This window comes from Phaseolus vulgaris, chromosome 6, assembly GCF_000499845.2.
Source record: "Phaseolus vulgaris cultivar G19833 chromosome 6, P. vulgaris v2.0, whole genome shotgun sequence".
Classification (NCBI taxonomy): domain Eukaryota; kingdom Viridiplantae; phylum Streptophyta; class Magnoliopsida; order Fabales; family Fabaceae; genus Phaseolus; species Phaseolus vulgaris.
This window is the reverse complement of record NC_023754.2, coordinates 21,255,300-21,316,247: the sequence shown is the minus strand read 5'-3', so window position 1 is coordinate 21,316,247 and position 60,948 is coordinate 21,255,300. Positions and strand designations below refer to the sequence as shown.

The 60,948-nt window shown below is 30.4% G+C and overlaps 6 protein-coding genes and 1 long non-coding RNA gene across 12 annotated transcripts; 3 read left to right on the top strand and 4 right to left on the bottom strand.

Moving 5' to 3' along the window:
• Positions 1–971: 971 nt before the first annotated feature.
• LOC137831812 (GRF1-interacting factor 1-like) lies at positions 972–5,308 on the bottom strand. Its single transcript, XM_068639636.1, has 4 exons — positions 4,871–5,308; positions 3,644–3,720; positions 1,821–1,905; positions 972–1,611 (listed from the first exon to the last, which is right to left on the bottom strand). The coding sequence occupies exons 1-4, from the start codon at positions 4,949–4,951 to the stop codon at positions 1,195–1,197; spliced, it is 660 nt and encodes a 219-aa protein (XP_068495737.1). The 5' UTR covers positions 4,952–5,308; the 3' UTR covers positions 972–1,194.
• A 13,998-nt stretch (positions 5,309–19,306) lies between these two features.
• Positions 19,307–24,570, bottom strand: LOC137831811 (myosin-binding protein 1-like). Of its 4 annotated transcripts, none has more exons than XM_068639632.1 (4): positions 24,346–24,570; positions 22,683–23,902; positions 20,804–22,270; positions 19,307–19,766 (listed from the first exon to the last, which is right to left on the bottom strand). In XM_068639632.1, exons 2-3 carry the CDS (start codon positions 23,785–23,787, stop codon positions 20,817–20,819), a joined length of 2,559 nt encoding a protein of 852 aa, XP_068495733.1. In that variant the 5' UTR covers positions 23,788–23,902; positions 24,346–24,570; the 3' UTR covers positions 19,307–19,766; positions 20,804–20,816. The 4 variants fall into 4 exon arrangements, with proteins under 4 accessions (XP_068495733.1, XP_068495736.1, XP_068495734.1 ...); XM_068639635.1 differs by having other exon boundaries at positions 24,470–24,570; XM_068639633.1 differs by lacking the exon at positions 24,346–24,570 and adding an exon at positions 24,183–24,336.
• A 2,026-nt stretch (positions 24,571–26,596) lies between these two features.
• LOC137831810 (probable aldo-keto reductase 1) lies at positions 26,597–29,792 on the top strand. The gene is made up of 7 exons (XM_068639631.1): positions 26,597–26,907; positions 27,000–27,167; positions 27,264–27,467; positions 27,589–27,761; positions 27,938–28,034; positions 28,325–28,481; positions 29,296–29,792. The coding sequence occupies exons 1-7, from the start codon at positions 26,848–26,850 to the stop codon at positions 29,487–29,489; spliced, it is 1,053 nt and encodes a 350-aa protein (XP_068495732.1). The 5' UTR covers positions 26,597–26,847; the 3' UTR covers positions 29,490–29,792.
• Positions 29,793–32,253: 2,461 nt separating this feature from the next.
• On the top strand, positions 32,254–35,800 carry LOC137831809 (probable aldo-keto reductase 1). The gene is made up of 7 exons (XM_068639630.1): positions 32,254–32,486; positions 32,575–32,742; positions 32,878–33,078; positions 33,192–33,364; positions 33,540–33,636; positions 33,911–34,064; positions 35,395–35,800. Exons 1-7 carry the CDS (start codon positions 32,433–32,435, stop codon positions 35,586–35,588), a joined length of 1,041 nt encoding a protein of 346 aa, XP_068495731.1. The 5' UTR covers positions 32,254–32,432; the 3' UTR covers positions 35,589–35,800.
• Positions 35,801–38,878: 3,078 nt separating this feature from the next.
• Positions 38,879–42,455, top strand: LOC137831808 (uncharacterized). The gene is made up of 2 exons (XM_068639628.1): positions 38,879–39,162; positions 39,911–42,455. Exon 2 carries the CDS (start codon positions 39,958–39,960, stop codon positions 42,238–42,240), a length of 2,283 nt encoding a protein of 760 aa, XP_068495729.1. The 5' UTR covers positions 38,879–39,162; positions 39,911–39,957; the 3' UTR covers positions 42,241–42,455.
• Positions 42,456–42,893: 438 nt separating this feature from the next.
• Positions 42,894–48,215, bottom strand: LOC137831801 (uncharacterized). 3 transcript variants are annotated; one of them, XR_011084482.1, is made up of 5 exons: positions 47,912–48,215; positions 47,615–47,780; positions 46,722–47,472; positions 43,533–43,645; positions 42,894–43,117 (listed from the first exon to the last, which is right to left on the bottom strand). It is a non-coding gene; the product is annotated as an uncharacterized lncRNA (long non-coding RNA). The 3 variants fall into 3 exon arrangements; XR_011084483.1 differs by having other exon boundaries at positions 46,722–46,837; positions 47,199–48,215; XR_011084481.1 differs by having other exon boundaries at positions 47,615–48,215.
• A 4,030-nt stretch (positions 48,216–52,245) lies between these two features.
• Positions 52,246–58,750, bottom strand: LOC137831798 (flowering locus K homology domain). The gene is made up of 7 exons (XM_068639617.1): positions 58,568–58,750; positions 58,112–58,386; positions 55,321–55,573; positions 54,720–54,868; positions 54,087–54,362; positions 53,393–53,587; positions 52,246–52,621 (listed from the first exon to the last, which is right to left on the bottom strand). Exons 2-7 carry the CDS (start codon positions 58,373–58,375, stop codon positions 52,436–52,438), a joined length of 1,323 nt encoding a protein of 440 aa, XP_068495718.1. The 5' UTR covers positions 58,376–58,386; positions 58,568–58,750; the 3' UTR covers positions 52,246–52,435.
• Between the last annotated feature and the right edge of the window lie 2,198 nt (positions 58,751–60,948).

Sequence of the window (60,948 nt, the reverse complement as noted above, 5' to 3'; positions counted from 1 at the left end):
AAGTCCCACATAATTGTTTCAATTTATCTAATTATTTCAAATTTGATTTATAGATAAATTATAATTCCAATATTGAATATACCTATGAATTTTTAAAAGTTCTTCATTGAATTGATTACAATACTTTAAACTTTTTATTGTAAAGCATAAAATAACGAAATATCAAACATTAAAACAAACTCAAAACTTTAAGATCTAATTTCAAATCCTATAAAATCTTTCAAATTTTATTAAAATTTCCCTAGCTTCCAAACTTTTAAAGTTATTAAGTATATCAATTTCTAGACAAATCTCTAGAAATTTAAATAAAAATAAAATTGAAAACTAAAAGAATTATTGTAAAAGTAAACTGATTTATTTTTTAAATTAAACTTAATTAATTCTAAATAATCTCAACTAATTAAAATAAAAATAATTAAACCTTAAAATATACAAATCACATACTGAAGTTAGGCAGAAAAAAATCCAATGGTTTTCTACTTAATTCTATTAAAGAACTGAATCTACTTTATGCTCCACAATGTGTTGTATCTGCTAGATTTAACTAAACTAATTCACCATGTCAGATAAAAGTTCAAATAATTTGCATATAGGATCTAAATTCAAATCTCATTCCTATCATAACATTGAGCTCAGTGATATCTATGCCAATCAATTCAAGAAATTTTTTAACTAAAGTTAGAGAAAGGAAGGTTAGTTGAGATGTAATCTATTTATACCCTATAATAAATAAAAATTAACATGAAAAGCAATGCTCTGGATCTCTTGACTCTCAATTTAAAAATAGTCTTAAATCAAAATTGAAATTAGTTGTTATAAATCTACAGCATAACTTTTATTTAAAAACATTTATTTACTATCAGTTTTAATTATAATTATCTACAAGGAAATATTCATTGAGTGATGCAGGGAAACAGAAGATAGTACTAAAAATGTGACAGAAACTATTCTGATAAAATCAACAGCAGAGGTAGGAAAAACATGCTTTTGATCAAGGCAGAAAATGTACTAATTTGTGCAGAAAGATGAAGGCAAGGGTTTGCCTCAAGCACTACTACAAGGTAAACAAACATTATATAAGCAGACAAGTTTTGCACATAGCTACTTAGCTACTTGCCCTTGGTGTCATTGCCTACTTCTCCTAACTAGTTAACTAACCAAAAGTTTGCAGTAATTTTGGCATTTGTTGTGTGCCTAGTTTCCATCTTCAGCAGACTTGAGGTAAAGGCTTTCACCCCCTTCACCTGAGCTTCCCCCTCTGCCATCACCTGAGCCACCAATATCCTGCTTGCCACTTCCACCAATCATGCTCCTTCCATGCAAACTCTCCCCTGTGGGGCCACGGACAAAATCAGGAAATCCTCCAGAACCTCCTATTGTTGCACTGCCTGATCCCACATTCATATTGCTCCCTTCACTTTGCAGCATGTGCAGTCCTGAACTCCCCCCCAACTGACTGTGCATGACTTGCTGCTGTTGAAGTGCTGAGTATGACTGCTGCGCATACAAATGGGAGGAGCGTGCAGCCATTAGCTGTTGCGGTGTCATCTGCTGTGCTTGTTGAGCCTGCATGTAGTGTGCTCCCTGCTGCATCATCCCACTAGGAGGGTACTGCATCATCAAAAACATTAAATTAGTAGTGAAAGATGCATGAGTTGCCAATGAAGGGCTGGAGGTTCAGGCAATGTCTAGATAAAGGTTGAAAAATTACTTTCTACCAATTTCAATGCCATAGATAAAGAATGAAGAGATTGTTAATGTGAGAGGAAATTGAAATATAGACATGTTATGAGTGCAAAATTTGATAAGGTATCATGTACCTGACCAGGCATAGTGGGTGGTTGGGGCTGAGAATCGGCTATTGCTGCCAAATACATGAGATTTCTCTGTAGCCTTGCTTGATTCCTGTAAGAATTTGAGAATAAACTTGGTCTAAGATCAACTCCAAAAGTTAGCTCATGTGAGATTCTTAAGATCCCCTCATGCCTAGTTAGTTCTGAACATCTCTGAATGAAGGATATAGCCAAGAGTAGACTACACTAGACTTTGATATCATATGAAAATTGAGAACAAAATAGGCCCAACTCAACTCTGAAAGCTAGTTTTGAAAGGGAAATTTTCTTGAGTGATCATAAGAAGTATTGTTCAACTTCAAGAAGTATTTCAACAGCTTAAGTAATTAGATGAATCTCTTGAGGGATTTTATATTACATCTAACACAACCTATACTTGAACAAATAGAAAATGCACGATTGCACTAGCAGTCCAGATATTGAGGAGAAAACCCTTCTTTTTCTATGTATACGGAACAACCCCAAGTTTGATTTCCACTAGAAACCTTTCAATATAATTAAGTTAATTCAGCCATACATTATTACTTTCAACTGCATCTAACAACCAAGCTTCACTTCATTAAATGAAGTCAGTTACACATTGACAAATGACGTCATTGGACTCTACATCCAAAACCAAAACTTAAATAAAAGAATCGTCTGAAGGAAGATTTTTTCAATGACTTCTTCTATTTTTTTTCACTTCAAAAAATCATACACTTGGACTGACTAGTTGACAGTAATGAATCTTCAGAATTATAGAACGACATATTGTAAACAAGTTATTTTCTGTACTGCAGAAATATGAGAAAACTAGAGAATTTTCTGGAGAGAAAGGTGGGTATTTGGTAAAGGATAGGGAAGAATCAAAGGGTTGAGAGAAACAGCATTAAATCAGAAGAGTCCATTCATGTGGGGAATGTAGAAAGTGTGAGAATCTCACCCAACTTCTCTTTCATATTGAATATAAGAACTAAAAGCATCTACAATAAAGATCTTACAAGAAACTAGCAAAAGAGAAGTGCACATGATATAATCAAACAAGATAACCCAAAACTTAAATTCAGAAAAGGATTAGAAGTCATGGACATTGCAAAGTTTATATATAAAAAAGGTATTTTGTTTTGAAAAAACAATGTCAAAATTTTGTAGATAGTATCTTTAAGCAAAATCTGCAAGAAAACCTTAAATCATAGCAGATTCCTTTTAACTCAAATGTATATTAATTTCTAATACTTTGATAATATCAATTTTTTTTTTAGTTTCCCCAGTAAGATGTCTCCTAATGGAGTTAACAAGTTATTGAAATCAGTGTGTTTTTTTTTTTTTTGCATTCTCATCCCTATGTTATCCTAATAGAGGCCCTACCTAAATATTTAAATAGAGGCTCATCACATAACGTAAATTTCACTCAGGTTGGTGTATGACACCAAATCAGCAACATTCTTCTGGCACACTTTCAAATTTCATTTGATAGTTTGCTGACAAGCTTAATCTTTACCTGCCATAATATGTAAATATTTGATGGGATGGTGAGTCCCCTATCTAGTTCGCAAGGGTATTACAGTTAATTAAACTGAACCAAGTTATCAGTGTGGAAGTAGCATAGAGTTGCCATACTGAAAATTTGTTGGAAAACAAGAAATCAAATTTGAGATGTGAAAACTATAACTATTGACTTCTAAGTAGGATGAGAAAAAGCACATATAGAATGTAGAACTAAACACACTAAAAGACATTATTACTAGATTAGGAAATGAGAAACACAAAATTCAATTGGAATATAGAAGGATAACTAGTCTAATTCTTACTCGGCACACTCGCTCAGCTTGCCAGAATTCTGGCTTTCAACAATCTTCAGGATTAAGGACTTGTTCTCATCCAGGTACTGTTTGTAAAGAAAAGGGGGTAAAAGGTCAAACCAAGGATTAACATCATCATAATATCATATAAATCTTGCGAAAAATAATGAAATAAATGGGAAGGGGACCAACAAGTGTTACAGAAAGTCCTTGCTGTTGCTGGACTGTCTTTCCATAAATAAAAAACACCATATGATGCACGTAGATTTAAGAATGTTAGAAAACAATGAAGAGTGTTACTCTAGTTAATAACATGTAGTAAATATATACTAAGACTATAAATAGTATATGAATCAATATCTTCCACTGATCTCAATCTGTCTGTCTTAACTTCTTAATTGTTCTACCATTTGTGTAAATAACTAGAACTGCACCATCTTAATCAAACCGCACCCTTGGATCAAACATTTACCGGCTTTATAAATGTTCCCTATGATAAAAGTTGTTACCTTGATGAAATCTGAATACTAATACACAAGTGCAGGCATGTCATCAAAATCTACCTCAATGAGAAAAAGATATACACTTGAAAGAGTTATACATGAAATTTCAGGTTTTTTGAGGGCCATTAGAGCATTAATAGCAAGTGTGAAAGAGGGATGGAAGTAGCAGAAAGAAGTATTGAAGAGTCAGAGAGAGGGTATAGTTAAAGCAAGTGCATTAAAAGAAGAGGGCGAAGGAGGTGTTGGTAGAGTTAAGGAATGGCATACCAAACAGGAAATTATGAGAATGAGATAGTATGATCTGAAAGGTTACAGAAAATGTGATCTAAGCGGTGAGAAAAAAAGCAGGCGTCATAAAAGCTCTGATACAGCACATGTACACAGAATATTTATACAGCGTGTGGAAGATGAAAGAAATAGCGTAAGCGGTAGCAGAAGCTGACAAGGAAGAAGCAGCAGAATAAGAGAAGGGTGTGAACAGGAAAACTAAAAAGCAGCGGCACAAGGAAACGGTTCTAAAAGTGGCATACAATAGAAGACCCACAAGCAGTGCTGAGACAAAAGGGCCCTGAGCAGAGGGAGAGGGGACATGAATGATGAATGAATGCATACACATAACATATACATACATAGATACATAGACATGTGTTGTATGATATATGTGTGATGAGTAAGAGTAAGAAGAGAAGAGAAGAGAAGGGAATAGGTGGAGAAAGGGAGAAGAGGGAAGGACCTGCTGAATGTGATCAGTGGTGACGTTGTTGGGGTAATAGGCTGCCATCAAGGGCTGCATCTGCATCAGGTGCTGTTGCATCTCTCAGGCAATATTATCTCTTTATATATAGTATATGATATGATGATATGATATGTTATGTTATGATGGGTAATTTCTCTCTCTAAGAAAGAAAAGAAAAGAAAGAAAGGTGAAGGCTGCAAATGAAGGAAGAGTGGAAGTGCAGAGAGAAGAGAGAAGAGAGAAGAGGGAAAGAAAGAAACAAGACTTGGGTTCTCTCTCTTTCTGGGTCTGGTCTGGCTTTCTGTGTGTTCCCACTTTTCCCTTCCCTTGGGTGTTGTTGGCTATTACAATGATGCTACCACACACGGAAGAAGATGTTAGAAAGCGTGAATAGAAAGTGAAAGAGAGAGAAGAGAAAACAAAAACATTGGGCTTGGGGCTATTACTATTTTATTGGTTTTGACTCTTTCTTCCACTATGGGGTCGCTCTCTCTTGAACTGCGTGTTCTCTTCCTCTCTCTCTCTCTCTAGATCACGTGATAGATGACATCAGAGACACAAGGAGAACAAATTTGACCAACTCTTCTCACAGCTAAGGTAAATTTTAGCATTTCCCAAAAAAAAACAACTAAATTTACAAAACAGCATGTTTTAAACTAAGGACAATGTTTTTTTCCAACTATAATAACATCAATTTATAATTATAATTTTAAAATTATTCCATTTTAGTTGTAATATATTACATGGTTTTCAATATATAACACTTTAAAGTAAAAGGAATATTGATAGGTTGATAGAAAAAGAATTTAGGGTAAAAGAGAGTATCTGAGAGTGTGGGAGATAAACATAAAACATAAAACATGACAATGTGTAGAGGGCGTTGTCCTTGTCCTCTTAGGTCTCCCTCTATACAGATGTTGGTGACGTAGGATTTCAGTCAGAGATTCCGATGCTTTCATACGCTTCCCCACGCGCTTTTTTTTCACGCGCTCCTTTTCTCTCTAATCACCCTTATTAACCTGGATCTTCGTGCAAATCATTGTTCTCCTCTTTTTCAGTTTTCCTTTTATTCCATGCGTTTTTTTTTCCTTTCACTGTTACAATAAATCTCACTACTTTTCTCTCTCTCCACATTCAATGTTTTAAAAAAACTAATTAAAGTTTTATTTATCATAGTGGAGCTATTAAATGCTATTCTCTCATTTTCTTTATGATATTTCACACAAATTAAGAAACTTATTTATTTTTTTTACCTTTACTTTAATTTTAAATAAATTTATATTTTCTAATCGAGTCGGAAATGTTAATGAAATAATGTGATCAGTTAAGTTTACGTTCTCAAAATTTAAGTTTCCAGTCTCTTAAAAATTAATTAAAATAAACAAGATTAAAAATAACGACATTAAAACTAACTTTATATATGTTAAAATATCAGTTAAATATTTAATATTTTGTTACATGTCTAATGTAATACACATGTACATAGTTAGCAAAACTGCTATTAATATTGTAGAGCATTTAATATTTATGACACTAGTAAATAAGCATTTAATAATTTATTAAATTTTTAAACATAACTCAGATTTTTATTAACTGTAATAATAAATTATTTATTTATATTTAATACTTTGTCTTATAATCAATGCGATTTACTTGAGTTAGTAAGTATTCTATGATACTTAATAGCAAATCAAAATTTCTAATTCATTAAATTTTTTAATATAATTCTAAATTTATTTTATTTACATTTCCTCCTGTTTCTTTTTCTTCTTTATTTAATAGTATGAGTAGTTGTATTTTATATTAATATTAATAAATAGAAAGAAGATAATTTAAAAATTTATTAATAATAATTTTAATTTAATACATTCATACTAAAATTAAATATTTTCATTGATATGTGTAATTATATTAAAAGAATTTAATATTAAGTAGAAGGAGTAGTAATATATTTTGTTTTGTCTAATAATCAATCAGATTAATTATTAATCTATGTCAAGTTTTCACTGTGATATTAAAATCTGAATGAAGCACTAAATAATTTCTACTACATATATCTTAAATATGCAGAGTGATAAAATATTTTGTAGTTATATATCCAACGTGAAACTTTTATTCAAAACTGATAAACAAACATTTCGTTTTTATATTTAAAGAAAAAATTAGAGAAATAAAAATAAATAATTGTGTCTTTATCTTTTAACAATAATGCTTTCTCTCACTTAAACTTAAAATAACATTTTTTATAAGACCAAATTCACACTATTTGATTCATTATTTTAAAATAAAATGAAGAGAAGTTATAACGGTAAACAAATAGAAGAAACATCATATTATTTATATCTATGTAAATAATTTTCATCAATAACAATTTCTTTATCAATTTTATCCTTATATTAATATTTATTTTATTATTTTTTCATTAAACAACGTATTTTTTATTTTTATCATTTATATATAATTATGTTTAATATTAAAAATTAAATTAAACCAAATAATAAGAAGAGATAAAAAAATTTTGCTTCCCACATATAAGAAACTGTCTCACGTCTAAGAAATTGTCCCACGTCTAATGAAACGTTCTACGTCTAATGAAACGTTTCACGTCTAATGAAATGTTCCACGTCTAAGAAACTGTCCCACGTCTAAGAAACTGTCCCACGTCTAATGAAACGTTCCACGTCTAATGAAACGTTCCACGTCTAATGAAACGCCTCACGTCTAATGAAACGCCCCACGTCTAATGAAACGTCACACGTCTAATGAAACATCACACGTCTAATCAAAACATCACACGTCTAATGAAACGTCCCACGTCTAATGAAACGTCCCACGTCTAATGAAACGTTTCATATCTAATAAAACGTTTCACGTCTAATGAAACGTTCCACGTCTAATGAAACGTCCCACGACTAATGAAACGTCCCAAGTCTAATGAAACGTCCCAAGTATAATGAAACGTCCCAAGTCTAATAAATTATTTCTTTCCATATTTTTCAAAATACTCCATATTTAAAATTTAAATTTGATAACTACTTTTTACAAAATGACAATACATTAGTTTTAAAAAAAACATTTTCAATTAATTATAAGAATAATTAGTTATTTAGAAAATAGAAAATGAATGAAATATTCAAAAAAAAAATCTCATCCACCTCTCTTTCAATTCAAAAGAGTCCCTCCATATACCAAATGTTTTAGAAAAATTAGAAAATGACACAATGCCCATGATCATGAAATAAAATCAAATATTTATATAAAAGATAAAATAAGAAAAGAATCATAGTTAAAAAGGAGAATCCTCTTTATATAAAGATAAAATAAGAAAAGAATTGAAATTGTCTGCATTTTTTATTTTTATCATTAACATTTCCAAAGTCAGAATATTACTACAACAATAAAGAAAAAAATAATATTTTTATATTTATTAATAATTCTCAATCTAATGGAACAAATAAACAAAAGAAAAATGAAAGAATGATAAATTTGTCAAAGAGGAATAAAAAATGAATTTGTCAATAAGAGAGTGTGAGCACCCTTTAAAGGTCTGTTTGCGAACCTCTTTCCTTCCTCGCGCGAGAAAGATCATAGACTCAAAATTCTATTGGCGAAGTTGGAGAAGCTTCAATGCCACATTTGCGATGGGAAGAATAGGTGATCCGTGAAGAAGAATATATTTTTTTGCAAAGAAATAATAAGAAACCAAATGATAAGAAAAAATAATAACTACGATTTTTAAGAGATATTAAAATATGAAAAAAAAACTACTCCATGTCGTACAAAACGTCATTCAAAATTTAAAATTGATAACAATTTTTTACAAAATGATAGAATATTAATTATAAAAATAAAATTCCAATTAATTATAAAAATAATTAATTATTTATTAAATACTTAAAATATTAATAATGAAATGACTGAAATGTTCAAGATAAAACAATAAAATAAATATTAATATAAAGGTAAAATTGATAAAAAAAACTGTTAAAAAGAAAATCCCTTTATCGATATAGATTCAATTATTTTAAAATAGAAAATAACTATTAATACAATATACATGAAATTTATGATAGAGTCGGGTTAAGGTAATTAAAGCATTTGACGAGTTTTTTTTTTATAATATATATAATATAATATAATGATTTTTTTTATGAATTAGAATTAGTTTTTGCACAAATTAAAAGTAAAAATTTAGAAAAATTAAATGATTTTTTTACAAAAACTAATTTTAATCTATAAAAAGTGATTTTTTGTTTCTTTTCTTAAAATCTTTTATAAAAAAAGTTTAAATCTATCTTAATTTGACCTTAAAATAAAATATCACAAAGTAAAAGCAAACTAATATAAAAGTCATATCAAGTTTATACGGTAAAATTGTACAACAGATTAAGACTTTATTTGATGTATTTTTATCTCTAATTACTTATTTGTGTTCTTTAAATTTGTTGATTAAAATTTAATTTTTAATCCTGTGTTGAAAAAGATTTCGTTAGAAGAGATAATTTAGTGTTTTAAATAAATTACACACTATAAAAAATATTAAATAAAAACTAATTACTATTAATTAAATTAGATATTATTTTAAAAATTAAAAAATTATTAATATTTAAAATAATTTTTATTATTAATAAAATCTATTAACTAGTTTTTAAATTAATATTTAATTATAATAAATGTAGTAATTAATTATTTTTTATCTTTTACATTATTATTTTTATTTCATAATTTTTTTAGTGACAATTTTATCATTTACTAAACGACCTTCTTAAAATAAAAAAGTATTTATCTTTAAAAATGAAAATTTCATTTTATAATATAATTATTCAATGAATTATTCTAAAATCTTGAAAAAGAACGATCTGTTTTCTTCTTTGAATTTCTTAATTTGGAAAACGATGAAAAATAAAAATAAAAAGTTTTTTTTTCTTTAAAAAACAACACCAAATGAATATGAGAGGATCTGTCTATCTTATCTTATATGAGTATATCAATTATTGTAAGATTATTCGAATTTAATCAACATCTTTTAGTTATGCAAAGTCATTAAAACACTTGAAAAAAGTATCTACCACTAAAATTGCTTCAAATATAGAGAATAGTTATTTCCTCTAAAAAAGAGTTTGCAACAATAATTTTGTAAAAGTTTGCCTCTCCAAATAAACAATTCAAACTAAAACCTTATCAAGTTGAGTATTACTCAGATCAATGCATTGCTCATAGATCATAATTATTTCAACAAATACAATTTGTAGCTAAAACTTTTAGTAATTAATTAAATACTAATTTAAAAACTAGTTTATAAATTTTATTAATAATAGAAATTATTTTAAATACCAATAATTTTATTAGTTTCTAAAATAGTATATAATTTAGTTAATATAGTGATTAATTATTTTTTGTTTTTAAAATTAATTTTTATTTGATGATGATTTCCATTAGTTTCTATTCAATGATGATTTCCATTAGTTTCTATTCAATGATGATTTCCTAATGATCCATAACTAATGATGACTCATATGTGATACTAACCTATAAAAATTTATAATATATAGTTTTACTCTTTAAGAATTACTCATTCAATCACTTCTACCTCCTCACTAAATACTTCTTCAAACTTTTCTAACTATTATTAAGTTAAGTTTGAGAGAATCATATGCAAATGAACATCCACTAAGTGTTTCATTAATAAGTTCAATAATTATTATTTAAAAAATTAAACTCAACCAACACTAAGTGTTTCATCAATAATCAATAAGTTCAATAACCATTATTTAAAGAATTCAACTCTATCAAAACTTGGTTTCGTCAAAATCTGTGAAAATCTATTTCAAAGAGTTTTTGCACACTTTAACTAAGATCAATTTCTTTTATAAAAGGTTATTTTTATAAATTATTGTGAAATTTTGATATCACAACAAGATTGTTTGTCAAAAGATAATCCATCATTTACTTTTTAAGAGAAAATAATAAAAGTAAAAGGAAGAAAATACATCACAACATAGGAATTACACTAAACATGTCAACTAATTAGAAAAACTTACATTCTAAAGAAACCTCACTATTACATAGCATAAATCAATCCTAAGATCAATTCTATGTTTACTAATTCATCTGTACATTTGTTTCTCTCTCTATAAACATGAGTTAAAAATAAATTTTTGTTTAAAACACATTTAATAAGTACTATCTAATTTATATAATAATGTGAATAGTGTTGAAAACCTTCAATAAAATCTTGATAAAAAAATACTATTTCTTAAAAAGTTACGTTTACTCTTATTTGTGTGTGTGTGTATATATATATTATATATATTTTGGTTATTTTAAATTAAAAAATAAAATAAAAATGAATAAAATATTAATTTATTAAAGTGTAAAGGGTATGTTTTTAGTGTAGAGGGTTTTAGTATATAATAGCCCATTATAGTGTGGTTGATGTTGTGAATTTATTCTTATTTGAGAGATTTGTGAAAAAGTAGGAGGAGGTTCCACAGGTAGCAGCAGCAAGGTGTGATTGAGAAGAGTAGAGAGAATAATGGGTGAGTCTTGGTTTTGTAGCCAGAAAAGACACTTAACATTTTCTTACTTATCATTGAATTCATTAAAAGGAAGCATGGACCCAATCCTTCACATGCATGTCCTTAGTGTTGTCCACTCCATTTCCAACTGTAATCTCAGAAGATCATCACTCAACCCTCATCATCATCATCATTTCATCAACAAAAACAACTCAAACTTATTGTTATCTTTTTTTTCTTACGTACTTTCAAATATGTGTGTGCCTCACATGCAACACCCAATGCCTCTGTCTCCTTCCTCTAAGACACACCAATAACCTCACTTACCCTTTCTGCCTTTCTCACCCTCTTCTCCTCTTTCTAAGTTTCCCATCATAACATCTAATGCATATATATCAAATACAGTTTAATAGAGTCAAATAAAAAAACCATTGTGTTTGTGTCTCACTTCCTCAAACATGATGGGTGGTTAGGGTCTCACAATTGGTATGCGTGCTTAAATTCCAATCCTTGCTTTGCTTTGCTTTTCCACACCCCCATGCCTTGTAGGTCCTCCCTCACCCTTTAATTTCTTCCTTCAACCATATCACCCACGCGCTTCTTTTTCCTTCTTAACACTATTTTTCTTTCTTTTCAAATACTTACATGACTGTCACACTTCTTGTTTATGGGTATCAGACATGGTTCAAGAATATAATGGATATTACAGAAGATTAGGCTTTTTGATTAACAACATTTACACTTCGAATAACAAAGAAGCATATTACTTAAATGAAAAGATTCACACAAAAATAGTTAATGATATATATATATATATATAGAATATATGTGTAGTATGTATGGTAAATGAATGGAAGGGGTGATGTAGGAGAAAGAGATAGAGAAAGAAGGCCATTTTTGAAGAGCATTGATTTGAGGCGAGAGAGAGAAAATTAGAAGCAGAAACGAGGAACAGGAACACAAGGTGGACAAGTTAGATATTTTGGTACAAATTTAGAAGGAAATTTTGGTACAAATTTAGAAGGAAAGAGTGGTCTTGTTGTCCTTGGTACCAAGAAATTCAGTCCACTTCTTCCAATGCTAATGCAATGGTCTTTAATCAGGTGTACCTCCTTCTGCTCCTGCTCCTGTTGATGCTCTCTACCACCTAATTATGTATGACCAATCTGTGATGTGTGAACAGTTTCTTTATTGGGTCTAATGCATAATAATTAGTTCTGGACCATTTGAACAGCAGAAAAAAAATGAGAGTTAGGTTTGAAAAAGAATGCAGCAGTAATAAGAAGAGGTGGAGTAGAGTATAATATAAGAATAGTAATAAGGTGACAGCTAAGGGGTGAGTGTGGAGGGTTTGACGCGTTTGGTGTTGTTGGGAAATTGGAAATGCAAATGTCAACAGCAGATTGTTGGCATTGGCATTTGGTTATTAGTTACTTGCAAGTTGGAAGAGAAGAGAGAGCAAAGAGACACAGAAGAAGAACAGGTGTCTCTGAAGGAACAGTTCTTTGCCTTGCCTTAAATGAGTTTGCAATTATATGCGGTACTATAGTTTTTTGGCTCCCTTCTGAACTTCACCATGTGACTTGTTTGGGGCATGTGCCCCACCATTCTTTTGGCACCTTCTCTTCATCACCATTTCAATTTCCTTGCCCCCACACACATTAATTCAATTCTCAGGTTTCTACCACTTCGAGCTATTGGTACGAGCTTTCGGTTTGGACTTGATATGAGTTGTAAAAAACTTTCACTTCTCTTAGTGTCAAAATCTAATACTAAATTTTTTTCTTCTTTTTTCATTGATTGTCTCATTGATTGTCTCGATGTAGTAAAAAATCTGATAGACAATTTTGCAAAGTTTCAGCATATAAAAAAAAATTTATAGTAAATTTTTTGAGTAATAATAAAAAATGAAGGTTCTTAACATTTCAAATTGTTAGTTTTGGATTAGAAACTAAAGATTCAGTCAACTGGATCTTTCGATTCTTGGTCTCGGTGTTCTCTCACGGATGAGTGTGTATCTGAAAGGTGTTCCGATGACAAAATCGGAAATGATACTAGTTAATTTAAGATAAATTAATTTTATTTACCTTTTAGGTTGAACATCTATTTATAAGACTCTCTTATTGAGCTTAAGACTGCTTGAATCTTTTCTTTTTGCACCTAAACACATACATGTATCTTTGGGTTTGTTTTATGGACTTTGCTACAATAACTAATTTAATTTAATTTATTTAATTTTGCTAATTAACCTTTCGGTCTGATCTTTCGATGCAATCTTTCGATCTAGACAGTACATCAGTGTTTGAGGGTTCTTGAGACTTTATCTTTATTTGAGACGGTGATTAAAAACTAAAATTATTTCATAAATATAATATATAAAAGAATAAATATTTTATAAAATTTAGTTAAATTTAAAGGTCTCTTATACTAAGATTATTTTAAACTTGTCTCACTAAAAGTTTATTAAATATTGAATTTATTATGTGGCATCCATCAATATATAATTTCACCCTACTTTAAAAGTAGAGTAATAGTTAATCAATCCAATGAAAGAAAATGTTTTTATTAAGAAGAAAAGTAGTTATTAAATTAAATCACATAGTTAGATTAACGAAAACTGAGTTTAATTAACGGTTGGTCACTTTTGGAATCAAAATTTAGTTTGTGGTGAAAGATACGTCCATATCCGGTGTTCTTGATTCTTTAACCCAGTGTTGTCACAAAGGGACAAAAGTTTACGGTTTTCGGGTATGTTTGATAATTGATAATTGACAGGGAGGGTTTTGTTTCTGATTTTTCCATCAGATATTGTCCATAATAACTATAAAAATATTTATAGTTAAAAGTAATGATCAATCATGGAAAATCATTCTCTTGATTTATTTCATTTAATGTAATAATTTTTTATGTTCTCTCATCCAGATAATTTATTTTAAGATTTATAAAAAAATAAAATATTCTCCTTCTGATATTGTGATATTTTCTTATTTATTAATGAAATAATATTAATTAAAATAATACCATTGTTTTCTTTTTAATTAAGTGAAATATATATATATTCACTAAAAAAACATTAAATAATAATCAAATTTAGAGAAAAAAATAATTAGTCACCCTATTAACTAAATTAGATACTACTTTAAAAACTAAAAAATTATTCATATATCAAGTGATTTCTATTATTAATAAAAATTTATAAAATATTAATAACTAAAACTTTGGTAGCTAAGGATTAGATACAAATTTAGAAACTATTATATAATTTTTTATTAATAATAGAAACTACTTTAGAAATCAATAAATTTTTTAATTTATAAAAATATCTCTAATTTAGTCAAATAGTAATTAATTATTTTAGTTTCTAAAATTAGCTTTTATTTAATGATTTTCTTGTATTGATTATATATATAAATGTGTAAGGATAACAAAAATTTATGTACAAATTTATCATTTTATCTTGTGTTATGAAAGTTATTATATTTAAATTCATTTATTATTTTATCTTTTATTATATTTTTCGTGAAGGGAATGCGTGTGTTGATAAGTTGGCTAATTTAGAATTTATCCATAGAGAATCTTTTCATTAGTATAATAGGCTTCCAAGTTCCATCTTGTTTTCTTTATAAATAAGTATAGTCTACTTATGTATCGTTTTTGTTAAGATATGAGTTTTGATCTAGTTCCCTGTATTTTTGTATTTTTTTTAAATAATATTTTTTTATGTGATGACAAATGATTGTTGTTACGTGAGTGTCACTAAAAAAACATCAATAAAATTATCAATAAAAAAATATTGATTTTACTAGAAGCAAAATTTTATTAACTTTTTTACCATTATTATTTTACTCCTAATATTAAAAGCATTATCCTTTCATATACATACATTTCCATCCAATCCTTAAAAAAAAGTATATTTCGGTTCAAAAATACCTTTATCCTAGATCTTAACTAGAGGGGCAAGTCATGTTTTGAAAGTTGTTTGTTATCCACCATTGCAATGTATATCTGGGAGTTCTTTAAAGACTTACTAAGAATTCATAGAATGTTTCTTCATTCAGATGCAAAATGGCTTTTGATGATATAATCTTAATAAGAGGTTAAGGTTAAATTTAATTATGAACGTAGAATTTTGTTTACACTCTGAATAAATATGCTACTATAAAGTTGAGTATTTTTAATATTGGTGTTAGGAGTAGGACAAAATGCTGATATAAAATTACGTGCAAATGGTCCCATGCATGCACAGTTAATCTTCTACAACTATTGCAAAGTTGACTTCAATGGTGAGAAAGTCAACCAACGCGTTCATAAGTGATCAATTGTCAAAACTAAACCTACTCCAACACGTGCCACATCAATGCTCATAATAAACACGCCATGCATGCATACATACATATGCAGAGGAAACATGTCACGGTAAACACGGAAAACAAAACAAAAACCTATTTGAAAAAGAAAGACAAAAAAACTAGAGAGATCCACCAGAAAAACATTGGACACATCAGCTGAAAATTTTGCTTTTCTGTAAACAAAAATCTCATCGTGCATATCATTGACTGATATGAGATCGAGGAAGTACATATATAACATGATACAATTTAAAAAATGAAAGAAAAGAATCAATGCACAAGATTAAAAGAATGTATGAATATATAAAAAAACATGAAGCAGTAACAGTAAGTTGTATCTGTCATGGAGAAGTATAAGATCTGACAGAGATCATACATTCATATACAAACACGTATATATATTAATTAGAGTACTTTTGACAGAGTTTGAATTTTTGAGGTGCAGTGGCAGATATTTTTGGGGTATCATATCATCATCGTGCTGCTTCAGACTTGGGAAAGAGTGGTGGTGCATGAGCATGAATTTCACCTAAAGTGCAACGCCCTTTATTGCGACCAGGTACGGTGGAACATGGGTTTCTCTGAGAGGAATTTACGGGGCCTCTTTGCAATGAATGGAGCAGTACTACATTCTTGTGCAGCCATTGCTCTCCCTCTAGTGTTCTTGCTCCACTTGTTTTCTGCAAACTCAACACCAGAATCATTGTTGTGAGGAGCAAACTCATCTTCATGTACCAATGTCGACCCATTTCGTGATGGGGAAATTATGTTGAATCACTTCTGATTATGTGATGTAGAGATCTTGTGGAGCAAAGCAAAAGACTAGTAAAAAAATTGATAAGATATCAAATGCTAAAAGGAAGAGGAAGTTTGAAGGAAGATATTGAACATGGTTGTATATATAGATAGATAGATATACAAGACGAGGTTTGATGTGTAACCCTAATATAATGTGTTGACCAAAATCAGCAGATTGAAATTGTCAAGAGCGGTGCAGATAGTCTAAATCAAACACCACAATTTTCTTATCATATGTGCTAAGCATTCACATACTTTAATGTTATTTTAATTAAGTCCACGTTCAAATAGTTTATAGTTAAGTTTACATTGATTGCTACATTTTTCCACTTTCGGTTCTTTTTATTATTTTTCTAGCAATGCTGTGCTTTTTTCCATTCTTTGATGTACATTACCAAGCATTTTCTTAGCCCTGTAGTTTGATTTACACGAATCTAATTAAGATCGTGACTATATATCTGACGGAGCCATATTTCACCAGCTCACAATATAAAATGAAGTTAGGTTTAATGGTAACTATGGTGTATAGGGAAAATGGTTATGAGAAATTGAAATTGTTTTATGCAGCAATAGAATATGTTTTAAAAGTGTTGTTGTTAGAGATTTCAAAATGAGAGATAAAGATTTTTTTATAGTATATAAGTGAGTTTAAATTTTATTTTATAAATCAGTTTTATAAGATTGAGTTAGGTTTAAACTCTACTTCTTAATATAATATCAAAGTTATTTAGAACTAATTTTAACAAGATTGTTAGACTTATCAGACTACTGGACCATTCATAACATATATAGTTTCACGCACGAATTGATGACGTGAAGGAGTATGTCAAAAATCTCATATAAACTAAATTTTTATAAAGTTGAGTTAAACTTAAAAGTAGAATAAATATATTTATGAAATTAATATTTTAGTGATTATTTTTATATGTAAATAAAACAAAATTATCACATTGCATTTAACTACATCATATTTTATGCTTGAATTTGCGAGTCAACTAAATTGATGGGTTGTGATTAACAAATACTCGTGTTTCTTATTCACGCGGTTTAAAAAGTGTCAAAAAATGGAATGTTAGACCAACCTCATTAGTCAAACCAAAATATAGATATAAACCAACTTGATGTGGCCTAAATTTCCAAACACACTAAGAAATGTTAAAAACATTTTCGAAGAGAGAGAAAAAAAAACATTAGAAAATACTCAAAAACTAGATTTTTCTTATGCACGAAAATAATTTCTATTTAATTTTAGCCGATATCTTAAACAAACTGAAATTTTTATTTATTTTTCTTAAAAGCATATACAATATCAAATTTTAGCCAACTCAAACAATAGATAAAGTAAAGACCTATGTTTCAATTCCTTTTAAAAAAATGGTCGAATATTTAGGGGTTTGATCTCTTATTTGTCTTTAAATTGATTTCTGTATATTAAAAACTCTCGTAAAAAGATGTCGTGAGCATTCAAAATTATATCTGAGTCATGACCTATTTATTAATCACAGATATGATAGAAGTACATGAAAGAAAGTGTTACTTGCAAGAAAAAGGACAAATAAAAAAACATAAATTTTAAATATTATATAAAGAGATAAAATTACAATTTAATATCTAAAAGTTTTAAATTAAGGATACAGGTTTTTCATATAGTTCGATATCTTTACTAATACACTTTTTTTTATTGTCTCATGCAACAATATTGTTTATTAAATATAATATATAATTAATATTTAATAATTTTCAAATAATTATTAAAACAAATTAATTATACCACATCCTTCTTAAAAATATTTAAAATAAATTCAATAAACGATAAAAAAAATATTTCATTCGTTGCAATATTTCTGTGGGTTACGTTAAATTTGTGCCCACTAAAAAAAGCTTTGATAAGTTTTGTTTAATACGGTGGTCGAAATCGGGCAATTGCTTTCTCCATCCAATAATTTTGAATCAATGAATTCTTAAAATTCCAGAATTGCTCTTCATTCTAGATAAAAGACATCATATTTGTCGTAATTATAATTTAATATGAACAAATTATAGTATATAGATAGATATAAATAAAGTTGGAATCCATTATAAGAATTATCGTTAAGCATAATGATATAAATGAAAATCAAATACAATAAGTATACTTCCTGTATTCTTATTATTTCTCTAGTCATGTACTTATACTATGGTATATCCTTTTATGTTTTTGGTCTTCTACCAAACTTTCTATTTTGTCCAACCAACACTGCAAAGTTTTGGATTCAATTCTTTCTAGTTTCGGAGGCAATTACTTTTAGTACCTCCATATCAAATTGTTCATAAATTGAAAATATTGTGAATTACATAATTTGAAAATCTATTTCAAACTCTGCAATATAATCACAATTTAAAAACCATTTTAAATTGTATAATCCAAAAACATATTACGTACGATTTATAATACAATAATATATTTATGTTATTCATAATTCATAAATAAATTTCAGATTGTAAGTTAGAGTACATTTCTAAATTATGTAATCTAAATTCTGAATTATATAATTCAAAAATTTAAAATATATTTCTAAATCAAAAATGTATTTTAAATTATGTAACATGAATTAAGCAATCTAGAATGTATTTTTGATCTAGAAATATATTTCAAATTCTGAAATTTAAAACATGTTTCCAAATTTCACATTCCAGAAATATTAAGTAGGAGTATTTTAAATTTTTCCAACATCTTTATGAAGGTGCAGGAAGAAACCATAGGGGTGAAGAAAACAAATTGCCAAGACTGGATCAAACAGAAATTCATGAACAAAGCCTAATATTTGGGCCAATATTTGTACAAACACTAGGGCAAATAGAGCCCATATATAAAATTTTCACAGATGTTAATTCACTGTATATTCAAACTACACAATCCAATACGAGAAGATTACACCAATTAAACAAACAAGCAGTCACTCATTTACAATGAAAATATGACAAAGGAAAATTTTTTGTTGTAAAAAGACAGTATAAATGGCAGACGAAAACCTTGTGAACTCAATGCAGCAAAAACGTTCAATGAAACCCCGAATAAAAGGCAGGGGGGAGAAAAGGGAAAAAGAAACTCAACATTATTTCAAATCCTATTTTCTTATATCCTGGATGAAAGCAAGCTATGTTACTGTACAGTTGCAACCAGCCTTGGTAACCTGGTTCACTATTGTACAATTTCACTTCCTCCTGGTTGCCGATCCAATCATTGGTCTGCAAAACAAGTAGTATCCAAAAGTGAAAATTTTGTTTACAGTATACTAAAATAGTAAAATCTGATGCAAATTTCTAAACAGCATAGGATTGCGTAATCTTCCTTCAGATGTCAATATTGTATTTTGCAATTATTTGTTGTGAGGTAAGGAACCACGAATCATACTAATGAAGTTTTGCAGACATCAACATTAATATGACCTCTGATATATGATTAATGATCTTCCCATTCATTTGTTGTCTCACACACTGCTAGAAGAAACACCTTTTATGGCTTTTTTTTTTCTTTCTAAATTGATTAGAATCTATAAATTAATTTTTTTCTCCATATTATCCTTTAATTTTGCAGTCGTTAAATTATACTTATACTCTAACCATATACGTGACTGCATGATTAATCCATAAACAATTACAAAAACCTACCAACTAAAGTGACAAACTATTCCTTGAACAAGACTTCACTTTCTCTAAATCTAAGCTGCTTGTTAATTAATACTTAACACTTTCAGCATTGAATCATACTTTCATCTCGATCTTTTTCATTCTTGAACAGAACAGCAGCGACATTTCCAGATCCAACCACCAACTTGACTTTATTTGCTGTATTATCCAACGTCATGTCATCTTTGACATCAATCCCACCTCCCCACCATTTTATTGTCAGCCATCTACTATTTCTTAATTTACATAAATATTTAGTAATTTTGTAAATACGGCAATATCAAAAAATCCCCTAATTGACACCCAATTAGAAAATAATCTTTTTTATTTGATACGTACGTATTTAAGTCAACGAAATTTGCCCATCTGAAGCTTCATTCACTAAACATATATCACCCGGTCAAACATTTTCCTCCGTACTTAATATACTAAATCACATAGGCACATAATTATCGTGGACAAATTTCTTTTCTAAATTAGTCCGAAGTTAAAACAAAAAAAGAACAGATAAAGTAAATTGGATCAATATAATTTTAAAAAATAAGACAGAAAGATTCTTTGATTTATTGCCTAATGTTTCAGCAATAATTACTGACCTTATATACAGCCTCAAGCAACAGGTTCATCTAATTCTCTTATTCCAATCTGACGTAATTGTTGTAGGTGATCAGCTACTTCCCGCAATAATTTAAGTCCTTCTTCTCCAGTGCTCGACAAGTTGATACTATGCTTAAGGAAACTCAAATCCGACTCAAGAACTTGCAACCTTCCAATAAAATCGGAAGCCAAACTTCGTGTAGAAGATAAATCATTATTCCCAAAGAGCACAGGAGAGCTATGTCCATTGAACCCAAGTTCACTATTTTTCTTGCAAACTATTGGTTCCTTGGATGAGGAATGATCACCCTTGTCATCTGAATTTAATTGAAGTGAAGAAACAGATTCTTGCATTAGAATATTATTATCCAACTTCTCTAAGTTTTCCAGGCATTCATTTTCATCATTTTCAGAATTTATCCAATTGTCCCTAGATTGATGAATATTCAGGAATAAGTAAACTTGCTTCTCCAAGTTCTCCAAACGTTGGGAAATATATAACCTTTCATCTTGAAACTCCAATGGTGAATTTTTTACAGATTGAATATTCTGTTTCTCCAGAGATATGGGTAGAACTTCAGCTTTGTCAGATATATCAGTATTTTCAGTAACTGACTTTCCAAGGATAATTTCATCCTTTTCAATGCAATGATCCAATCCAATATCTTTCACCTTCATTTCAGAGTTTATCTCCACCTCAAGCTTTGCTTCCAACTCTACGATCTCTTTCTCCTTCTCAACCAGAAGGTCATTAGCTTTCTGCAAAGCTTCGGTTTCATACTCTGACTGCTCATCCATCATTCTTAAGTACTGCAAGGCTTCCATGTGTAACGTTGCCTTTTCTTCCTGCAGCCTTGTTATCATAGCTAATGCTTGATTTGCAGCAACTGCAGAAGCATTTCTTTCTTCTTCCAGCTCTTTATATAGAGCATTCATAAGTTTCCTATCATGATCAACTTGTCTCTTTAGCCTGTCAACTGCACTTTCACCTTCAATTTCACTGACAATGCTTCCATCCAGAGATAGACCAGATTCATTTCGCTCAAGTGAAATCATCCTTTGAAGTATCTGCATTCCAGCAGCGTTAGAAACATCAGAACTCTTCACTTCATCACTGTTCATAGACAATCTTGGACTAATGATGTCATTAACATATAGATCGGTCCCTCGAGTTGCTGAAAATTGTGACAGCAAAATCTTCAAATCTTCACTGATTCTTGTACAATCCTTTCCAAGCCAATGTTCTACAAGCATGCCAGGTCTTCCTCTGTTACTGACAGCTAGCTTATAGGCATCACCAAGATCAAGTAAATTGGGGTTTTGATGACCAATATCATTAGAAAAGGGGGTTGATTCTAAACCTGCTTCCGATGTTTTTGGCTTATCAACTGACTCAATTGTTTCCTCATAGTCCGTGGTTATTCTTTGCTTAGACTTTAACCCCACTTCATCAGTTGTCAAATCATCTATAATAAAATGGACAAAAGGTTTTTCGTCAGTACAAATACTCATGGAACTTATGCACTTAAAATAGTAAAAAATTAGGAGCCTATTAGGTTTCATAAAATGTTTCCTGTTTTCATAAATAGTTACTAAAATATCATCTTGGTTTGACTTTATTTCCTGCTTCTAAATATTTGTATCGGAAAAAGTGACAACAACAAAATCTTGTTTTCACTATTTTCCATACAAATCTTTGACAACAAGAAGCAAAGTAAAAATAAGAAGACATTTCTGTAATGATTTGTTAAAATAGAAAATGTTTTCTCAAATCAAATATGCCTATATTTTTCAGCTATGAAAAAGGTACAACCTTTTTAACGCATTTATATAAGTGTCACATGGTATACATAAAAGCAACTGCAAAAAATAACTTACAGTTTTTCTTTGAATGTTCAACAGGAACTCCTATTTTATTTGATAATGCAGGGACTTCATTACAGGAAATAGGCTCAATTGTGGAAGGACAGACAGCATTTCTCTCAACCTGCTGCTGAGAATCGAATTCGGCCAAACCATTCCTACTGTCCAGTGTTGCTTCTGTAGATTTACTGCCATGAGCATCTGTATTTTCTAATTGCATTCCTGCCTCAGATAATGATGGTTGAAGTCCAGAAGAGAAAATCCCGAGTTTCTCTGAATCCAAATCCTCATTTAAATCAAGGATGGGAGGCTCCATATGTTCACATGAAAATTCTATATCTTTCTTGGTGTCACATGTACCCCTAACAGGTACGCTTGTACCACCATCATCAGATAAGGAAAGTTCCTGTTCAGACTCGGTATCAGAAGTAACCTTTAGCTCAGTGTAACCGACATGAGGTAAAGGATCTGCCTGTTTACTTCTAAGGCGAACACCTCTGGTGGATACAAATGACTTTGCTCTTCTTTTCATGTGAAAATTGTTTCCAACAACATTTGATACATCAAACTCAGCACCGCCAGACCCAATTGATTTGGTAATCACCAACCTTCGATCACAACTTTTTAAAGCCCATTGCTCATTACAACAAGAACAGAATCTCGCACTCTCATTTCCACCAAGTAATGGATCCTGATCAAATCTGGACACGGATCCCTCTCCTAATTTACCCACCAATAACCTGTAGGTTTCAGCATTAGATTTGTTGACAGTAGCAAAAGAAAAAAGGCAGCTTTCACACATTCCTTGAACATTCACAAGCTTATCATGTGCACGACAAAGAACCAAAGAAGAAATCTCCGTCTTATGACCACTGCAAATCAAGTCCCAATAATATCCATCTCTCTCCTTGCCTAACACGTGATCAAGCCTTGAGCAGAACAAACACGGTGTTTGCAATTTGCAGTAACCAGCAAGCTTTGTAATCAAATAAGAAAAAGCAGCATCAATAAACAGGAAAAAGATCAGCAACCATTCAAGAAAAGCCGAAGCCAAGGCCATGGTAACACTCGGGGAGAGCTTGCGGCACTCAGAAGACGAGATTCCGGCGGCAGCCACCATCCACACTTCTCAAGCGGCTTCAAAATTAGAAACCGATTTTGCTTGAAAGTTCAACAGATCAAACTTTGACCTTCTTCCCGAGATGATATAAATAATTGAAGGCAAAACGTCCAAACTGAATACATTCAGGAAGGAAAATCAAAATCAGAATATTGTTTATCTATTAACATCATCATCCAATAATCTGAAATTGAATAAAAAAGACAAACTGGAGAGCATAAACACGTTGCTTAAAACAAGATCAAACCATGAAAACGGAAGGAAGAAGTTGGAACAACTATTAATTCATTTTGATTGAGATGCTAAAGTTAAATTAATGAATCGACATGTACTATAAAAGTCTCAGGTGAACCTAAAAAGAAAGAAATAAACTGAAACGTAAATCTTATTCGTACCAATATCACCATGAACAGGTAATTTAAAGCAGATGAAACCAAATCGAATTTTCCAAGTATAAGATAGTGAATTAAAGAAGACAATAAAAGAGGAGTTATTAGTAAGCAGTTATTGGAGGAACTGAAAAAATAAATGAGATGAAGAAAATGAAGTGAAAAATACCTTATGAAAATTATATTATAGCAAGATAATTTATGAGAGAGAGAAGAAAAGAGAGTGAAATGAGATGAAGAGAATATTAGAAATTAAGAATGTGAACCGATCCAAACAAAGTAAACCAACTAACACAAAGCTTGAACTTTCCAACGGAAATCCACGCAATTTTCACCCTTTTTCTCTTCTTTCTTTTGCGCGGACAAAAAGAAAAGAAAAAGATGAGAAACCGACAAGGACAAAAAGGTCAACCCAGTCTTGAGTTTAAAGCAATATAAAAAAATTAAATTATTATTACTAAATAAAAATATTCTTAAATATAATATTATAGTTCTTAAATCTGATTGAATTACAAACCTAACAAATAATTTATTGACAGATTATTTCGTTAACAACTATGTTTAGATATAGTAACTCCAAATATAATTTTAAACTATATAATTTAAAATTTATTATGATATTATGAAAGGGGTATTTTGGTCATTTTTAAATTAGACAGTGTCTTGGATCACACTCAATTTGACATATTCTTTTACCAGTTGAGTGATTGATTGTATTTTTAAATATTAAATTATTCATTTTTAAAAATATTTATCTGAAAAGTATTTTAATTTTTTTAACAATGAAATTACAATTTTAACGAAAATAAAATTCCAAATATGTGAACTATTTCACTATCTTCAGGTATTGGTTGAATTAGAAGAAATTTTGTATTGGTTGAATTAGAAGAAATTTTATTAATATAGTATAATTTTTTATCTTAATTATTAAAATATATAATTTTTTAAAAATTATTAAAATAAATAAATCATATTAATGTGACATAATTTTATTATAAAAATATGACATAATTTTAATATATTTAAATTAAAATCGTACTAAATTAACACGATTTAATATAATTAAAATTTTATTAAAATTATACAATTTATTTATTTAAATAATTTTAAAAAATTTATCTATTTTAATCATTAAAAAATAAAATTATATTAAACTATTAAATATTCTGAATTAAACTAAGGCTCTCTGTTCAATCCAGTTTAAGATTTTCTTAGGTCACACACTAATTTTATCCAAATCCAACAAAAAGATATATACACTCCTATTACCAAACTTGTACTTATTTTATAATCACAGTTGTAAATTGAAAAATGTTTAAGATATTTTTTCAATAAATATAAAATACTTAGAATTTAAGATTTTTTATAAAAATATTAGATCCAACTTCTTTTCTCTAAATAAAACATAAGAAATTGAACCAAATAATAAAGTCTATATATTTCCAAGTTCCGATAATAAATTTTAAAGCTAAAAGTGTGAGTAATTTTACGCTCACCACTCTCCGTCTTATATTTGTCTTCTTTTAACTTTTCAACCGACCATTAGTTGTGCTTCTTTATAAAAGTTTGTCACATTACCAATAATATTATTGTGCTGTTTCTATCAATTTTGTATCATTACATTTAAATTTCAAAAGTAAAAAATGCAATCATATTTATTTCTATATGTTAAAATAATTATGAAAAAAATTAATGAGTTTGTTTATACTCAAAACTAATATTTGATTATAACTATAACAAGTTTTTTATTTAAAACTTATTACTAGTTTCTTTAAGAATAATATTGTAAAAATATTTTTTATTTTAAGGCATATGGTATTGTATGAGATAAGTCTTCTCGAGTGAACAATTGATTTATTATTTTCGATTGTATTTTTGTTTTTTTTTTCTCTCTTAACATTCGTGTTTCGAACATTAATAAGAAGTATAATTATAAAATGTTATTTGATGATTAAATAAGTGTTTAGTATTCAAATACAATTAACGTTATAATAATAAAAATATCTAGTTTTGTTATTGTATCTATCTATATGATATTGATGAATTTTTTTCTTTTGGATCGAAATTAATATATGTGTTATATTAAAAATATATTAACTAATTCATTATTGTCTTAATCTTAATACAGACATAATAATCGGTAAACCGTTCTGCCCCTGTCAATACAGTATTTATAAAGTATTTCTAAACACTTATAAAATGATACTTTGTTCACAAAAGACATTTTTAATTAAATTTAAAAGCTATCTGTTAACTTATACTCATGACCAAAATGTTTCTTTAGGCAGAAATTTGCAAATTTATGAAAAACATTTGATGGAACCCTGAACAAGTGGAGTTGATTCTCAAAGTTTCACAAAGAGTAGGAAAATAATTTACACTTTTATCTTTCAAAAGTCTGTGTTATAATCAGACAAACCGGAACCACAAGCATGTTGTCGTGTTGGTGTGGAATTCTGGTTCTTCTATGCTAATGCCTTGGTGACATAACCAAAGTAGATTTTAACTTTGTGCAGTCAAAATATTCCCAACCACCCTGAAAATATCTGTCAATAAAAAACTATAACTCACAATAACACCTTCAATAATTGTACTAAGAAAAACTTGTACCTCCAATAATAGTATAAATAGGTGTGTCTGTAGTTATCCAGCAAGAACAGGGACGAAGCAAATGGCAGAAGAGATGAGTGTGGAGATTCCTAGAGTCAAACTTCGAAGCCAAGGTTTTGAGGTACTATCTACCTTCTCCTATTCCCACTTCGATTAATTTCAACAACATCAAAGATTTTGTATAACACTGAATCTTGTTCTATTTCACAATAGGTTTCAAAGTTGGGGTTGGGTTGTATGAACCTTAGTGGAGGCTACATTGATGGTATTCCTGATGATGAAGGCATATCTCTTATTAAGTACGCATTCGCTCACGGAATTACTTTCTTTGACACTGCTGATATTTATGGGGCCAACGCTAACGAAGTTTTGATCGGAAAAGTAACCATTTTTTTTCTCACCCTTGCTTACACTTCAATTAAGTGATTCTGGAAATACGGTGGAATCACTTTCAGAGTGTTTCGTTGTTTTGATCAGGCTTTAAAGCAGTTACCAAGAGAAAAAGTCCAACTAGCCACAAAATTTGGCATTGCAGGAATCAATTTTCCTCATACGCAAGTCAAAGGTACACCAGAGTACGTGCGATCGTCTTGTGAAGCTAGCTTGAAACGTCTTGATGTTGAGTACATTGACCTCTATTATCAGCACAGAGTTGACCAAACAGTACCTATAGAAGAAACAGTTCAGATTCCTTCTTCCATTACACCTTTTTTATTTCTTAAAACTTATTATATACTTTGTACTGCATGTTCTGTCTCAGTAGACAAAAGTTACATATGTCAATGGTTTTGTTGTATTGTAGGTAGGTGAGCTAAAAAAGTTGGTGGAAGAGGGAAAAGTGAGGTATATAGGGTTATCTGAAGCGAGTTCGGATACTATAAGAAGAGCACATGCTGTCCATCCCATCACAGCTTTGCAAATAGAGTGGTCCCTATGGACCCGTGACATTGAGGAGGAGATAGTTCCTCTCTGTAGGTTAGTTCAAGTTCTTCTCCAAGATCATTGGAATGTATAATTCTCATATATGTTCCTTAACTAAAAATAAACAAATATTTTGACACTCTATTTAACTGAGTTACTTGGAAAGAAGGTAGAAAAATACAATTAAAAAGAATTGATCTGCTGTTTATGTGTTTATGTTATTGATACAGGGAGCTTGGCATTGGAATTGTACCATACAGCCCTCTGGGCCGAGGCTTTTTTGGTGGCAAAGGAGTTCTGGAAACCATGCCTGTAAATAAGGCCCTGGTACAATATTTTAGCATACATTTGTGTATTTCTACTGGATACTGCAGAATTTTTGGATGTGACAACTAGCTGATAAACAATCAATCCTTCAACTTGAACCAATAGTAGATTTGTTTTATAATTGCTATGTATTTTTCAAATTGAAAATACTTGTGTGAATGAACAAAAGTAATGATGGAAGGTACCATACATTTTACTTTTCCATATCAAAGAAAAAGTTGGACTGGATACTGAAAAAAACTATGCAGAAGAGATCTGATTGCCTAATGGCTAGTAATTTCATTTGGCAGATTGAATACCATCCTCGCTTCAAATCAGAGAACATGGGAAAGAACAAGTTAATATACGACCGAATAGAAAGCCTTGCAAAGAAACACCACTGCACTCCTCCCCAATTGGCATTAGCTTGGGTACTCCACCAAGGAAACGATGTGGTTCCTATTCCTGGTGAGTGACAAAATATGGTTACCTTTCTAAGATAGAGAAAGTGATAAAATATCTTAAATACCAACTACTCCAAATTAGTATCTCAGTGTATAAGGATTCAGGATTATGGTTTTATTTTCTTCAATCGGAACAACTTATTATGCTAACATATTTCTATGACTTCCCTTGAACACTGGTCAAGAAAGAGTATAAATATAGACTCTTCAAGAATATGTGGGCGATATAGTTGTGCATTTAGCGTGCTTATCTTTGTGGCCTGTTAATGTGTGGTTAGAGACATTAGAAAACTTTTGGTTAACTTTACTTTTTTTCCCATTGAAGAGATAGGGGAAAGTTGACCATTTACTAGAATTAGCTTATATAGCATCCAACTGCAGCGCAAGAACGATCTAGTGTACTAAGTCACTTGCTGAAGCTTCTCAATGAAGTTCTATAAATGAACTTTATAGTCATCTCAGGCATTTCCCAGATTATGTATTGTCTTTTCAAGTGGTTATATTTTTTTCTTCAACAAGAATAAGTTTTGATGAAAATAATGAGATGATTTTCTTTTGTTCTGTATGCAGTTTTCCTAAAGCATTTAAAGTAAGAGTATTTTATCTTTCACCAAGTCCATTGTTATGACATTTGTTAGATAGTAGATTTTTGTTGTGCCATTTGGTAGTCGGAAGAGTAATCAGATATGCAATAATTCTGAGTCTTTGGTGGATCACTGCTATAACCAAGGACAATTTATCTATCTATCTAAATTTAACAGGTAGGCTATCAATTTTTTACTCACCACAAATGTACAACTCTGACTGTACTTTTACAGGAACAACCAAGATTAAGAACCTTGATCAAAACATCGGTGCATTATCACTGAAATTTACAGAAAGTGACTTGAGAGAAATTTCTGAGGCTGTTCCCATAGAAGATGTAGCAGGGTCTCGATACTTCTTTGAGAATGACAAAGATTCTTGGAAATTTGCCGACACACCTCCAATAGATCCGAGGGTCTCAACTTAAGACATAGTAAATCATTTTCAGTTGGCAATTCATGAGATGCAAGAACTAGTACGATTATAAGCTGCCAGTGCATTATGCAGATGTAGTATATAAGGATATGATATGTTGTGAGTTTTCTTTTAGCAGTATGCATAATAACTTAGTAAGAGTCCAACTCAACTATGGACACGTGATGGTTGGGTGGTTAAAGTTTTTAGTTTAAAATGCAGTACTACCTGATTATGTATTAAGCAAAAGTTCTGATTGTTTTTATATATACTTACAATTAAACGTGAGGGTTTAACTCATGTTTAAGGAACCAAATGTGTTCTTCTTTATTGGTCTTATTACAAGGATGATATGTCCAAACCCCAATGTGCATGACCTTATTTTGGTATAAATCCTAAATTGGTATCGAGAGGATTTGACTGTAACTTGTATAGATGTCAGTATTTTTATTTATATGAAAGAGAGATACAATAATAAGAAATAAAGATAATCATTAATATAGAGAAATATTTATTAACATGTTTTCCTATTTGATATAATCAAATTATAATATCTTCTTATTTAATATTATCAAATTATATTTTTAACCATGTGTATCTAAAAGTTAATTTGAGCTGCAAACTAATTTGGAGTTGAGTAAAAGGAAATTCGACTCGGCCTAGTAAAATGTTGTAAAACTGAGCTAATTGCTGGAGATAATCTTGTCAAATTACAAAAGTAAACTTATTTAAATAAAGCTATTGATTTTGTGCTTGTCATAACGTAGTACTAAATTTGAATAAATTAAAAAAGTATTTTTAAAAACCTAAATTAAATTAGTTAATTTGATATTATACAGAAATAGAGAGAGTATTTACATTGTTAGTTATTTCTATATTAAAATAAATAAATATAACCGTTTTTAATTTAATTCAATTCATATAATAGTTCAGTTTTTCTTTATTTTATCATAAATAGAAAAAAAAATAGAACTCATTGTAAATTAAAAAAATATAACTGAATTGGGTTAATTTCAATCCTGAAGAAAAAAGATGTGAGAGAATATTCATAATTTGGATAAAAGAAAATGATGGGTAGGAAATGAGAGAAAATGAATTCATGTAAAGAGCCATTCCCCCTCTTCTCACCCCTCTTCTCATATATAAAAATTGGAAAGAAAAAATACTTAAGATAGTGGTGTTCTTTTCTTTTGTTTTTATTTTTGATTTTGTCATGATGATATATATAATATTTTTTTATTATTTTTTCATTATATTGAATGATATGTTGTTAATAAAAAAAATGTATGATATTTAGGAGTTAGAGTTTAGGATTTAGGGTTTAAATATTTAATATTTGTTTTATATATTTTCTCTTCTCTATAAATAAATTTATTGTACAGTTCGCATTACATATAATATTTATATTGTAAAATGTCCTCTAAAATATCTACATAGTTATGTATTTACATACAATCTAATTTAATATAAATAAGTATAATAATACATTTGTATATGTTAAATAATATTATTTTTGCGATTCTTTCCATGTTTGAATATTAAGTAACTCATATATTTTTCAAAAATAATTATTTAAACATACCGAAATAAATTATTCAATAGTATAAAAATCTAAAAAAAATCTTATGTTTTATTATTTAAATTTTTTAAATATATAAATAAATTTGTAAACTAACATTTTATATCTTTTATAAAAAAAAAAACTCATTTACAACTATTACATCAAGACTTTAAGAAACTTTATTCACAAATCAACTTTAATATATCACACAATATACTCACTTTTTTTACATTTTTATTTTAAATTCTTACAAATTAACTTTCTCCAATCCTTATACTCTTCTCAATTCAAACAGAATTTAAGCTATTGTATAGCACATTATATCTACATTGAAAGTTTAAAATTCATTTCCACTGTCACTAAAGTTGTATTGCCCAATATAACTTTACTTTGAAAGTCTAAAAATCATGCAATCAAAGCACATTTTCTTTAAAATGAAGTTCTGTATCTGATTTATCCAGGTTGATAATTTTATTAAAAAATATTCATTTTAATAAAATTAAAAAAAAATATAGATGTACGGAGCAGCCCTAAATTGGTTTTGGATTTGGTGTAGATTCCGTTGACCGTTTTTGAAAGACACGGATAACCGTGGAGCGTTATTTTCTTAAGCATCCTTTAAAACAATATTTTATCCCATTGTTTAAGGAGAATACAAACATTAATTTATAATTAGGTCTCTGTAAATGTGCGAATTTTACTTATATGTATTAATAAAAAATGTTTTAAATTTTTATAAAAAATTGCTTTTATTTTGATTCATACAGGATTTGTTTAAAATAATAATTTGTCAATTAATTGACACAAGTGAGTAAAACTAACAAATGTAATTTTTATCCTTAGTTAAAAAATTATTTTGATTTTTATAATATTTTACTTCGTTATGTGAGTAATTTAACAGTACGATGAGTTATTCGTTACATAATCATTTAAAAAAACAAAGTTCTACATTTTCTTTGAATTTCACCATTAAAATAGAGAAAGTTAAAAGAATATATATAAAAGCAAGATCCATAAGTTTAGGATGAATTAAAAAATGGATTCCATAAGTTTGAGATAAAAAGATCAATATATATATATATATATATATATATATAATTTTATGATATTATTATTATTCTAGTTCAGTATGGTATATGAAATTAATCCTTTTTTTTTTATATGTTATAATTTTTTAATTAATAATATTAAACTGTCGTTGAAAAGACACTAGGTCGAATTTGAATTAGGATAGTGGAAACGTAATGAGTGATGAAAAGATGGGTTTCTCTGACGCACTGAATGACGAAGCGAACGAGCTTTTCTGATTCCTATATAAAGGCCTCACCTCACTTGTAATGGAAAAGGAGTAGAAAAGAAGAGACTGTGAATCTTTGAATCACCAACTAAACAACAATGGAGGAAGTGCAACACATTCAAAGAGTTAAACTTGGGACCCAAGGCTTTGAGGTTCTTACTTACAGTGTCTAATATGCTTCTCTTATCTTCATACTACTAATGCGTAATATTCATTTTTGTGTTTCTTTTTCTATTACAGGTTTCAAAATTGGGATTCGGATGCATGGGCCTAACTGGAGCGTACAATGATCCTCTCCCAGAAGAGGATGGCATTTCTATTATCAACTATGCCTTCAGTAAGGGAATTACCTTTTTTGATACAGCTGATGTTTATGGAGCTAATGCCAATGAACTTTTGGTTGGGAAGGTACAAATTATTTCTTTTGATTTCAAGTAATCATGCTTGTGTTGGAATGGATTGAAGTGTATATATGACTGCAAATTTTCCTTTATTAGTCAGTTGTTGTGTTTGTCATTTTCTTTTTTGGTTTTGTTTGACAAGGCTTTGAAGCAGCTACCCAGAGAAAAGATCCAGATAGCCACGAAATTTGGTATTATGGGAAGAGACTCTAATGTTCAGATCAAGGGTTCGCCTGAATATGTGCGCTCGTGCTGTGAAGCTAGCTTGAAGCGTCTTGATGTTGAATACATTGATCTCTATTATCAGCATAGAGTGGACCAATCTATACCTATAGAGGAAACAGTTAATCATTTCTTCCTTTCAGAAATCTATCTATGATTTTGCTCATATGTAGCAGAACACATTATAAAGCTGTTGATGTTATCTGAATTTTGTCACTCCTTATTATATTTTAGGTGGGTGAACTTAAGAGACTGGTGGAAGAGGGTAAAGTGAAGTATATTGGGTTATCTGAAGCGAGTCCAGATACTATAAGGAGAGCACACGCAGTTCATCCCATCACAGCTGTGCAAATAGAGTGGTCTCTGTGGACTCGTGACGTTGAGGAAGAGATAATCCCACTCTGCAGGTTAGTTCCATTTTTTTTTAAGTTCGTGCCCTGCGCCTGTTGTATAAAAAATGTGAGTTGTGAATGTTTATATTAAAGAAAAACAGAACAGTAAAAGAAGGAAAATGAAAAGAAAAGTTATAATACATTTTTGTGTTAATCTGACTTCAATTTTGTAATGCTTCTATTGGTACAGGGAACTTGGTATTGGAATTGTACCATATAGTCCTCTGGGTCGTGGATTTTTTGGGGGAAAAGGAGTTCTGGAAAATGTGCCTGCAATTAGCAACCTGGTATATATCATTGTAGCATTTACAGTTTCACCTGTGTTTCTACTGCATAAGGTGGAAATGGAATTGTTAAGATGTGACAAATAATCAATTCTCATTATTGAATATAATTTTTGTTGGTTTGTTGTCTTCATTGCAAATACATGTAGTATTTAAACTTAAAATGGTTATGCAGGGAATGCCGACTTATATCTTTTTCTCACATAAAAAGAGTATAAAATTATACTTAAAAAAAAAGGTTATATTGTTTGCTGATGGTTATTATTTAACTTGTCAGAAAAGACATCCACGTTTCCAAGCAGAGAACCTGGAGAAGAACAAGAATATATATGAACGAATTGAAATCCTTGCAAAGAAGCATCAGGCCACTCCTGCTCAGTTGGCATTAGCATGGGTTCTCCAACAAGGAGAGGATGTTATTCCTATCCCTGGTGAGTGACAATCTATCAGATACTCTCTCTGGTCTGAACTGGTATCCTATGTACCAAGAAGATAGTATTTATTATTTTTATTATTTTATTTCCCAATCTGAACAAATTATTATGCACCTATAGTTTTTTTTCTTAAAAAAAACTTTGTTAAACATCACTATTAACCTTGACATTTCAGTCTGCAAGTCCAGAAAAAATCCATTAAAAAAGAAACACAGAGGAACAAACCAAATCCATGCTCAAAAACATACAGAACAAGCTTCCTTAAAAAGAATTAAACAACACGAAACATGGAAAAAATTCCAGACTAATAACCGCACAATTTCCTTCATGAAAGATGTGAGATACTTTAAACTCTATAGCATCACAATTCTTCATGTATTTCCTCCATCTACCTCTGAGAAACCACAGAATAATCTGAGAAGATATCATTCCTCATAGTTTTTTTTGGAAGAATTAACTGATGATTTGATGTAACTTTGTGGAAGAATTAACTGATAATTTGATGTAACTTTATGGAAGAATTGCCTGATAATTTGATGTAATCTTTAACAGTGTGTATAGCCGAATCTAGGTCTATGTTTTGTTGAAATCTATCATGATTTCATTCTTCACAGCATCGTAACAGCAGTCAGGGGAACATCTTTCACTAGGGGCTACCTCCAGCTTTAATAAACTGAACAAAACCAACATAAGAGAAGAAATGTATACCAGAAAATTTTTGCTGCCATCAAGACCAGATTTCCAAGGCAATATTAGATTAAAAAAAGTGAAAAAGTGTTTTCTTCTTGTTGCTTACATAAAGAACCGTAGAGCACATTGAAAAACCTTTATACTGAATCTCCTCAACAGAAGTCATTCTGTTGTGCAACAGCTTCCTTGAAACCAGAGAGTTTAGTCATGTACTTTTTATACTGGTCAAATAATTGAAGAACTGGTGCAGTATAATAGTGCATTCCATGTTTTAAAGACTCAGTTTTTTCTTATGTACTAATGTTGCTGATTGAAGGTCTACTCATTTAATTAGATTGTATATCTTGCTATGCAAATATCTACTTGCCTTCTCAAGTGCTTAGTTTCATAAAGTTCTATAGGAGGAAGACCTATTAAAAATATTTGTTGATTTCTTTAGCTCTATATCCAATCTCCCTGCAGCTTTTACCAAGGCTTTATTTAACTTGTATCGTGTCATTGATAAATATTGAGGAATACATAAAGTATTTTGAAAAGTTTGAACTGTTATATCCAAAGCATTTTGAAGCACAAATATGTTCAGTGTTCATAAATAGGTGCATGATTGTTCCTCATCAATTTCTTTGCACCTTTACAGGAACAACTAAGATTAAAAACCTGGATCAAAACCTAGGAGCCTTAGCAGTGAAACTGTCAAAACAGGACCTGAGAGAAATTTCTGAGGCGGTTCCCACTGGTGATGTAGCAGGTACTAGATTCTACAATGGAATGGACCAGCTTTCTTGGAAGTTTGCCAACACACCTTCAAAAGATTCAAGAGTCTCAACCTGACGCACTCAACTCCACCTTCAGTAAGAGAATCCACATATCCAAGTTACATGAATTGAGGGTAATAAGGCTGATATCAGGAAGCTATTAAAATATCAATGATGTCTCCATGGGGGACATTTTAGACTATTTGGCTGGTTAAAGTTTTTATTTAAACTGCAATACCTTTTTGTTATACAATAAGTAATAAATAATAATAGGTTGGTATTTATAAATTTTCACTTGCCCCTTTATTTTTTTTCTCACTCTATTTATCAATATTAAATATTATCTTATACTGCATGTAGTTCATATTTAAAGTAATTAAGATACTTATTGGATAAGGGTCTTGTTCAATAAATGGAAAGGTAGAGACAAAATGTTTGATCTTACCAGTTTCAGTGTGGATGATTGAAGTGGAATGCTCCAAGATGTGCAAACACAGACAAACTTGAGTTTTATTATAGTTAATTGTTAGTTAACATATATGATGTTGCTGATTAAATCAATTTGGTAATATTTAATTTATTATGTTATGAATGTGTGAATTAAAAATGGGAGGATTTTCCATACCTACGAACCAAATCTAACTAGAATTGTCATAATTTGAAATATTTTATCTAATTTTATTTGATCTAATTTTATATTTTGCTTACAGTTTAGTTTTCTCACCACATATATATATATATATATATATATGTGAAATGATGTAATCCCAAGTATAACTTGCACCAGTTTCAGTACTCTACAAAAATAAAAAATATACAGTTGTTATGACAATGGTTGTGTAAGATATCTCTTACTATGTAAAAAATCTAGAATCAAAACTGAGGAAAACTAAAGATCGAAATGAAGCAATGAAAAATAAATATTAATTGTGTCATTATATTGTATCTAGAATAAAATAGACTGCACTTATTTGAGTATTTAAACAAATTAAATGATATTTTTTTAAGCAGTCAAATAACATTAAATTGTATATATCCGTTTCATTCTTATATAAAACGCTCGTTATATATATAATATGATCAAATTATACTATATCGATAGTGTTACAATTTTCAACCATTGATTTTACTATCTTTTAACAGTGTTAACATAATCAATCTAGTTATTTATGTGACAAAAATGCATCATCAATCATAACAAAGCCATGATAAAAATGACTCTTAGCCATAATATGGATTTTAGTTAGTAAAGTAAAAACTTACACAATTTTTTTCTATACAGTGATATTTGCCTGACTTTGAAATTTGAAGATTTTTTTGGGAAAATTTATAATTTTTTTCAAAATTTACTATCAGTTAGTGGTTGAATCATAATCAAATTACTAGTAATTATATATATATATATATATAATTACGAACTACGAACAATATATAATAGTATTGAGTAATAAGATATCATAAAATTATAAGCAAACTAGTAAAATTTTTATATTTAAGTTGAATTACTTATATAATTTCATGATTGCATTATGAATAAAGTAATTAGAAATTAAGATTTTAATTATTGTTCTTTATTAAGCTTTGAGAATTGAAAAGTTGTGTTGAATTATTATATTCTTACATGTGAATTCATAATTAGTTAATTTGAAATATGTGAATAATGATAATTGTTTTGAATTTTATCAGCGAATTTAATTTGTTTAGTTGTTCAGTTTATTGTTATGTGATAAATTAAAATTGTATTGATCGAGGAATTTAAGACTTATATTCAAGTTTGAAAACTTGTGACACTGCATTAAAAATTATTTTGTAGGTGTAGGATTATACAGATGATTGTTATTTTAATATACTTTAAAATTGTTGCTATCTATATATTTTGCTTATGCGATTATTTATTGTTTTAAAATAAGATAGAAGTTGAGTGTGAAACTTTTAATTTAATTTTTTTTGAAGTGCATCTTCTATTTTACTAAGTGACATTTTCAAGTAACAAATTATTATTCAAGTGGTAGATTTTATTGTTCAATATATATTGCAAGTTTAACTTACTAATATTTTAAAATACTTTAATATTTTTTTATTTACTTATATAGTAGGAATAATATTTAACCACCTATTATTTACTTTATATTTCACATTTCTTTATACTTTTTTATGACTTTATAAATTATAAATCTAATATTTATATAAATTATTATTATATTCGATTAGACTAATTAAACTTAAAATTCATACCAAATAAATTGTTTTGCTTGAATTGTTAGAGGAGTAAGATTTGTCCAGATAAATCAATAGTTCTTACTTTCTAAATTGTTACCATTTAAGAAATACTTACACCAGTCTTTCTAGATCACACTCTTATCCACATTTTTTATTTATAGTTTTTTTTGTTTTTTTTGTTATATAATGACTCCAATTTAATGTTTCTTTTACATATTAATAACAATAATGATGATACACATGTATTTTTTTAAATAAATTTATTAAAATAGTTTTACTATTTAAATATATCATTACTATGAAATGAAATAAAGAGTAATTAATTTAAAAATAAATTAAAGATTAAAAACAATAAGTTTTTTAAGACAATCAGAAAAAGAAAATTATTTAATATAAATCAATTTTAAAGATAAGTTATATTGAGTAAATTAGATACTATTTTAGAAACTAAGAACATTATTGATATCTAAATTAGTTTTTATTATTCATAAATAGTTTATAAATTGATATATAAGATTTTAACTATCAACTCAACTATGTAATATAAATAATTGGTAGCTAAAATCTTGAAAGCTAATTTGATATCAATTTAAAAGTTATTTATTAATAATAAAAATTATTTTAAATTCTAATATACAATTTAGTCAATATAATAATTAATTATTTTTTAAAAAATTAATTTTTATTTAATAATTTTTTAAGTAGTAGTTAATAAATATTATTTATGATGTTAATTTGTTTTCTCACTTTCTATAGATGTATAATTAAACATCTCAAACCAAGAATCAAGAGGTAGAATTACATTCTTAATTTTTGGATATAAAATTTAAAAGACATGTAAAAAAAACTGAAAAAAAGTATTTAATGAGGTGTTAGCACATTATTGCATGAGTTTTCTTTAATTGAATAATAATGACTTAAAATGTTTGTAATAACAAGTGAAGAGTTAGAATGTACTGATAAAGAAAGAATATAATTGAATGAGTTTTAGTGTAGTAATAAGTTTTTGGTATTTAATACATAGTTAAGTAACGGCATAAAACTTTGAATAGAAAAATAAAATGTAAAGTATTGATTAAGATAAATGATTTAGTGAAGATAAATGATTAAGATAAAATGTTGCATATTTGAAGCATAATCTGGAAGTGGGGGCAAAAGAGTAATTAGAAGGAAAGGAAAAGAAAAGAGAAGAGGGTGGTTTCGTTTGACCTAAATACCCTCTGTTGGTGCTTGGTTGAAGGTATGGATTTCCCATGAGGACCCTCTAATTCCCAATCTTCCTCTCTTCTCCTTACCCTTCTTCTTCTAATTCCGATTTTCTCCACTTCCCCGCCATTTTTTCAAATTCCCGTTTCTTCTTTTTTTCGATCAACCCCTTTCCATTCCCACCTAGGGTTCCGTTTTTTTTCTTCCAAGTTTCAATCTTTCAGGTAATTTCACTCTCATTCTCTTCATCGTCAACATATTTATTGCCTTCAATTCTTGGGGGTCGTGCTTTGTAATTTCGACATTTTAATTTTTGTTTAATTATCGCTTTGAATTATGCTGGGATTTTATGTTCCCTTTTAAAGTTTGCCTTTTTTGTTCAAATCTTCACTGGGGGGGTTTTGTTGAAGTTTTTTACGGGTTAGCTTCACTGGAGTCACCACTCTTAACTTGAGCTCAATGCAATTTTTTCTTCAATTTATTTGGATTGCAAAATTGATGTTTTCTCTCTCGGTTTTAAAAGGGGTGGTTTTTATTGTGTACCCTATGATTTCAATTTATTTGTGGGACGGTTTATAAATTAATGAAGTTCGAGTGGCATGTTTATAGTTATTGACAGTGTACTGTACAATCATGGACTTGTATTCTGTAATCCTTATAGTGTAATTGTACTTAACACTTGACATTGTATTATGAAATTTGGGATTTGTAACTTGTGGTAGTTAGGTTATTAAGAGCGGAGAGAGCGTTTTGTACTTTATGCATCCCATCTTTGTAGCCGAGTCTAGTTTGTATGAATTTCATACTGTTACTGGATTTGGTAATGTTGGTGTATCTTCACTCCCTTGCCTCCTTTGAACTGTTTTTTTTCTTCAGTTTTCAGTTTTCAGCGTATCTAGTTGTGTATAACCATTAAGCTTCACATTTGTATGATTTGATCTGACTTGTCTATTGTTATCTGGTTTCTTGCAGCTGGCGTTCTATCCGCAAATTCTCATTGTCGTGATATATAGTGATTCATGTCTTCAATGACTAATCATGATTTGATAATTGGCCAGGGTCATAATTTAGCACTTGGTCATAACCAGCAACTGGTGCTGAACCACAATCACAGTTTGGGTCTCAGTGGGAACCATGATTTGGAATTGGGACAAACTGATGATCAGCATTTGGGTCTGGGGCAAACTCACGATCATGAATTGGGCTTAGGAATTGCCAATGACCATGAATTGGGTTTGGGACTGAACCATGTTGATGGAGATGGTGTTCACAGGTATGGGCATGAAGATGAGCTATCCATGGATCAAAAACCCGAGCATGATGGCCATGAGATGCCCATTCCCACACAAAACCATGAGTTGACCATAACAGAGAACAATGATTTGACTGTTTCAGAAAATCAGGAATTTGATGAGAACATGGCCATGACTATGGTCCAGAACCCAGAAATGAGTATTGAATCTGCTGAAGAAATGGATGTCCATGAATCCCAGCTTATGGTTCCCACATCCCCTGTAATTCAGGCTCGTACATTAGCCATAAGTCCTAATTATGAATTGTCAGTGGGACAAGAATTCCCTGATGTTAAGAGTTGCCGAAGGGCATTAAGGGATACAGCAATCGCTCTGCACTTTGAGATGCAGACTATAAAATCGGATAAGACTCGCTTTACTGCTAAATGCCGAAGTGAAGGATGTCCCTGGCGCATTCATGCAGCAAAACTCCCTGGTGTTCCAACTTTTAGTATTAGGACAATCCATGAGAATCACACATGTGGAGGAATTTCACATCTTGGCCATCAACAAGCCTCAGTGCAATGGGTTGCTACCTCAGTGGAGCAAAGGCTAAGGGAGAACCCTAATTGCAAGCCAAAGGAGATATTGGAAGAGATTCATAGGGTTCATGGCATCACTTTGTCATACAAGCAAGCTTGGAGAGGCAAGGAGCGTATCATGGCTGCAATGCGTGGATCTTTTGAAGAGGGATACCGCTTACTTCCACAATACTGTGAACAGGTGAAACGCACAAATCCAGGCAGTATTGCATCTGTTTATGGAAATCCAACTGATAATTGCTTCCAACGCCTATTCATATCCTTTCAAGCATCAATATATGGTTTTTTAAATACTTGTCGACCACTTTTGGAGCTTGATAGAACATATTTAAAGAGCAAGTATCTAGGTACATTACTTCTAGCCACCGGATTTGATGGTGACGGAGCTCTCTTTCCTTTGGCGTTTGGTGTTGTTGATGAGGAGAATGAGGATAATTGGATGTGGTTTCTGTCTGAACTCCATAACCTGATGGAGACAAACACTGAAAACATGCCAAGGCTCACAATTTTGTCTGACAGGCAGAAGGGAATTGTAGACGGTGTAGAAGCAAATTTTCCCACTGCTTTCCATGGATTTTGTATGCGGCACTTGAGTGACAGCTTTCGCAAGGAGTTTAATAACACAATACTTGTTGATCTTCTATGGCAAGCAGCTCAAGTTCTTACCATACTTGAATTTGAAGCAAAAGTTTTAGAGATTGAAGAAATATCACAAGATGCTGCGTACTGGATTCGAAGAATTCCACCTCATTTGTGGGCTACTGCATACTTCGAGGGGCAAAGTTTTTTTCATTTTGCAGCAAACATAGTTGAATCTTTAAACACATGGATTCTAGATGCATCTGGGCTTCCAATAGTTCAAATGATGGAATGCATAAGAAGACAACTAATGACTTGGTTTAACGAGCGGCGAGAGACCAGTATGCAGTGGACATCAATACTTGTACCTTCAGCTGAGAGAGTTGTCACAGACGCTCTTGATCGTGCAAGGACACACCAGGTACTTCGTGCCACTGATGCTGAATTTGAAGTTATATCACATGAAGGAACAAACACTGTTGATATTAGGACCCGTTGTTGTCAATGTCGTGGGTGGCAGCTGTATGGTTTGCCTTGTGCACATGCTGTGGCTGCTCTTCTCTCTATTAGGCAGAATGTGCAAAGATTCACAGAAAGCTGTTTTACTGTTGCAAACTATAGAAAGACATACTCACAGACCATACACCCAATTCCTGACAAGTCTCTGTGGAAGGAGTTGTCTGAGGTTGAGGGGGTTGTGGGGGTGTCTGATGTTGATCAACTTCAACTTCAACTTACTATTAACCCTCCTAAGTCACTCCGGCCCCCAGGTCGACCCAGAAAGAAACGGGTCCGAGCAGAAGACCGTGGCCGCGTAAAACGGGTTGTGCATTGCAGTCGTTGCAATCAAACAGGTCATTTCAGAACCACATGTGCAGCTCCCATCTAAGTCTCCCCTTACACCTTAGTTTTTCATTATTTATTACTTAGGCTTTTCTAGCTTAGACCCTCCACCAATTTTTCTCTCTTTTTTTTTATTTTCTTTACATTAATGTGAATTAATGTTTCAGCTGTTGTGTATCTATAGTCAATTAATTTCATTGTTTCGGTGCGCATACAAAACTTCAATACATCCTTATTTCAAAGCTAATATTCTTAGCTTCACTCCAATGATTCCAGAAATCCAACCTTTGTATTGATTTAAATTGAAACTTAGTTTCTGGCCAAATGTAAGTAAACTTATTACTTTTTAAGAAAATTCAAACTTATCACCATTTTAAGTTTCTGAACGAATGTAAGTATTTATATTTTTTCACGTCAAATTTATAAAACGACGCTAATCTTCTTAAGACATACGGCCGAATACAATGAAATTGATCCATGCTCGGAAAAGAAAATAGCCCCAAATTATTTTTTACAATAATTACTACTGAAGATTTTAAGAAGTATTTGTTATTTTTTAATAGAATCCCTTTATTAATCTTAAACACTTGGATAAATTTATAATTACATTTTCAATTTAGAATAATGATTTTTTGTTACATGATTATTTTGCCATTTTGTAGTTAATTTTCTTCAGTATGTGAGGCGGATAGTTTGACATGTATGAAAATGAGAATCGATTTATCTGTTACAAAAACTAGGAAAAATACCTTACAGAGAGAGGAGAAAACTGTATAAATGTAATTATTATTAAGACAACAGGCTAAACGTAAAGCAAGGTTCCTTGCTAACAATGGATAAGAATTGTATCCTTGCTCTGCAGCAGTACCACCTGCTTGCGGCTGTGCTGGTGCTCCACCGGCTGCAGCTTCAGCCATAAAATTCTGCACCACATTCATTAACCGTAATGCTTGATTACCATGCATACTAATCACGGTAGGGAAAGTGCATGTTTGGTTTAACAAGCATCAAATTCAGAAAACCCTCAGCCTCTCATAGAAACAAAAGATTGAAAATTAAATGAGAAGCTGAATAGGAAGGTTGCAAGAAAAATTAGAAATTTACTCCCAATTTTTTATTCAGATGATACTTTGATGGGTAACTGTAATTTTGAAATTCAACTAGCTTTAGTTTTCTCCATTTTTAGTTATAAATCTTGATGAAATTCAAAATGCAATGAATATTTTAGGTCTCTCAAATGAACACTGCAAAAAGCTGTTCACTAAAAAAAAAAATCATACTACTAATAAGATAGAAATCTAACTGAAAAAAATATTTACAAGACATGCAGCATCTTACGGATTGAATTTTTTAAAGTTGATTAAAAGACCAAGATCACTGAGCTGTTTGGACTTGAGAAGCAGTTCCACTGATTTCAACTGTCATCTCCCCCAATATCGATTTCAACCACCCTGTCATCTCGAAGAGCAAACTTTGGGAGGTTAGCAACAACAGAATGTCAAACAGCCCACCAACGTGCCAAAATACAAAGATTGGAAAAGAGTTTCAGATTTTCAGTAATACTATATTTGAAAGCATAAATCAGAACATAGTAACAGATATTATTTTCTCCATAATTCATTCATATCACTCCAGTAAATTGTTCCTGTAATAATTAATTTTCAGTTAAGAAAGGATAGACAATGAAGATTACAGAATGTTTCAAAACTACAATTAGATTGTAGTGATGTTGAATAGAATATAAAAAAAGATCAAGATTATTGTCCTGCCAAATGAATTAGTAAATGAATAATTTTGTTTTTTCTTTCTAACAAATGATTTAAATGGTGGTGAGAGGAGTTAGTGATACATATATGATTGCTTTCATGATATCAGTAATATGAAAAATTATATATCATGTTACTAAGTGAGCTATCTCTTTCTCAATCTAAAAAATATGGCAACACTTATCTTAAACCCTAAACATAAAGCTAGATACATATAAAAGAAATAATAATAAAATAACATTACATTTTAACATTCCTGAAGTTGGAGCATATAAGTTATATGCACAAATCTTGAAACATATAAATTGAATCCTAGGTCGTCTTAGATATTTAGTTAGAATATCCGCAAATTGTTTATTAAAATTGACAAACTCACTAATAAGATCCATGGAGAGCAATTTCTCTCTAACAAAATGACAATTAATCTATATATGTTTCTCATGAAACACAGGATTGGAGGCAATGAGAGCTTCTTGATCGTCACAATACAAATTCATCTACTTATTTTTACAAAATTTTAACTCTTGAAAGAGTTGTTTAATCCACACAACACAAGTTCACATGTAGCTAAAGTCATAGATCCATATTCAGTTTCTACACTAGACCGGACAACAACAATTTGTTTCATGTTTTTCCAATATTTAAGATTCCCCCAAAGAATATGCAATATCTTGTGCTAGATCTCTTGTCAATGGGACAGTTAGCCCAATTTGCATTACAATACCCTAAGACTTGTGTATTTCCCCAGTATGTCCTAAGGTCCCTTCTATATAGTTGAGGATGTGAATCAAAACATGCCACTGATCTCCTAGGATCCCCTTTACATATCTGAGAGTGTGAATCACAACATTCCATTGATCAATGTGAGGGTTCTGCATAAATTGACTCACAACTCCCAGTGGATAAGAAAGTTCAGGTCTTCTTATAGTGAGATAAATGAGTTTTTCCACCAATCTCCTATACCTATCTCGGTCTGAAAAGGGTTCACCTTGGTCTCTTATTAATTTCTAATTTGAATCCATAGAATTGCTAATAGGCTTGCAATTTGTTAGGCTTGTCACCTCCAAAATATCAATAGCATATAAAGTCATCGATGTATTTTACAAACTAAATCAGACTTCCCCTGAGCAACAACCATGGTTGAAACAATACAAGATTCAGAAAATCACCTCTTCGATACATTACTTATATCTCTATTCAACTACCATGTTTCAGATGACTATGTGTCAACTTGATATATATATATATATATTACATAATAATAATATTAATTAATAAAAAGATAGAAATAAATAAATTAATTTTGTTTTATTATTATTATTTAAATATTATAAATTTGTAAGTTTATATTTTATATCTCTTAAAAATTATTCATAAAACTCAAATTCACACACTTATTACTGATAAGTTTTGCTTAAATTTTGGAGAGAAAAAAATAGATGCATGTGACTAAAAAAGACAAGTGATAATGTGTAAGATTTTAGGAGGTAACTAAACTTTCAGGAGGAAGTTTGAAATGATTTGGACAGCTTTTTAATCAGCAGAATTTCTCACATGACTTACAAGGAGACACTGATAATGTAATGTAAGTTTCAAGGTATACATGCTTCAAAGAATACTTTCTTATCCTCCAAATACGGGCAGTTGACACAGACATTAAATTCACGTACTTATTACTAAAAACTCATTGCTTAAATTTTAAAATAAAAGAGAAATGAACTACTTCCATATGACTAAAACAGATAAGTGATAACATGTTCCATTTTAGAATGTAACTAATTTTCAGGAGAATGTTTGGAATGATTTTGGACAGCTTTTAATCAGAGCATAGTTTCTCACATATCTCACAAGATGGTCCATGAAGAACCTATTAAATGAAGAATGTTCTATGGAGAACAAGAAAAAAGGCATTTCCTCGAAGGTAACATCAACATATATATAATACCTTTTAGTTATCGGAGAATAACATTTATATCCTTTCTGAAAGTGAGAATATCCCAAAAAGACATACTTAATAGCTTTTATAGAAAGCTTGTCAAGATCTAGAGAAACATTATGAACAAAACAAATATATCCAAACACATGGAGAGACATGATCTAGAGGCTTTAGGAAAAATTAAAGAGTAAGGAACTTTATTTTCAAGGAGGAAGAACACATCCTATTCATCAGAAAAAAAACAATGAGGACTGTATGATGAACATGAACATTAGTATTGAGCGTTAGAGAGGGAACAATTTCAATAAGATATCTATTCTTCCTCTCTGTATAATATTTTAGTGTAGAGTATGAGAATTTGTTGACTTATGTAAAATTTCAGAAGATAAGAATGAAGAAAACACAAGAAAAAAATACTCCTTAGCATTATCACTTTTAAGAATTTTTATTATCTTTCCAATTCTTAATTTCATTGAAGAGATAAATATGAATAAAATTCACACATGTCTTTCATTAAATAAACCCAAGTACTTTGAGAGAATTCATCAATGAAGTTTATAAAATAATTAAAATCAAAGGAAGTGACACCCTTATCCTCAAATATTTCATAATAAATATTAGAAAAAATAGAATTACAATGTCTATCAGACTTTTAAGGAAAGAAAGATCTAACATGTTTACCTAATTGAAAAGATTCACGATCTAAAGCTTGAACTTGTTTGATTGAGACCAGTAACCATTATATTCAATTTTCATATGAAAAATAAAAGCATAATTCCAAAAACAAATAGTTAATACATGACAAAGAAATCACAGTTTTTTTACCTCTGTCTCCTCCTTGAAAGGGGCAATCAAGCCAAGCGGTGCAAAGCTGGGAATGCTGAAATTTGAAACCCATGGTGACGATACATGTCCTTTTCTCTGTTCTCAAGTATCGAAACCTGATAGAGCATAAACAAATTACTCATAAGTCTAGCAATGTCTAATCAGATATAGAAAAATGTATAATATACTTTTATCACAATAAACAATTTGGTCATGTCTTCAAGTTCTTCAGAATCATAATCCTGACAACAAATGTCATAAAATCAAAAACTGAACAGACGTGTAATAATAGAAGTGTTGAACTAAATTTTTTATCTTCAGATATGGATCCATGTTGTTGATTGGATAGTATAGATCACCGGTCCCCGAACTAAACAACTCAAATCCTACTTATTCATGTAATCAATATAAGCTGCAAGAGAAAATGACATAACAGAGAAAAAGAATGAGGCAAAATATGGATAAATAGATGAATACGTTCATCCTCATCATCATAACGTTCCATGTGCAGGTCCTTCAAGGCATGGATTATGTTGTCAGATACTACACCACCACATCTTCATCTTTATTCGTAGTCTCACTCACCTGATTGGAGAGGGATAAATTCTTCAAGATCTTCTTGGAGAGAATGATCAAGAACCAAGGGTACTGATTTTGATACTCCTTTTGGTATCCATGAAATTGCCGAAATCATTGTTCTCTAATACTTCTCTTTGCCGTCCCAAAAATTCTGGCAACCAACCGTTGTAAACTTCCGAGAACAAAGAATACTAACATATATCAGAAGCAGATGGTTGGACTTAAAATATGTGAAAAGTGGAAGGATACTTACTCTGATAAAAGTTACTTGAAAAAATCAAAGAAAACAAGAGGTGGTGAAAATGGAAAAATACCTGTTGATTTCAGATGAGAGAGAAGGTGCATTAATGCTGAATGCCTGCGGTATCAAAAGAGAAATATTCTGGCTCCTTGCATTTATACCTTGAATCGAGTAGAGACTCCTAGCCTATGAGTCCCATCTCGTCGATGCCTTACCACTCTGAAATTTGTTCAAATTTTCTAAAACAAAGATTAAAAATATTATGAGTTAACTATAATTTGTAATACATTTTTTCTCAAACCAAACCTCTCAAATTTTGTATACAATAAACTGCAGTACAGTAAAGTAAAATGATAGTGATTAAATATACATTTAGGGTTCTTCTCATCTCACTTTATGTTTTGTCTCTTTTATTCTCGCATTCACTTTTTCTCTCTCACACTCACGCAACCTCACACCACTCCGACGCACTCTCATTCACTCTTTCCCTCTCCATCACGCACAACACACATTCATCTTTTCCAGATCACTCACTTTTTCACTCTCTCAATTTCCCTACAAAAATACTTTACCTACTCTTCAAGAAAAAAAATTGAAAATCACTCCACAGATAAAAGTTGGTCTGTTTGACTTAGCTGTAACCTCTTCACTAAAATTATGTACTCTGTTTTAGTCTTACTTTTTCTTATCTGTTACTATTAAAGAATACGGGTAGAGTTATATAGAATATATTAAAATATTAATTGAGTGTCTTTTTATTATCAATTGTTTCTCTTTATATAATAGAATAATTATAAAATAATTGAGTGTGTCTTTTCTAATTATCAATTGTTTCTTTTTATAAAGATGAATAATTTTTATTTTGTTTTTGTGTATTATGATTTTCTTTCTCTTTTTAGTTAAACTTAGAATAAGTGTTGTATATATTTAGAATATTTGTTTTGATTTAATAACAAGAAGAAAAAGATATTTATTCTTATTTCTTTTAACTTTTTTTACTATTTTGTTCATTTTTTTCTCTTTTATTCATCTCTGTTTTATTTCATAATTGTTAGAAGTTATTTTCTTTGTTTTGTATTAGAACATTATGTGGATGGTTTGATGTATAAGGAAAAACAAGAGTGAAACAGAGTCCATGATTCTAGTGAGAAGGTTACAGCGTGAGCTAAGACAAGCACACCAACGCTTACCTGTGTAGAGTGATTTTCGTTCTTTTTTCTTGAAAAAGAGTGGATAAAGCCATTTTGTAGGAGAATTGAAGGAATGAAAAAGTGAGTGATGTGGAGAGGATGAATGTGTGTTAAGCGTGATGGAGAGGGAGAAAAACAAAAAAGTGCGTGGGACTGGTGTGAGGTTGCGTTAGTGTCGTCAGAGAGAAAAAGTGAATGCAAGATTAAAAGAGACAAAAACATAAAGTGACATGAAAAAGTTTTCTAAGTTCAAAGTTTAAAAATGAAATATTTGTTTCTTAGCCTGCGAGAAGGGATAGAGCAAATGACAGTTTTGGGTTTGTTAATGTGTGTCAATACTGGTTTGTCATTTTTTGGTGTCACTTTTGCTTTTCCATACACTTACTGCACCTGCAATGTACGAACAAGGTTTGAATTGCACTTAATCCTAAAAAAGAGGTGGGCCCCACGGTTAAAGTGAATTTGAGAATTAAAATGGAAAAGATTACTTTTACAACCAATTAAAATTTGCATAGGAATTGTTAGATTTTATTTTTATTAAAAAATAAGTTCGAGTTTTAGCTTGTGGATTTTTCCGCTTAGGTAAACATGTTATATATTTTTTTTTCCTTAAAAGTCTTATACACAATGTAATTTTATTTTTTCTAATATCTATTCTAAAATATTTGATGATCAAGTCGTGTCATTTTGATTTTAATTTTTTTGTAAAGTTCATTGATGAAATTCTCTCTAAGTGCTTGGGTTTATTTAATGAAATACATATCTGAACATTTATTCATATTTATGTCTTTCATCAATGAAAGTAAGTATCAATTTAAGAAGATAATTAAATTTTTTAGAAGTGATAATACTAAGGAATATTTTTTTGTTGCGCTTTTTTCATTCTTATCTTTTTGGAATTTTACATAAGTTAAATGTCTTTTTTCCTAATCAATATGATGTCTTCTTCCTCTCTTGAAAATAAAGTTTCATACTTTTTAATTTTTCCTAAACCCTCTATATCATGTCTCTCGTGTTTGAGTATATTTGTTTTATTCATAATGTTTCTCTAGGTCTTGACAAGTTTTCTACAAAGGTTATTAAGTATATTTTTTGGGATATTGTCACTTTTAGAAAGGATATAAATGTTATTTTCCATCAACTAAAAGGTATTATATATATATATGATGTTACCTTCTTTAAAGACATGCCTTTTTTCTTGTTCTCCATGGAACATTCTTCATTTGTTCAATAGGTTCTTCCTGTACCATTTGTGATCCATTGATTATTTCTGGTTTCTCTAATCATATACCAGCATAGAGCATAGATAACTCATTTATCCTTGCTTGAAGATTCTCAGAATTGAAATCCTCCACCACCAGATTTCGGTACCATGGATCTTTCATCCTCCTTGCCTTCTCTTGACTCTAATCATGCTTGGCCTATTGCTCTTAAAGGAGTATTCAATCTACTTGTAATCCATATCCTATTTATAATTTCTGAATTTATCATCGTTTGTTTCCTTTCTATTCTTCTTTTGTTTTCTCCTGTGCTCTTAGCAATGTTCACGAGGCTCTTAGTCGTCCATGGATGATCATGATTGGTGAAATGAATGTACTTGAACATAGTGGTACTTGGGAGCTTGGTCCCCCGTCCTCCTAATAGGAAGCCTAAAATTGTAGATGAGTTTGTGCAGTTAAAGTTGGTCCCATTGGTCTGCTAAGGACACCACCCGATCAACCTATATATTCAATCTTTAGGAAGTACATTTCATTCTATCATATACTCTTAAACTCATACATCAGAGAATGTATTATTCTTGTGCTCCTATTGACTTAGTTATTGGAGAGTCTTTTGCAAGTGGACCTCTCCCGCCCTAAAGGATCGATTGAAGGTTACTACGAAAAGCGCACGACTTGCTAAGTTATACTCTCCGAGCTTGTTTTTGGTAGAAACATTATTGATTGATGTTATGTTGACTCAAACATCTCGTGTTGTGAGCTTTCTCGTGTAGCATATGAGTGTTAGCTTTTCCTAACACTATTTGTCCATAAATTTCTTTTGTAAACATCATCAAGCTAGCTTAATCTATGAAGACATCGTCTAGCTTATTCATTCTTGAACATCGTTTGACATGTTCTTTTGATGTTAACATGTGCTTTATAAGCGTGCTTGCAATGACAGTTTCTTGACAAGTCTTTTTCTCCAGATTTACGTTCACTGAGTCTTACTCATCCTTTCAAGATGATCTAGACTTTATATTATAGTGTGAACTTTGATCGTTTGTCATGTTTAGTGTTTGACATCGTCTAACACTTTGCTTCTTCTCATCGTCTGGCGTGATAAATTTGATATCATAGCACATCTTTGTAATTTTTTGTCATCATCAAAACACATTTGGAGTCTCTTCACATGAGATCGTCTAATGAGTTAGTGAATCGTCTAAGACTTACTAGATCATCTATTATTTTAACATCATTTTCACTTATCTTATCTCTTAATCTCTAATACCTAACAAACTAATATTAAGGAAATCATTTTCACTTATCTTATCTCTTAATCTCCAATATCTAACAAACTAATATTAAAGTTATGATTTTGATTTGTTCTATGTGGTATCATAAGAAAATATCTTTAAAAAATGTTTAAAATGATGGTTAGCTCAATCAAGATTGAGAAGTTTATAGAAAAGAATAGATTTATACTTCATACATGATGAAATTCATAATATTTATTAACCTTGAATATAACCTTGTCAATATTTCTAATTTCACCAAATTGAAGATCTCCCTATAATAAACCTCAAAAGCATGACACTCCAACTCTGACTTTGTATAGAATGAATTAAAATTGAATATCAACTCCGTGTACCTGTAGTGTCTTAATGAGTGTTGAAAATTATACAAATATTATATTCTTCCTCCTAATACAAGTCTTTCACATTGAATGAACACCCTCCCACATGGAAGCAAATGAAATGACACTAAAAATTTAAGTATCGAGAGTGCATTTAGCTAATTACATAACAGTATGGTCAATATTACCCAGGTATTGGAGTCTCCTAGTTTGCTTACTTCGCAAAGTCACTTGAATAAACTTAGTTTCAGGCCAAACGTAAGTAAGCTAATTAAATTTTAAGGAAAATCAAACTTATCACCAATTAAGTTTTCTGAACAAATATAAGTTAGAAAAGACGAAATGATAAACCAGACATAGCCTTAGTAGTTAGGGATTGACAAAGAAGTTGGAAAAAATCATATTTTTATTTTTTCACGTCAAATGTATTAAGAGACGCAAAAGCTGATTTTATTTGCTGAAGTGGGACGCTAATCTTCTCAAAACATACAGCCTTACACAATGAAATGAGATCCATACACAGGGAAAGAAAGTGTTTAAACTGCAATGTGAACTGCGTGAAAGTGATTTAAGGCAATCCAAGTCTGGTAGGCATTCACAAATAACATCCTCCACACACTAAATTGAGCTCTTGTTAGCAGTTCCTTTAGCAAGTAATTCAGAAAACAAAGACGCTACGTAGGTGCACCAATCAGACAAAATCATAGAAGTAGATGATACATCAGTGGCATGTTTAATCTTTCAAATGACTAAGAGTACAACACAATACAAGGGTCACACAAGAATCTAAGATTTGATCAATTATTACATTAATTCTGTTACCAGAATTTTACATTGAAATAGTGGAAGCATTAGTTGCACTGTCCAGCTTAGTAGCCATAGTTTGCACCATAAACGGAGCTATAGCCTCCAGCATGTCCTGGATTGGAAGGAGGAGAAGCATAGACAGAAGCATGGGCAGGATAAGAATTGTATCCTTGCTCTACAGCAGGCCCACCTGCTTGCGGCTGTGCCGGTGCTCCACCAGCTGCAGCTGCAGCTTCAGCCATGAAATTCTGCACCACATTGGCATTCATTAATTGTATTGCTTGATTACCATGCAGACTAATCACGTGAGGCAAATGCAAGTTTGGTTCAACTCTTTTAAGAGAACTTATTTTAACTTTCTCAGGGAGAAATTTTGAAAAATAAACGACTGTTACCTAAATTTAAGTATTACCAGACATGCATTAAATCAGTTCAAACAATCACATAGAATTTGTTTGTGATTAAAAAAGTGAATGTAAAAAAGAAGCAGCAGCAAAACAATTTTCTATTTTTTTCCTGCTTCTGCTTTTCTAAATAAGTTTATCCAAACATGTAAATTTTGCAAATAAATAATTACGTTATTACAAAATACTTTTTTTCTTAAAAACACAAACAGACTTATAATACATACAGCAAGATTAGCATTAAACTAAGAAAAACCTTTAGCCTCTCTTCAGAAACAAAAATAAGATTGAAAATGAAATGAGAGCGTGAACAGGAAGATTGGAAGAAAAATATATATTAGAATTTTACTCCCAATTTTTTATTGAGACGATACTTTGTGACCGATAACTGTAATTTTGAAATTTAACCAGCTTCTAGTTTTCTCCACTTTTAGTTATAAAGATTAATCTTGATGAAACTCAAACGCAATGAATATTTTTATGTCCCCTATGAACACTGCAAACAGCTTTTCACAAAATAATTTCACACTACTAATAAGATAGAATTTTTACGTGACGTGCAGCATCGCACAGATTATTTTTTTTATGTTGATCAAAAGACCAAGATCAGAATACCTGTATCAGTTGCTGAGCAGTTTGGACTTGAGACGCAGTTCCACTGATTTCAACTGTCATCTCCCCAGGAACACCTCTTGCTTCTTGTATGGTAACAGTAGCCCCACTAGCTCTTCTGATGTAGCTTATACTTGCTCCTGCTGTTCCAATGACAGCATCAGCATACGATAGAGGAATTTGCATTTGCTGCGTGATCTGCCAAAATAGCAAAAAAAATTCATCGTGATTAAAAAGTAATACATTTTATAAAGAACAGGAACTCAAGTCTAAGTAATATTTATATATTGCATATTCTCCAACCCCAAATGCGAGAATACATAGCTACACAAATAGTGTTTGCCTGCACCCACAGTTCCATCTAATGTCAAACATAAACTACTAACCAAACAGGAAACCATGTCTAATAAACAACTGAAGAAGATATTTCACATACTTCGTTTAGCTAAATATTTAAGCAAAAAAACCAAGTTTTTGTGCATTTTGCATCATCTTCAGCTATCTTAAATCTAACCTGAAAAGAAATGCTACATATCAACTTAAATGGGAAATTGTGACTAACCAGCTAGGTTTACAACAGTTATAGAAGAAACGGCAGTCAACAAATTTCCACCAAATACAAACCCACAATTTCTAAGAACAATTACAGCTTTCTATGAGAATTACTACAATACAATTTTCCAAGAAGCACAAGTACCTGTGTGACTACGGAAGGTGCAGATTGAGCATTTGAAGATGCATGAACGCCTATTGAAGCATCTCTTCCATAGGCAGATATACCTTGATGGGGCTGTCTTTCAACAGGGATCTCGGCTGGTGGATAATAACTATCAAGTTGTCTTGGAGGTGGCATGTATTGAGAAGGAGGTCCAAAACCAGGACCTCCACCAGCATTTGGAGGAAGGCCCTGAGGTGGACCCCAAGATTGGTGGGGTGGCATGTGCTCGGGGTGATGGGGATTGGCTATTTGCATCTGGAGAAATAATAATTTATGGCTTGTTATTTTTATAATAAAAAGGTGATTTTAAGGATGTATTAAAAAATAATTTTTTGTTTAGAATTATTTTGTGAAGTATAAGCTATTTCTATTTGGTAACAATATAAAAAGAACTTTTTTATTTTAAATAGTTAGCTTTTGTTCACAAGCTACTCAAAATAATAAAAAAAAATTGATTTATTCAACGTCTATTCTTTCAAAACTTTCAACAAGCACTAAATTTTTAAAAAAGATTTTTACTTCAAAAAATGTAAACAAACAGGCTCTTAGAAGCATTTAGCGTCTTATTATAAAGAAATATTCTTCACGAGTGTAAGGTTAAATCACACTTACATTTATTTCGAAAATTGGAATTACACTACGATCAACTAAAAACTTCCTTAGGTGGGAAGCAATTAACTCTAGTGCCTTATGTACTCCATTAGCATCCCCTACTACTTCAACCACCCTGTCATCTTGAAGTGCAAAAATTGGGAGGTCTTCTGCAGAAGAGAAAGACGATGCAGATGGTTATCAACTACAGAATGTCAAACAGCCCACCAACGGACCAAAATGCAAAGATTGGAAAAGAGCTTCAAATCTTCAAAAATACTATATTTGAAAGCATAAATCAGAACATAGTAATAGATATTATTTTCTCCATAATTCGTTCATACCACTCCAGTAAACTGTTCCTGCAATAATGTTCAGTTAAGGATAGACAACGAAGATTCCAGAATGTTTTGAAAACTATAATTAGATTGTAACAATCTTTTGAAACCAAAATCATGGCTTAATCTATAATTAGATTGTAAATCATGGCTTAAAATCATGTTCAAATAATAAAAACCAAAATGAAATCCATGAAAATACCGAATTCTAAAATAATGAATAAAGACAATAACGCAAAAGTAACAACTACATGGGAAAATGTTATATAAAAAAGAGTAAGAACCTGCTCCAAGAACTCTAACAATACAATTGGACGCTTCTTGGATAGATTTTACAGTTCCTCCTTGCTTCCCAATTAAACTTCCCGCTTGAGAGGCTGCCACTAGAAGTTTAGTAGAAACCTTCCCGGCTGCACCTGAAGGTGTGTGGGTAAAATCACTCTCCAAACCATCAATAATCCTCTTATGAACCCTCAATAAGCCATCCACAGCAGGAGGAAGAGAGGAATCAGGATCGTCTTTACCAGATATCATTACCTAATCAAAATGAACAAATAACAGTATCAACCATCAGCACAATATCTCTAATATCTATGTATCACAATAATACATAAACATTAATTAGGGTGGAAAACAAAAAATAATTTAACTTTAACTGGCAATAATACACCAAACAAAAACATTAATTACCATGATATTACATGCCACATATAATGTCAAGCTCAGCAAGAGAGCAAACAAGCAAGCAATTTTGAATATTTCAAAATGTAATAATTTAAATCCTCTTTGTGATATTTTCTTCGCGCAATTAATCTCTATATCCTTACTTATCAACAAGATGCCAGAAGAAATCATTCACCATCAGACAGTTTTCTAACAGTTCCACAGCTCATTGTGATCAAGACCTTATCACAATAACTCTTCACCTAATTAATCTACATAACAACCTGATCTGATGGTACAATAGCAATAATTGTCTCAGCCCACTAAGTGAGATCGGCTACAGGAATCACATACCATTAAGCTTACTAATACCCAAATGCTCAAGTGTATTTATTCACCATCAGGTCCTTCTTAATAATTTAACCTTACCAGATAGTAAAATCTGAAAATTAAAATGTTAAACAACTTTTGGTTAAGTGCCAGCCATGGAAGCACAATGTTCATTAGAAGCAAGTAGGATGAATAGATGGAACGTGATTCAGATGAGACCTTAATGAGCATCTTCAATAAACCTCAAAATGTGAGTTTAGACTTAATCATGGAAATCTAAGGTATAATTTAAAGCTTGCACAGCCCTAATTCTTCACCTGACCAAGAACCACCTTTCCTTCCTCCCCCGTTTCTACACCTTATATACAGTTTCCTAGGCATTCCCCCCATTTTTCTTACTTGAGTAGTGATCTATAAGCATATCACCTTAAATTTCCCTTCCAAGCCCTCTTCTACCAATATATGAATAGCTCCATAAATTACATATACCACAAAAAAGTCCTCCTCGCTGCTTTTATTAAACCAACTAAAACAGATTTAAGAATTGCTTGCAACAATGGAAGTCTCAAGCTGAAACATAATAACTTTAATTGAGCAATAACTTTTATAACATGTCACAAGATGTAAGATGCACGTCACAGTGGAAGTGTCTTCTAACTCCTTAATATTTGAATCTCAGTTTACGAGAGTGCATTTAGCTAATTACATAACAGTATGGTCAAGATTATCTAGTAAAGAACTACTATGATAACTATCATTTAATACGGAGAAGCTCCATGTGCTATGATTGAGTTGATTGATACTTAAGTAGTTTTCGGTATCCTTTTTTTCCATAACATGTATAACAATAAAAAATACTTCAGTTTTGATGGTTTAAGTATAGTATTAGATTTGGTTATAAGCTTCTTTTCATTGCTTGCAATCTGCGGCAAGACATCAATCATCCAGGTTTTGAATTTACCAGATGGAATGCAGAGCTTCGTGGTACATGTTAACAAACTTTTCAGCACTTTGCAATGCTCAATGCTGATCCCTGCATCTGGAACTTTGGTTCTTCAATATTGGGACCTAATTGATGATTGAGTCGTTGCCTTTAAAATTGGAACATTGACCCTGCACAGATTCATTTCCCGTTAGAATTATATTCATATTCTGTGGATTCTTGCCATTAGTCTTCATTTCGAATTAGCTTCATCTTCTTCACCTTAGTTTTTTTTTCTTTTTTACTGTAGCACATGAGTAAGGTCCCACTTTAGACTTTTAGACCATGAAAAAGCTATATCTTTTATTGCTGTAATATTTTTAATTAAAAATTCTGGGTACAACCAAGTGGACACTGGAAATGTCATGAAAGATAGCTGAAGGAAACACAACCACTATCTGTTATCCATCATAACATCATTGACCAACAACAATCTCAATTCCACTAGAAAATTAGCACCACTAGAGCTACTCTGAAGTGATGCACGAAACATAAATTCCAGTTCTTCAAGAGGAATCAAACCTCCAATATATGCAAAGGAACGTTGACTCTCCTAATGTTTTCTAATGTAAATATTATAAGCAATTAGGACAAAGACTAAATAGAGAATACCCCAATGCATACGTATAAGGTAAACATCTACCACATTAGCCCTAAATTCAGAAAAGGAGACCGCATGAGTTCAAACAGTTTCTCAGTTTCTGTTCATTTCTGATATCTAATTCAATAATTGTTAAACTATGGATAAAACATATAACTCAATGCTATCCCATGTACCTCCAAGGAAAAGCAAATAGCATCAACATTTCCACTATTCCAATCTCCGAGAAGCTCAATCAAAACCTCTCGGTCATAATATAAAATAAATGCATTACAGAAAGAAAAAAAAAAGCACAAGAGCACGTTAAAGATTCCAGATAAATACTAGCCCAACAACAAGCAGCTGGAATATGAACAACAAAATAATATCAAACCGTATTCCCTCAACAAAAGAAAAAAGAAACAAAGTTGCAAGTAACTAGACAGCAAGATACACATAAGCGGAATTGAAGAAGTTAGAGTGTATGAGAATCACGAGAAGTGAAGTAGAAGAGACTTACAGCCCTTTGCGCAGTTCCAGGAGGACCATCAAGAATTTTAACGCGAGCTCGAGTCTCCTCCACAATTTTCTTAATGAACTCTCCTTTACGTCCGATTATGCCCCCAACCTTCTGCGCAGGAACTAACATCCGAAACACACTCTCCCCAGGCCACCCCGGCCACCTCTTCTCAGCAACAACCGCCTCCTCGCCACCCTGCAATTCCGCCTCAACTGTTTCCTCCGTATCATTCTCAGCGCTCGTGTTCTGATCCACTTCAGCCATCGAGGTTTTCACTGCAAAAACACACAGCAAGCAAATTACAGATACTACAAACAAAACATCACATGCTATCTCGAAGGAACTGCATAGCACGAAGGATGATTCAAATCAACTGGATCTAAAGGGGAAGCACCTAATTGCCATGAGAAATGATTAATAAATTATTAAACAAGTGAGCATAGTGTGCGAAATTACCTTGATTGGAAGGACGAAGAGGAACAGTTACGAATCTAGGGTTTTGAGTTGAGGAGAAGAAGAAGAAGAAGAAAGGCAAGTGTGAGAGAACAGAAAAACTGTGATGAATGAAAGGAAACAGTCTTATATATCAGAAACTGATGGAGCAGAAAGATAGTTAGATCGATAGATAGATAAATAGATAGATACTGTGTCATCCAACCACTCAGTAAACATCTTTCCATTTTTTTCCTTTTTCCCTAAAAAATAAACAATTTAATATAGTTAATTAAATTATTGAATTTAATCAATTTAATGTAAACATAAAGTGTGTGCTTTTGCATATAAAATTGAAGTTCATTGTGTATAAATAAATATGGTATTACCTAAATGTTAATTTTCATGTTAATTAATGTGGAAAATTTTATTTTAAAAAAAATGGTGTACAATAATTTTTTAAAATATTGAATTTACAAATGTAAATCATAAAAGGGAATAAAATAATAATATTCAAATATATTTTATAAAAAATAGAAATTCTGTTGTTAAGTTTTTCAATAAAAAGGTGTAATTGAGAAGAAATTTGTTTCTTATACCAAATATTAACTAATGGTATCTTTTACTCATAAAATAATTTAGTAAAATTGCTATGAGCTCATGTTAAAAGTAATTACAAATGTTTCAAAGCCATGTTTAACCAGAGAAAAACATCTTTTATTCTTATTAAACAAGTGAATAAGATAATGGAGTAATATAATTACTGTAACCATGTCTCAAATATAAATTGGTACTCTTCCTATAAAGTAAGGATAATTTTTTTAGATTTTTTGTCGTGTTTAACAACATAATAATTAATCATAATAAATGAAGTACTATTTTCTTAAAATTAGTTTCCCTTTGTAAGACACTTGTATTGGAATCTTAAAATTAATATGATGTATTAACTAGTAATTAATTATTTTCTTTATTTATTGTGATCCTAAAGTGGTTCTTCTTAAGAAAAGTTTGTTAATGTTTATTGGTCATTCTTAAATTTCAAGATAGCATTTATTTTCCTTTTTATTATGCATTGAAAATTGTTTAAAGAGAAAATTGAAAAAAAAATAATAGATTATGCATTTAAAATTACCATAAAAAAATTTTTTTAAAAAAATACTTTCCACAATTAAGATCTTATTCAAACATAATGATTCTGTTATATAAGTGGGCTACTCTGGCTAATACAAAAAAAATAAAAAAAATTAAAATATACAAATTCAATGATTTAACTTTAAATCAGATTTTAAAATAAATATTATTTTTCTTTATAATATTAATAAAAAAATTATACTTATTTTTTTAATTTATATTTATATTATTAAATCACGTATAAATATAGTGATAAGTTAATAGTTTGATTATCAACTATATAACTATTTATTTTATATTAAAATGGTGTCTTCTAAAATATATAATTGTTTATAAACGAACTATAATTTAGAAACAATATATTTTATGATATTTTTACGGGAATCATTCAATTTTTTTACAAAAGATTCTTTTTTTTATCTGAAAAATAATTTTAAATTTTCATAATTTTTCATTTAAGTTTTAATTAACATGATATTTTTATATAAAAATAAGAGTAGTAAATTTCACTTTAAAAAAATATAAAAGGATGAACAATATTTATTAAAAACATAACAAAAGATGAATATTTATTTTAAACTTAAAGATGACATAATATTATTTAATTAAAAACGTAAGATATATAGTTTTCTATTTTAAAATTTAAAGAGATGTGGAAACTTTATTCTCTAAATTAGCAATTGGTACACAGACAAAAAAAAACTAAATTAAGATTAATTATTGTATAGTAAAAACTCAAACTTAAAACTGTGTATCATGGATAATTGTTAGATTTTATCAGTACTTATATACATAAAAAAGAATCTCTTATTTTTCAAGTGTAGAGGCATCAATGAGACTACCTTTGTTTGTTGGTTTATAGAAGACAAGAAACATATACAATGTTTGGAATGGGTAATGCCCTATAGAACTTTTTGTTCTCTTATTTATTGGTTTTGTTAGCATTTCATTGTAGACATTAGTTTTGTATGAAAACTCAAGTTAATATTTTAAATTTTTTCTTACAAATGCAGAAAACACAATATTATATATTGAAAATTGAAAATTGATATGTATCACGTGAAAAAAAAATTATTGTATTATGTCACATCAATTATAAATTAATGTTTTTTTATTTGTTAAAAATAACATTTTTTATTGTAAATTAGATTAATTGTATCATAATAGAATGGAGAAATGGTAGGAAAATAATATATTTTAAATTTTTAAATTTATTTTTGATGATTTAATGCGATATAATATTTTGTTGAAATTATGTCATCCTCAACTTTCAA

Excerpts from the sequence above, each read along its gene's own strand:
- LOC137831809 (XM_068639630.1), top strand. The coding sequence starts at position 32,433 with ATGGAGGAAGTGCAACACATTCAAAGAGTTAAACTTGGGACCCAAGGC. Across the intron at positions 32,743-32,877 it reads ATGAACTTTTGGTTGGGAAG|GCTTTGAAGCAGCTACCCAG; the intron begins GTACAAATTATT and ends TTGTTTGACAAG. Across the intron at positions 33,365-33,539 it reads GAGATAATCCCACTCTGCAG|GGAACTTGGTATTGGAATTG; the intron begins GTTAGTTCCATT and ends CTATTGGTACAG.
- LOC137831811 (XM_068639632.1), bottom strand. The coding sequence starts at position 23,787 with ATGGTGGCTGCCGCCGGAATCTCGTCTTCTGAGTGCCGCAAGCTCTCC. Across the intron at positions 22,271-22,682 it reads TGAACATTCAAAGAAAAACT|ATGATTTGACAACTGATGAA; the intron begins GTAAGTTATTTT and ends ATTTTATTATAG.
- LOC137831812 (XM_068639636.1), bottom strand. The coding sequence starts at position 4,951 with ATGCAACAGCACCTGATGCAGATGCAGCCCTTGATGGCAGCCTATTAC. Across the intron at positions 3,721-4,870 it reads CCACTGATCACATTCAGCAG|TACCTGGATGAGAACAAGTC; the intron begins GTCCTTCCCTCT and ends CTTTACAAACAG. Across the intron at positions 1,612-1,820 it reads CACCCACTATGCCTGGTCAG|TACCCTCCTAGTGGGATGAT; the intron begins GTACATGATACC and ends TTGATGATGCAG.
- LOC137831808 (XM_068639628.1), top strand. The coding sequence starts at position 39,958 with ATGTCTTCAATGACTAATCATGATTTGATAATTGGCCAGGGTCATAAT.
- LOC137831810 (XM_068639631.1), top strand. The coding sequence starts at position 26,848 with ATGGCAGAAGAGATGAGTGTGGAGATTCCTAGAGTCAAACTTCGAAGC. Across the intron at positions 27,762-27,937 it reads GAGATAGTTCCTCTCTGTAG|GGAGCTTGGCATTGGAATTG; the intron begins GTTAGTTCAAGT and ends TTATTGATACAG. Across the intron at positions 28,035-28,324 it reads TGCCTGTAAATAAGGCCCTG|ATTGAATACCATCCTCGCTT; the intron begins GTACAATATTTT and ends TTCATTTGGCAG.
- LOC137831798 (XM_068639617.1), bottom strand. The coding sequence starts at position 58,375 with ATGGCTGAAGTGGATCAGAACACGAGCGCTGAGAATGATACGGAGGAA. Across the intron at positions 54,363-54,719 it reads TTCCAATTTTCGAAATAAAT|ATGCAAATAGCCAATCCCCA; the intron begins GTAAGTGTGATT and ends TTATTTCTCCAG. Across the intron at positions 52,622-53,392 it reads CTGCTCAGCAACTGATACAG|AATTTCATGGCTGAAGCTGC; the intron begins GTATTCTGATCT and ends AATGTGGTGCAG.